General features: G+C 54.0%; 1 protein-coding gene across 1 annotated transcript; it reads right to left on the bottom strand.

The window, feature by feature from the left end:
• Positions 1-39611: 39611 nt before the first annotated feature.
• On the bottom strand, positions 39612-67548 carry LOC140405636 (scavenger receptor cysteine-rich type 1 protein M130-like; the record flags this gene model as incomplete). Its single annotated transcript, XM_072494176.1, has 16 exons — positions 39612-39860; positions 41018-41137; positions 41976-42086; positions 43246-43353; positions 46133-46249; positions 46415-46447; positions 46612-46929; positions 47019-47075; positions 47384-47701; positions 49375-49689; positions 53096-53410; positions 60330-60644; positions 60845-60911; positions 64414-64725; positions 66544-66685; positions 67433-67548. Coding segments are annotated over 16 exons (2808 nt in total), but the record flags the coding sequence as incomplete, so codon positions are not given.
• Between the last annotated feature and the right edge of the window lie 4541 nt (positions 67549-72089).

Raw genomic sequence — 72089 nt, 5'->3', positions numbered from 1 at the left:
AGTGCCGCACTCCCACAGCATTGACCCACCCAGAGTGCCGCTCTCCCACAGCATTGACCCTCCTGCAGTGCCGCACTCCCACAGCACTGACCTTCCCGCAGTGCCGCACTCCCACAGCATTGACACTCCCGCAGTGCCGCACTCCCACAGCACTGACCCTCCCGCTGTGCCGCACTCACACAGCACTGACCCACCCGCAGTGCCGCAATCCCACAGCATTGACCCTCCCGCAATGCCGCAATCCCACAGCATTGACCCTCCCGCAGTGCTGCACTCCCACAGCACTGACCCTCCCGCAGTGCTGCACTCCCACTGCATTGACCCTCCCGCAGTGCCGCACTCCCACTGCATTGACTCTCCCGCCGTGCCGCACTCCCACAGCATTGACCATCCCGCAGTGCCGCACTCCCACAGCACTGACCCTCCCACAGTGCCGCACTCCCACAGCACTGACCCTCCCACAGTGCCGCACTCCCACAGCATTGACCCTCCCGCAGTGCCGCACTCCCACAGCACTGACTCTCGCGCAGTGCCGCACTCCTACAGCACTGATCCTCCCGCAGTGCCGCACTCCCACAGCATTGACCCTCCCGCAGTGCCGATCTCCCACAGCACTGACCCTCCCGCAGTGCCGCACTCCCACAGCATTGACCCTCCCGCAGTGCCGCACTCCCACAGCATTGACCCTCCCGCAGTACCGCACTCCCACAGCATTGACCCTACCGCAGTGCCGCACTCCCACAGCATTGACCCTCCCGCAGTGCCGCACTCCCACAGCATTGACCCTCCCGCAGTGCCGATCTCCCACAGCACTGACCCTCCCGCAGTGCCGCACTCCCACAGCATTGACCCTCCCACAGTGCCGCACTCCCACAGCATTGACACTCCCGCAGAGCCGCACGCCCACAGCATTGACCCTCCCGCAGGGCCGCACTCCCACAGCATTGACCCTCCCACAGCCGCACTCCCACAGCATTGACCCACCCACAGTGCCGCTCTCCCACAGCATTGACCCTCCTGCAGTGCCGCACTCCCACAGCACTGACCTTCCCGCAGTGCCGCACTCCCACAGCATTGACACTCCCGCAGTGCCGCACTCCCACAGCACTGACCCTCCCGCTGTGCCGCACTCCCACAGCACTGACCCACCCGCAGTGCCGCAATCCCACAGCATTGACCCTCCCGCAATGCCGCAATCCCACAGCATTGACCCTCCCGCAGTGCTGCACTCCCACAGCACTGACGCTCCCGCAGTGCTGCACTCCCACTGCATTGACCCTCCCGCAGTGCTGCACTCCCACTGCATTGACTCTCCCGCAGTGCCGCACTCCCACAGCACTGACCATCCCGCAGTGCCGCACTCCCACAGCACTGACCATCCCACAGTGCCGCACTCCCACAGCATTGACCCTCCCGCAGTGCCGCACTCCCACAGCACTGACCCTCGTGCAGTGCCGCACTCCCACAGCACTGACCCTCCCGCAGTACCGCACTCCCACAGCATTGACCCTCCCGCAGTGCCGCACTCCCACAGCATTGACCCTCCCGCAGTGCCGCACTCCCACAGCATTGACCCTCCCGCAGTGCCAATCTCCCACAGCACTGACCCTCCCGCAGTGCCGCACTCCCACAGCATTCACCCTCCCGAAGTGCCGCACTCCCACGGCATTGACCCTCCCGCAGTGCCGCACTCCCATTGCATTGACATTGCCGCAGTGACGCACTCCCACAGCATTGACCCTCCCGCAGTTCTGCACTCCCACAGCACTGACCCTCCCGCAGTGCCGCACGCCCACAGCATTGACCCACCCGCAGTGCCGCACTCCCACAGCATTGACCCTCCCGCAGTGCCGCACTCCCACAGCATTGACCCTCCCGCAGTGCCGCACTCCCACAGCACTGACCCCCCCGCAGTGCCGCACTCCAACAGCATTGACCCTGACGCTGTGCCGCACTCCCTCAGCATTGACCTTCCCGCAGTTCTGCACACCCACAGCATTGACATTGCCGCAGTGCCGCACTCCCACAGCATTGACCCTCCTGCAGTGCCGCACTCCCACAGCATTGACCCTCCTGCAGTGCCGCATTCCCACAGCACTGACCCTCCCACAGTGCCGCACTCCCACAGCACTGACACTCCCGCAGTGCCACACTCCCACAGCATTGACCCTCCCGCAGTTCTGCACACCCACAGCATTGACACTCCTGCAGTGCCGCACTCCCACAGCATTGACAATCCCGCAGTTCTGCACACCCACAGCATTGACACTCCCGCAGGGCCGCACACTCCCACAGCACTGACCATCCCGCAGTGCCGCACTCCCACATCATTGACCCTCCCGCAGTGCCGCACTCCCACAGCATTGACCCTCCCGCAGTGCCGCACTCCCACAGCATTGATGCTCCCGCGGTGCCGCATTCCCACAGCATTGACCCTCCCGCAGTGCCGCTCTCCCACAGCATTGACCCTCCCGCAGTGCCGCACTCCGACAGCACTGACCCTCCCGCAGTGCGCACTCCCACAGCACTGACCCTCCCGCAGTGCCGCACTCCCACAGCATTGACCCTCCCGCGGTGCCGCATTCCCACAGCATTGACACTCCCACAGTGAGACACTCCCACAGCATTGACCATCCCGCAGTGCCGCACTCACACAGCTCTGACCCTCCCGCAGTGCCGCTCTCCCACAGCATTGACCCACCCGCAGTGCCGCACTCCCACAGCACTGACCCTCCCGCAGTGCCGCACTCCCACAGCACTGACCCTCCCGCAGGGCCGCACTCCCACAGCATTGACCCTCCCGCAGAGCCGCACTCCCACAGCATTGACCCACCCGCAATGCTGCAATTCCACAGCATTGACCCTCCCGCAGTGCTGCATTTCCACAGCACTGACCCTCACGCAGTGCTGCACTCCCACTGCATTGACCCTCCCGCAGTGCCGCACTCCCACAGCATTGACCCTCCCGCAGTGCCGCACTCCCACAGCATTGACCCTCCCGCATTGCCGCTCTCCCACAGCATTGACCCTCTCGCAGTGCCGCACTCCCACAGCACTGACCCTCCCGCAGTGCCGCAGTCCCACACCATTGACCCTCCCGCAGTGCCACACTCCCACAGCAGTGACGCTCCCGCAGTGCCGCACTCCCATGGCATTGACCCTCCCGCAGTGCCACACTCCCACAGCAGTGACCCTCCCGCAGTGCCGCACTCCCACAGCATTGACCCTCCCACATTGCCGCACTCCCACAGCATCGACGCTCCCGCAGTGCCACACTCCCACATCATCGACCCTCCCGCAGTGCCGCACACCCACATCATTGACCCTCCCGCAGTGCCGCACTCCCACAGCATTGACCCTCCCGCAGTGCCGCACTCCCACAACATTGACCCTCCCGCAGTGCCGCACTCCCACAGCACTGACCCTCCCGCAGTGCCGCACTCCCACAGCATTGACCCTCCCGCAGTGCCGCACTCCCACAGCATTTACCCTCCCGCAGTGCCGCACTCCCACAGCATTGACACTCCGGAGTGCCGCACTCCCACAGCACTGACCCTCCCGCAGTGCCGCATTCCCACAGCACTGACCCTCCCGATGTGCGACACTCCCACAGCAGTGACCCTACCGCAGTGCCGCACTCCCACAGCATTGACCATCCCACAGTGCCGCACTCCAACAGCATTGACCCTTCCGCAGTTACGCACTTCCACAGCATTGACCCTCCCGCAGAGCTGCACTCCCACAGCACTGACCCTCCCGCAGTGCCGCACTCCCACAGCATGGACCCTCGCGCAGTGCCGCACTCCCACAGAATTGACCCTCCCGCAGTGCCGCACTCCCACAGCATTGACCCTCCCGCAGAGCCGCACTCCCACAGCATTGACCCTCCCACAGTGCCGCACTCCCACAGCATTGACACTCCCGCAGAGCCGCACTCCCACAGCATTGACCCTCCCGCAGTGCCGCACTCCCACAGCACTGACCCTCCCGCAGTGCCGCACTCCCACAGCATTGTCCCTCCCACAGTGCCGCACTCCCACAGCATTGATCCACCCACAGTGCCGCCCTCCCACAGCGTTGACCCTCCCACAGTGCCGCACTCCCACAGCACTGACCTTCCCGCAGTGCCGCACTCCCACAGCACTGACCCTCCCGCAGTGCCGCACTCCCACAGCATTGACCCTCCCGCAGTGCCACACTCCCACAGCATTGACCCTCCCGCAGTGCCGCACTCCCACAGAACTGACCCTCCCGCAGTGCCGCACACCCACAGCATTGACCCTCCCGCAGTGCCGCACTCCCACAGCACTGACCCTCCCGCAGTGCCGCACTCCCACAGCATTGACCCTCCCGCTGTGCCGCACTCCCACAGCACTGACCCTCCCGCCGTGCCGCACTCCCACAGCATTGACCCTCCCGCAATGCCGCAATCCCACAGCATTGACCCTCCCGCAGTGCTGCACTCCCACAGCATTGACCCTCCCGCAGTGCCGCACTCCCACAGCATTGACCCTCCCGCAGTGCCGCACTCCCACAGAACTGACCCTCCCGCAGTGCCGCACTCCCACTGCACTGACCCTCCCGCAGTGCCGCACACCCACAGCATTGACCCTCCCGCAGTGCCGCACTCCCACAGCACTGACCCTCCCGCAGTGCCGCACTCCCACAGCATTGACCCTCCCGCAGTGCCGCACTCCCACAGCATTCACCCTCCCGCAGTGCCGCACTCCCACAGCTTTGACCCTCCCACAGTGCCGCACTCCCACAGCATTGACCCTCCCGCAGTTACACACTCCCACAGCATTGACCCTCCCGCAGAGCCGCACTCCCACAGCACTGACCCTCCCGCAGTGCCGCTCTCCAACAGCATGGACTCTCCCGCAGTGCCGCACTCCCACAGCATTGACCCTCCCGCAGTGCCGCACTCCCAGAGCATTGACCCTCCCGCAGAGCCGCACTCCCACAGCATTGACCCTCCCACAGTGCCGCACTCCCACAGCATTGACACTCCCGCAGAGCCGCAATCCCACAGCATTGACCCTCCCGCAGGGCCGCACTCCCACAGCATTGTCCCTCCCACAGTGCCGCACTCCCACAGCATTGACCCACCCACAGTGCCGCTCTCCCACAGCATTGACCCTCCTGCAGTGCCGCACTCCCACAGCACTGACCTTCCCGCAGTGCCGCACTCCCACAGCATTGACTCTCCCTCAGTGCCGCACTCCCACAGCATTGACACTCCCGCAGAGCCGCACGCCCACAGCATTGACCCTCCCACAGGGCCGCACTCCCACAGCATTGACCCTCCCACAGCCGCACTCCCACAGCATTGACCCACCCACAGTGCCGCTCTCCCACAGCATTGACCCTCCTGCAGTGCCGCACTCCCACAGCACTGACCTTCCCGCAGTGCCGCACTCCCACAGCATTGACACTCCCGCAGTGCCGCACTCCCACAGCACTGACCCTCCCGCTGTGCCGCACTCCCACAGCACTGACCCACCCGCAGTGCCGCAATCCCACAGCATTGACCCTCCCGCAATGCCGCAATCCCACAGCATTGACCCTCCCGCAGTGCTGCACTCCCACAGCACTGACCCTCCCGCAGTGCTGCACTCCCACTGCATTGACCCTCCCGCAGTGCCGCACTCCCACTGCATTGACTCTCCCGCCGTGCCGCACTCCCATAGCACTGACCATCCCGCAGTGCCGCACTCCCACAGCACTGACCCTCCCACAGTGCCGCACTCCCACAGCATTGACCCTCCCGCAGTGCCGCACTCCCACAGCACTGACCCTCGCGCAGTGCCGCACTCCCACAGCACTGATCCTCCCGCAGTGCCGCACTCCCACAGCACTGACCCTCCCGCAGTACCGCACTCCCACAGCATTGACCCTCCCGCAGTGCCGCACTCCCACAGCATTGACCCTCCCGCAGTGCCGCACTCCCACAGCATTGACCCTCCCGCAGTGCCAATCTCCCACAGCACTGACCCTCCCGCAGTGCCGCACTCCCACAGCATTGACCCTCCCGAAGTGCCGCACTCCCACGGCATTGACCCTCCCGCAGTGCCGCACTCCCATTGCATTTACATTGCCGCAGTAACGCACTCCCACAGCATTGACCCTCCCGCAGTTCTGCACTCCCACAGCACTGACCCTCCCGCAGTGCCGCACACCCACAGCATTGACCCTCCCGCAGTGCCGCACTCCCACAGCATTGACCCTCCCGCAGTGCCGCACTCCCACAGCATTGACCCTCCCGCAGTGCCGCACTCCCACAGCACTGACCCCCCCGCAGTGCCGCACTCCAACAGCATTGACCCTGACGCTGTGCCGCACTCCCTCAGCATTGACCTTCCCGCAGTTCTGCACACCCACAGCATTGACATTGCCGCAGTGCCGCACTCCCACAGCATTGACCCTCCTGCAGTGCCGCACTCCCACAGCATTGACCCTCCTGCAGTGCCGCACTCCCACAGCACTGACCCTCCCACAGTGCCGCACTCCCACAGCACTGACACTCCCGCAGTGCCACACTCCCACAGCATTGACCCTCCCGCAGTTCTGCACACCCACAGCATTGACACTCCTGCAGTGCCGCACTCCCACAGCATTGACAATCCCGCAGTTCTGCACACCCACAGCATTGACACTCCCGCAGGGCCGCACACTCCCACAGCACTGACCATCCCGCAGTGCCGCACTCCCACATCATTGACCCTCCCGCAGTGCCGCACTCCCACAGCATTGACCCTCCCGCAGAGCCGCACTCCCACAGCATTGATGCTCCCGCGGTGCCGCATTCCCACAGCATTGACCCTCCCGCAGTGCCGCTCTCCCACAGCATTGACGCTCCCGCAGTGCCGCACTCCCACAGCACTGACCCTCCCGCAGTGCGCACTCCCACAGCACTGACCCTCCCGCAGTGCCGCACTCCCACAGCATTGACCCTCCCGCGGTGCCGCATTCCCACAGCATTGACACTCCCACAGTGAGACACTCCCACAGCATTGACCATCCCGCAGTGCCGCACTCACACAGCTCTGACCCTCCCGCAGTGCCGCTCTCCCACAGCATTGACCCACCCGCAGTTCCGCACTCCCACAGCACTGACCCTCCCGCAGTGCCGCACTCCCACAGCACTGACCCTCCCGCAGTGCCGCACTCCCACAGCATTGACCCTCCCGCAGAGCCGCACTCCCACAGCATTGACCCACCCGCAATGCTGCAATTCCACAGCATTGACCCTCCCGCAGTGCTGCATTTCCACAGCACTGACCCTCACGCAGTGCTGCACTCCCACTGCATTGACCCTCCCGCAGTGCCGCACTCCCACAGCATTGACCCTCCCGCAGTGCCGCACTCCCACAGCATTGACCCTCCCGCATTGCCGCTCTCCCACAGCACTGACCCTCCCGCATTGCCGCTCTCCCACAGCATTGACCCTCTCGCAGTGCCGCACTCCCACAGCACTGACCCTCCCGCAGTGCCGCAGTCCCACATCATTGACCCTCCCGCAGTGCCGCACTCCCACAGCATTGACCCTCCCACATTGCCGCACTCCCACAGCATCGACGCTCCCGCAGTGCCACACTCCCACATCATCGACCCTCCCGCAGTGCCGCACACCCACATCATTGACCCTCCCGCAGTGCCGCACTCCCACAGCATTGACCCTCCCGCAGTGCCGCACTCCCACAACATTGACCCTCCCGCAGTGCAGCACTCCCACAGCACTGACACTCATACAGTTCAGCACTCCCACAGCATTGACCCTCCCGCAGTGCCACACTCCCACAACATTGACCCTCTCGCAGTGCCGCACTCCCACAGAACTGACCCTCCCGCAGTGTCGCACTCCCACAGCATTGACCCTCCCACAGTGCCGCACTCCCACACCATTGACCCTCCCGCAGTGCCGCACTCCCACAGTTTTGACCCTCCCACAATGCCGCATTCCCACAGCACTGACCCTCCCGCAGTGCCGCACTCCCACAGCATTGACCCTCCCGCAGTGCCGCACTCCCACAGCATTTACCCTCCCGCAGTGCCGCACTCCCACAGCATTGACCCTCCGGAGTGCCGCACTCCCACAGCACTGACCCTCCCGCAGTGCCGCATTCCCACAGCATTGACCCTCCCGAAGTGCCATACTCCCACAGCAGTGACCCTACCGCAGTGCCGCACTCCCACAGCATTGACCATCCCACAGTGCCGCACTCCAACAGCATTGACCCTTCCGCAGTTACGCACTTCCACAGCATTGACCCTCCCGCAGAGCTGCACTCCCACAGCACTGACCCTCCCGCAGTGCCGCACTCCCACAGCATGGACCCTCGCGCAGTGCCGCACTCCCACAGAATTGACCCTCCCGCAGTGCCGCACTCCCACAGCATTGACCCTCCCGCAGAGCCGCACTCCCACAGCATTGACCCTCCAACAGTGCCGCACTCCCACAGCATTGACACTCCCGCAGAGCCGCACTCCCACAGCATTGACCCTCCCGCAGTGCCGCACTCCCACAGCACTGACCCTCCCGCAGTTCCGCACTCCCACAGCATTGTCCCTCCCACAGTGCCGCACTCCCACAGCATTGATCCACCCACAGTGCCGCCCTCCCACAGCGTTGACCCTCCCACAGTGCCGCACTCCCACAGCACTGACCTTCCCGCAGTTCCGCACTCCCACAGCACTGACCCTCCCGCAGTGCCGCACTCCCACAGCATTGACCCTCCAGCAGTGCCACACTCCCACAGCATTGACCCTCCCGCAGTGCCGCACTCCCACAGAACTGACCCTCCTCGCAGTGCCGCACACCCACAGCATTGATCCTCCCGCAGTGCCGCACTCCCACAGCTCTGACCCTCCCGCAGTGCCGCACTCCCACAGCATTGACCCTCCCGCTGTGCCGCACTCCCACAGCACTGACCCTCCCGCCGTGCCGCACTCCCACAGCATTGACCCTCCCGCAATGCCGCAATCCCACAGCATTGACCCTCCCGCAGTGCTGCACTCCCACAGCATTGACCCTCCCGCAGTGCCGCACTCCCACAGCATTGACCCTCCCGCAGTGCCGCACTCCCACAGAACTGACCCTCCCGCAGTGCCGCACTCCCACAGCACTGACCCTCCCGCAGTGCCGCACACCCACAGCATTGACCCTCCCGCAGTGCCGCACTCCCACAGCACTGACCCTCCCGCAGTGCCGCACTCCCACAGCATTGACCCTCCCGCAGTGCCGCACTCCCACAGCATTCACCCTCCCGCAGTGCCGCACTCCCACAGCTTTGACCCTCCCACAGTGCCGCACTCCCACAGCATTGACCCTCCCGCAGTTACACACTCCCACAGCATTGACCCTCCCGCAGAGCCGCACTCCCACAGCACTGACCCTCCCGCAGTGCCGCACTCCAACAGCATGGACCCTCCCGCAGTGCCGACTCCCACAGCATTGACCCTCCCGCAGTGCCGCACTCCCAGAGCATTGACCCTCCCGCAGAGCCGCACTCCCACAGCATTGACCCTCCCACAGTGCCGCACTCCCACAGCATTGACACTCCCGCAGAGCCGCAATCCCACAGCATTGACCCTCCCGCAGGGCCGCACTCCCACAGCATTGTCCCTCCCACAGTGCCGCACTCCCACAGCATTGACCCACCCACAGTGCCGCTCTCCCACAGCATTGACCCTCCTGCAGTGCCGCACTCCCACAGCACTGACCTTCCCGCAGTGCCGCACTCCCACAGCATTGACCCTCCCGCAGTGCCGCACTCCCACAGCATTGACACTCCCGCAGAGCCGCAATCCCACAGCATTGACCCTCCCGCAGGGCCGCACTCCCACAGCATTGTCCCTCCCACAGTGCCGCACTCCCACAGCATTGACCCACCCACAGTGCCGCTCTCCCACAGCATTGACCCTCCTGCAGTGCCGCACTCCCACAGCACTGACCTTCCCGCAGTGCCGCACTCCCACAGCATTGACCCTCCCGCAGTGCCGCACTCCCACAGCACTGACCCTCCCGCTGTGCCGCACTCCCACAGCACTGACCCACCCGCAGTGCCGCAATCCCACAGCATTGACCCTCCCGCAATGCCGCAATCCCACAGCATTGACCCTCCCGCAGTGCTGCACTCCCACAGCACTGACCCTCCCGCAGTGCTGCACTCCCACTGCATTGACCCTCCCGCAGTGCCACACTCCCACTGCATTGACTCTCCCGCCGTGCCGCACTCCCACAGCACTGACCATCCCGCAGTGCCGCACTCCCACAGCACTGACCCTCCCACAGTGCCGCACTCCCACAGCACTGACCCTCCCGCCGTGCCGCACTCCCACAGCACTGACCATCCCGCAGTGCCGCACTCCCACAGCACTGACCCTCCCGCAGTGCCGCACTCCCACAGCATTGACCCTCCCGCAGTGCCGCACTCCCACAGCACTGACCCTCGCGCAGTGCCGCACTCCCACAGCACTGACCCTCCCGCAGTGCCGCACTCCCACAGCACTGACCCTCCCGCAGTGCCGCACTCCCACAGCATTGACCCTCCCGCAGTGCCGCACTTCCACAGCATTGACCCTCCCGCAGTGCCGCACTCCCACAGCACTGACCCTCCCGCAGTGCCGCACTCCCACAGCATTGACCCTCCCGCAGTGCCGCACTTCCACAGCACTGACCCTCCCGCAGTGCCGCACTCCCACAGCACTGACCCTCGCGCAGTGCCGCACTCCCACAGCACTGACCCTCCCGCAGTGCCGCACTCCCACAGCACTGACCCTCCCGCAGTGCCGCACTCCCACAGCATTGACCCTCCCGCAGTGCCGCACTCCCACAGCATTGACCCTCCCGCAGTGCCGCACTCCCACAGCACTGACCCTCGCGCAGTGCCGCACTCCCACAGCACTGACCCTCCCGCAGTGCCGCACTCCCACAGCACTGACCCTCCCGCAGTGCCGCACTCCCACAGCATTGACCCTCCCGCAGTGCCGCACTTCCACAGCATTGACCATCCCGCAGTGCCGCACTCCCACAGCACTGACCCACCCACAGTGCCGCACTCCCACAGCATTGACCCTCCCGCAGTGCCGCACTCCCACAGCACTGACCCTCGCGCAGTGCCGCACTCCCACAGCACTGACCCTCCCGCAGTGCCGCACTCCCACAGCACTGACCCTCCCGCAGTGCCGCACTCCCACAGCATTGACCCTCCCGCAGTGCCGCACTTCCACAGCATTGACCCTCCCGCAGTGCTGCACTCCCACAGCATTGACCCTCCCGCAGTGCCGAACTCCCACAGCACTGACCCTCCCGCAGTCCCGCACTCCCACAGCATTGACCGTCCCGCAGTGCCGCACTCCCACATCATTGACCCTCCCGAAGTGCCGCACTCCCACAGCATTGACCCTCCCGCAGTGCCGCACTCCCACAGCACTGACCCTCCCGCAGTTCCGCACTCCCACAGCATTGACCCTCCCGCAGTGCCGCACTCCCACAGCATTGACCCTCCCGCAGTGCCGCACTCCCACAGCAATGACCCTCCCGCAGTGCCGCACTCCCACAGCATTGACCCTCCCGCAGTGCCGCACTCCCACAGCATTGACATTGCCGCAGTGACGCACTCCCACAGCATTGACCCTCCCGCAGTTCTGCACTCCCACAGCACTGACCCTCCCGCAGTGCCGCACTCCCACAGCATTGACCCACCCGCAGTGCCGCACTCCCACAGCATTGACCCTCCCGCAGTGCCTCACTCCCACAGCATTGACCCTCCCGTAGTGCCGCACTCCCACAGCACTGACCCCCCCGCAGTGCCGCACTCCAACAGCATTGACCCTGACGCTGTGCCGCACTCCCTCAGCATTGACCTACCCGCAGTTCTGCACACCCACAGCATTGACATGGCCGCAGTGCCGCACTCCCACAGCATTGACCCTCCCGCAGTGCCGCACTCCCACAGCATTGACCCTCCTGCAGTGCCGCACTCCCACAGCATTTACCCTCCCGCAGTTCTGCACACCCACAGCATTGACACTCCTGCAGTGCCGCACACCCACAGCATTGACCCTCCCGCAGTGCCGCACTCCCACAGCATTGACCCTCCCGCAGTGCCGCATTCCCACAGCATTGCCCCTCCCGCAGTGCCGCACTCCCACTGCATTGACCCTCCCGCAGTGCAGCACACCCACAGCATTGACACTCCCGCAATGCCGCCCTCCCACAGCATTGACCCTCCCGCAGTGCAGCACTCCCACAGCATTGACCCTCCCGCAGTGCCGCACTCCCACATCATTGACCCTCCCGCAGTGCCGCACTCCCACAGCATTGACCCTCCCGCAGTGCCGCACACCCACACCATTGACCATTCCGCAGTGCCGCACTCCCACAGTACTGACCCTCCCGCAGTGCCGCTCTCCCACAGCATTGACCCTCCCGCAGTGCCGCACTCCCACAGCATTGACCCTCCCACAGTGCCGCACTCCCACATCATTGACCCTCCCGCAGTGCCGCACTCCCACAGCACTGACACTCCCGCAGTGCCACACTCCCACAGCATTGACCCTCCCACAGTGCCGCACTCCCACAGAACAGACCCTCCCGCAGTGCCGCACTCCCACAGCATTGACACTCCCGCAGTGCCGCTCTCCCACAGCATTGACCCTCCTGCAGTGCCGCACTCCCACATCATTGACCCTCCCGCAGTGCCGCACTACCACAGCATTGACACTCCCACAGTGCCGCACTCCCACATCATTGACACTCCCGCAGTGCCGCACTCCCACAGCACTGACTCTCCAGCAGTGCCGCACTCCCACATCATTGACCCTCCCGCAGTGCCGCACTCCCACAGCACAGACCCTCCCGCATTACCGCACTCCCACAGCACTGACCCTCCCGCAGTGCCGCTCTCCCACAGCACTGACCCAACCGCAGTTCTGCACTCCCACAGCATTGACCCTCCCGCAGAGCCGCACTCCCACAGCATTGACCCTCCCACAGTGCCGCACTCCCACAGCATTGACACTCCCGCAGAGCCGCACTCCCACAGCATTGACCCTCCCGCAGTGCCGCACTCCCACAGCATTGACCCTCCCACAGTGCCGCACTCCCACAGCATTGACCCACCCGCAGTGCCGCTCTCCCACAGCATTGACCCTCCCGCAGTGCCGCTCTCCTACAGCATTGACCCTCCCGCAGTGCCGCACTCCCACAGCATTGACCCTCCTGCAGTGCCGCACTCCCACAGCACTGACCCTCCCGCAGTCCCGCACTCCCACAGCACTGACCCTCCCGCAGTGCCGCACTCCCACATCATTGACCCTCCTGCAGTGCCGCACTCCCACAGCATTGACCCTCCCGCAGTACCGCACTCCCACAGCATTGACACTCCCGCTGTGCCGCACTCCCACAGCACTGACGCTCCCGCAGTGTCGCACTCCCAAAGCATTGACCCCCCCGCGGTGCTGCACTCCCACAGCACTGACCCTTCCCGCTGTGCCGCACTCCCACAGCATTGTCCCTCCCGCAGTGCCGCACTCCCACAGCAATGACCCTCCCGCAGTGCCGCACAACCACAGCATTGACCCTCCCGCTGTGCCGCACTCCCACAGCACTGACCCTCCCGCCGTGCCGCACTCCCACAGCATTGACACTCCCGCAATGCCGCAATCCCACAGCATTGACCCTCCCGCAGTGCTGCACTCCCACAGCATTGACCCTCCCGCAGTGCCGCACTCCCACAGCATTGACCCTCCCGCAGTGCCGCACTCCCACAGAACTGACCCTCCCGCAGTGCCGCACTCCCACTGCATTGACCCTCCCGCCGTGCCGCACTCCCACTGCATTGACCCTCCCGCAGTGCCGCACTCCCACAGCATTGACACTCCCGCAGTGCCGCACTCTCACAGCATTGACCCTCCCGCAGTGCCGCACTCCCACAGCATTGACCCTCCCGCAGTGCCGCACTCCCACAGCATTGACCCTCCCGCAGTGCCGCACTCCCACAGCATTGACCCTCCCGCAGTGCCGCACTCCCACAGCATTGAATCTCCCGCAGTGCCGCATTCCCACAGCATTGACCCTCCCGCAGTGCTGCACTCACACAGCATTGACCCTCCCGCAGTGCCGCTCTCCCACAGCATTGACACTCCCGCAGTGCCGCACTCCCACAGCACTGACACTCCCGCAGTGCCGCACTCCCACAGCACTGACCCTACCGCATGCCGCACTCCCACAGCACTGACCCTACCGCAGTGCCGCACTCCCACAGCATTGACCATCCCGCATTGCCGCACTCCCACAGCATTGACCCTCCCGCAGTGCCGCACTCCCACAGCACTGACCCTCCCGCAGTGCCGCACTCCCACAGCATTGACCCTCCCGCAGTGCCGCACTCCCACAGCATTCACCCTCCCGCAGTGCCGCACTCCCACAGCATTGACCCTCCCACAGTGCCGCACTCCCACATCACTGTCCCTACCGCAGTGCCGCACTCCCACAGCATTGACCCTCCCGCCGTGCCGCACTCCCACAGCACTGACGCTCCCGCAGTGCCGCACTCCCACAGCATTGACCCTCCCGCTGTGCCGCACTCCCACAGCACTGACCCTCCCGCCGTGCCGCACTCCCACAGCATTGACCCTCCCGCAATGCCGCAATCCCACAGCATTGACCCTCCCGCAGTGCCGCACTCCCACAGAACTGACCCTCCCGCAGTGCCGCACTTCCACTGCATTGACCCTCCCGCCGTGCCGCAATCCCACAGCAATGACCCTCCCGCAGTGCCACACTCCCACTGCATTGACCCTCCCGCAGTGCCGCACTCCCACAGCATTGACACTCCCGCAGTGCCGCACTCTCACAGCATTGACCCTCCCGCAGTGCCGCACTCCCACAACATTGACCTTCCCGCAGTGCCGCACTCCCACAGCATTGACCCTCCCGCAGTGCCGCTCTCCCACAGCATTGACACTCCCGCAGTGCCGCACTCCCACAGCACTGACACTCCCGCAGTGCCGCACTCCCACAGCACTGACCCTACCGCAGTGCCGCACTCCCACAGCATTGACCATCCCGCATTGCCGCACTCCCACAGCACTGACCCTCCCGCAGTGCCGCACTCCCACAGCATTGACCCTCCCGCAGTGCCGCACTCCCACAGCATTCACCCTCCCGCAGTGCCGCACTCCCACAGCATTGACCCTCCGGCAGTGCCGCACTCCCACAGCACTGACCCTCCCGCAGTGCCGCACTCCCACATCACTGTCCCTACCGCAGTGCCGCACTCCCACAGCATTGATCCTCCCGCAGTGCCGCACACCCACAGCACTGACCCTCCCGCAGTGCCGCACTCCCACATCACTGTCCCTACCGCAGTGCCGCTCTCCCACAGCATTGACCCTCCCGCCGTGCCGCACTCCCACAGCACTGACCCTCCCGCAGTGCCGCACTCCCACAACATTGACCCCCCCCCCGCAGAGCCGCACTCCCACAGCACTGACCCTCCCGCAGAGCCGCACTCCCACAGCATTGACCCTCCCGCAGTGCCGCACTCCCACAGCATTGACCCTCCCACAGTGCCGCACTCCCACAGCATTGACCCACCCGCAGTGCCGCTCTCCCACAGCATTGACCCTCCCGCAGTGCTGCTCTCCTACAGCATTGAACCTCCCACAGTGCCACTCTCCCACAGCATTGACCCTCCCGCAGTCCCGCACTCCCACAGCACTGACCCACCCGCGGTGCCGCACACCCACATCATTGACCATCCTGCAGTGCCGCACTCCCACAGCATTGACCTTCCCGCAGTGCCGCACTCCCACAGCATTGACACTCCCGCTGTGCCGCACTCCCACAGCACTGACCCTCCCGCAGTGCCGCACTCCCAAAGCATTGACCCCCCCGCGGTGCTGCACTCCGACAGCACTGACCTTCCCGCTGTGCCGCACTCCCACAGCATTGACCCTCCCACAGTGCCGCACTCCCACAGCTTTGACCCTCCCGCAGTGCCGCACTCACACATCACTGTCCCTACCGCAGTGCCGCAGTCCCACAGCATTGACCCTCCCGCCGTTCCGCACTCCCACAGCACTGACCCTCCCGCAGTGCCGCACTCCCACAGCATTGACCCTCCCGCAGTGCCGCACTCCCACAACATTGACCCCCCCCCACGGAGCCGCACTCCCACAGCACTGACGCTCCCACAGTGCCGCACTCCCACAGCATTGACCCTCCCGCAGTGCCGTACTCCCACAACATTGACCCTCCCGCAGAGCCGCACTCCAATAGCATTGACCTTACCGCAGTGCCGCACACCCACAGCATTGACCCTCCCGCAGAGCAACACTCCCACAGCTTTGACCCTCCCGCAGAGCCGCACTCCCACAGCATTGACCCTCCCACAGTGCCGCATTCCCACAGCATTGACACTCCCGCAGAGCCGCACTCCCACAGCATTGACCCTCCCGCAGGGCCGCACTCCCACAGCATTGACCCTCCCACAGTGCCGCACTCCCACAGCATTGACCCACCCACAGTGCCGCTCTCCCACAGCATTGGCCCTCCCGCAGTGCCGCACTCCCACAGCACTGATCTTCCCGCAGTGCCGCACTCCCACAGCACTGACCCTCCCGCAGTGCCGCACTCCCACAGCACTGCCCCAACCGCAGTTCTGCACTCCCACAGCATTGACCCTCCCGCAGAGCCGCACTCCCACAGCATTTACCCTCCCACAGTGCCGCACTCCCACAGCATTGACACTCCCGCAGAGCCGCACTCCCACAGCATTGACCCTCCCGCAGTGCCGCACTCCCACAGCATTGACCCTCCCGCAGTGCCGCACTCCCACAGCATTGACCCCCCCGCAGTGCCGCTCTCCCACAGCATTGACCCTCCCGCAGTGCCGCTCTCCTACAGCATTGACCCTCCCGCAGTGCCGCACTCCCACAGCATTGACCCTCCCGCAGTGCCGCACTCCCACAGCACTGACCCTCCAGCAACCCCGCACTCCCACAGCACTGACACTCCCCCAGTGCCGCACACCCACATCATTGACCCTCCTGCAGTGCCGCACTCCCACAGCATTGACCCTCCCGCAGTGCCGCACTCCCACAGCATTGACCCTCCCGCAGTGCCGCACTCCCACAGCACTGACCCTCCCGCAGTGCCGCACACCCACTTCATTGACCCTCCTGCAGTGCCGCACTCCCACAGCATTGTCCCTCCCGCAGTGCCGCACTCCCACAGCATTGACACTCCCGCTGTGCCGCACTCCCACAGCATTGACCCCCCCGCGGTGCCGCACTCCCACAGCATTGACCCTCCCGCAGTGCCGCACTCCCAAAGCATTGACCCCCCCGCGGTGCCGCACTCCCACAGCATTGACCCTCCCGCAGTGCCGCACTCCCACAGCTCTGACCCTCCCGCAGTGCCGCTCTCCCACAGCATTGACCCACCCGCAGTGCCGCACTCCCACAGCACTGACCCTCCCGCAGTGCCGCACTCCCACAGCATAGACCCACCCGCGGTGCCGCACTCCCACATCATTGGCCCTCCCGCAGTGCCGTACTCCCACAGCATTGACCCTCCCGCAGTGCCGCACTCCCACAGCATTGACCCTCCCGCAGTGCCGCACTCCCACATCATTGACCCTCCCGCAGTGCCGCACTCCCACAGCATTGACCCTCCCGCAGAACCGCACTCCCACAGCATTGACCCTCCCGCAGAGCCGCACTCCCACAGCACTGACCCTCCCGCAGTGACGCACTCCCACAGCACTGACCCTCCCGCAGTGCCGCACACCCACAGCATTGACCCTATCGCAGAGCCGCACTCCCACTGCACTGACCCTCCCGCAGTGCCGCACTCCCACAGCATTGACCCTCCCGCGGTGCCGTACTCCCACAGCATTGACCCTCCCGCAGTGCCGCACTCCCACAGCATTGACCCTCCCGCGGTGCCGCACTCCCACATCATTGACCCTCCCGCAGTGCCGCACTCCCACAGCATTGACCCTCCCGCAATGCCGCACTCCCACAGCACTGACCCTCCCGCAATGCCGCACTCCCACAGCATTGACCCTCCCGCAGTGCCGCACTCCCACTGCATTGACCCTCCCGCGGTGCAGCACTCCCACAGCATTGACCCTCCCGCAGTGCCGCACTCCCACAGCACTGACCCTCCCGCAGTGCCGCACTCCCACAGCATTGACCCTCCAGCAGTGCCGCACTCCCACAGCATTGACCCTCCCGCAGTGCCGCATTCCCACAGCATTGCCCCACCCGCAGTGCCGCACTCCCACTGCATTGACCCTCCCGCAGTGCAGCACACCCACAGCATTGACACTCCCGCAATGCCGCCCTCCCACAGCATTGACCCTCCCGCCGTGCAGCACTCCCACAGCATTGACCCTCCCGCAGTGCCGCACTCCCACAGCATTGTCCCTCCCGCAGTGCGGCACTCCCACAGCACTGACCCTCCCGCAGTGCCGCACTCCCACAGCACTGAACCTCCCTCACTGCCGCACTCCCACAGCACTGACCCTCCCGCAGTGCCGCACTCCCACAGCATTGACCTTCCCGCAGTGCCGCACTCCCACTGAATTGACACTCCCGCAGTGCCGCACTCCCACAGCATTGACCCTCCCGCAGTGCAGCACTCCCACAGCACTGACCTTCCCGCAGTTCTGCACTCCCACAGCATTGACCCTCCCGCAGTGCCGCATTCCCACAGCATTGCCCCTCCCGCAGTGCCGCACTCCCACTGCATTGACCCTCCCGCAGTGCAGCACTCCCACAGCATTGACCCTCCCGCAGTGCCGCACTCCCACAGCACTAACCCTCCCGCAGTGCCGCACTCCCACAGCATTGACCCTCCAGCAGTGCCGCACTCCCACAGCATTGACCCTCCCGCAATGCCGCGCTCCCACAGCACTGACCCTCCCGCAATGCCGCACTCCCACAGCATTGACCCTCCCGCAGTGCCGCACTCCCACTGCATTGACCCTCCCGCAGTGCAGCACTCCCACAGCATTGACCCTCCCGCAGTGCCGCACTCCCACAGCACTAACCCTCCCGCAGTGCCGCACCCCCACAGCATTGACCCTCCAGCAGTGCCGCACTCCCACAGCATTGACCCTCCCGCAGTGCCGCATTCCCACAGCATTGCCCCACCCGCAGTGCCGCACTCCCACTGCAATGACCCTCCCGCAGTGCAGCACACCCACAGCATTGACACTCCCGCAATGCCGCCCTCCCACAGCATTGACCCTCCCGCCGTGCAGCACTCCCACAGCATTGACCCTCCCGCAGTGCCGCACTCCCACAGCATTGTCCCTCCCGCAGTGCGGCACTCCCACAGCACTGACCCTCCCGCAGTGCCGCACTCCCACAGCACTGAACCTCCCTCACTGCCGCACTCCCACAGCACTGACCCTCCCGCAGTGCCGCACTCCCACAGCATTGACCTTCCCGCAGTGCCGCACTCCCACTGAATTGACACTCCCGCAGTGCCGCACTCCCACAGCATTGACCCTCCCGCAGTGCAGCACTCCCACAGCACAGACCTTCCCGCAGTGCCGCACTCCCACAGCATTGACCTTCCCGCAGTGCCGCACTCCCACTGAATTGACACTCCCGCAGTGCCGCACTCCCACAGCATTGACCCACCCGCAGTGCCGCATTCCCACAGCATTGACCCTCCCGCAGTGCCGCATTTCCACAGCATTGCCCCTCCCGCAGTGCCGCACTCCCACTGCATTGACCCTCCCGCAGTGCAGCACTCCCACAGCATTGACCCTCCCGCAGTGCCGCACTCCCACAGCACTAACCCTCCCGCAGTGCCGCACTCCCACAGCATTGACCCTCCAGCAGTGCCGCACTCCCACAGCATTGACCCTCCCGCAGTGCCGCATTCCCACAGCATTGCCCCACCCGCAGTGCCGCACTCCCACTGCATTGACCCTCCCGCCGTGCAGCACTCCCACAGCATTGACCCTCCCGCAGTGCCGCACTCCCACATCATTGATCCTCCCGCAGTGCCGCACTCCCACAGCATTGACGCTCCCACAGGGCCGCACTCACACACCATTGACTATCCCGCAGTGCCGCACTCCCACAGTACTGACCCTCCCGCAGTGCCGCACTCCCACAGCATTGACACTCCCGCAATGCCGCCCTCCCACAGCATTGACCCTACCGCAGTGCCGCACTCCCACAGCACTGACTCTCCAGCAGTGCCGCACTCCCACATCATTGGCCCTCCCGCAGTGCCGCACTCCCACAGCACTGACCCTCCCACAGTGCCGCACTCCCACAGCACTGACCCTCCCGCATTGCCGTACTCCCACAGCACTGACCCAACCGCAGTTCTACATTCCCACAGCATTGACCCTCCCGCAGAGCCACACTCCCACAGCATTGACCCTCCCACAGTGCCGCACTCCCACAGCATTGACACTACCGCAGAGCCGCACACCCACAGCATCGACCCTCCCGCAGTGCCGCACTTCCACAGCATTGACCCTCCCACAGTGCCGCACTCCCACAGCATTGACCCACCCGCAGTGCCGCTCTCCCACAGCATTGACCCTCCCGCAGTGCCGCTCTCCCACAGCATTGACCCACCCGCAGTGCCGCACTCCCACAGCATTGACCCACCCGCAGTGCCGCACTCCCACAGCACTGACCCTCCCGCTGTGCCGCACACCCACATCATTGACCCTCCTGCAGTGCCGCACTCCCACAGCATTGACCCTCCCGCAGTGCCGCACTCCCACAGCATTGACCCTCCCGCAGTGCCGCACTCCCACAGCACTGACCCTCCCGCAGTGCCGCACTGCCAAAGCATTGACCCCCCGCGGTGCTGCACTCCAACAGCACTGACCTTCCCGCTGTGCCGCACTCCCACAGCATTGACCCTCCCACAATGCCGCACTCCCACAGCATTGACCCTCCCGCAGTGCCGCACTCCCACAACACTGACCCTCCCGCAGTGCCGCACTCCCACAGCATTGACCCTCCCGCAGTGCCGCACTCCCACATCACTGTCCCGACCGCAGTGCCGCACTCCCACAGCATTGACCCTCCCACCGTGCCGCACTCCCACAGCACTGAACCTCCCGCAGTGCCGCACTCCCACAGCATTGACCGTCCCGCAGTGCCGCACTCCCACAACATTGACCCCCCCCCGCAGAGCCGCACTTCCACAGCACTGACCCTCCCGCAGTGCCGCACTCCCACAGCATTGACCCTCCCGCAGTGCCGCACTCCCACAACATTGACCCTCCCGCAGAGCCGCACTCCAATAGCATTGACCCTCCCGCAGTGCTGCACTCCCACAGCATTGACCCTCCTGCGGTGCTGCACTCCCACAGCACTGACCTTCCCGCTGTGCCGCACTCCCACAGCATTGACCCTCCCACAATGCCGCACTCCCACAGCATTGACCCTCCCGCAGTGCCGCACTCCCACATCACTGTCCCGACCGCAGTGCCGCACTCCCACAGCATTGACCCTCCCACCGTGCCGCACTCCCACAGCACTGACCCTCCCGCAGTGCCGCACTCCCACAGCATTGACCGTCCCGCAGTGCCGCACTCCCACAACATTGACCCCCCCCCCACAGAGCCGCACTCCCACAGCACTGACCCTCCCGCAGTGCCGCACTCCCACAGCATTGACCCTCCCGCAGTGCCGCACTCCCACAACATTGACCCTCCCGCAGAGCCGCACTCCAATAGCATTGACCCTCCCGCAGTGCCGCACTCCCACAGCATTGACCCTCCCACAGTGCCGCACTCCCACAGCATTGACCCACCCGCAGTGCCGCACTCCCACAGCATTGACCCTCCCGCAGTGCCGCACTCCCACAGCATTGACCCTCCCGCAGAGCCACACTCCCACAGCATTGACCGTCCCGTAGAGCCGCACTCCCACAGCATTGACCCTCCCACAGTGCCGCACTCCCACAGCATTGACACTCCCGCAGAGCCGCACTCCCACAGCATTGACCCTCCCGCAGGGCCGCACTCCCACAGCATTGACCCTCCCACAGTGCCGCACTCCCACAGCATTGACCCACCCACAGTGCCGCACTCCCACAGCATTGACCCTCCCGCAGTGCCGCTCTCCCACAGCATTGACCCTCCCGCAGTGCCGCACTCCCACAGCACTGACCTTCCCGCAGTGCCGCACTCCCACAGCACTGACAATCCCGCAGTGCCGCACTCCCACAGCATTGACCCTCCCACTGTGCCGCACTCCCACAGCATTGACCCTCCCGCAGAGCCGCACTCCCACAGCATTGACCCTCCCGCAGTGCCGCACTCCCACAGCATTGACCCTCCCGCAGTGCCGCACTCCCACAGCATTGACCCACCCGCAGTGCCGCACTCCCACAGCATTGACCCTCCCGCAGTGCCGCACTCCCACAGCATTGACCCTCCCGCAGTGCCGCTCTCCCACAGCATTGACCCTCCCGCAGTGACGCACTCCCACAGCATTGACCCTCCCGCAGTGCCGCACTCCCACATCACTGACCCTCCCGCAGTCCCGCACTCCCACAGCACTGACACTCCCGCAGTGCCGCACACCCACATCATTGACCCTCCTGCAGTGCCGCACTCCCACAGCATTGACCATCCCGCAGTGCCGCACTCCCACAGCATTGACCCTCCCGCAGTGCCGCACTCCCACAGCACTGACCCTCCCGCAGTACCGCACTGCCAAAGCATTGACCCCCCCGCGGTGCTGCACTCCCACAGCACTGACCTTCCACCTGTGCCGCACTCCCACAGCATTGACCCTCCCACAGTGCCGCACTCCCACAGCATTGACCCTCCCACAGTGCCGCACTCCCACAGCATTGACCCTCCCGCAGTGCCGCACTCCCACATCACTGTCCCTACCGCAGTGCCGCACTCCCACAGCACTGACCCTCCCGCAGTGCCGCACTCCCACAGCATTGACCCTCCCGCAGTGCCGCACTCCCACAACATTGACCTACCCCCGCAGAGCCGCACTCCCACAGCACTGACCCTCCCGCAGTGCCGCACTCCCACAGCATTGACCCTCCCGCAGTGCCGCACTCCCACAACATTGACCCTCCCGCAGAGCCGCACTCCAATAGCATTGACCCTCCCGCAGTGCCGCACACCCACAGCATTGACCCTCCCACAGTGCCGCACTCCCACAGCATTGACCCACCCACAGTGCCGCTCTCCCACAGCATTGACCCTCCCGCAGTGCCGCACTCCCACAGCACTGACTTTCCCGCAGTGCCTCACTCCTACAGCATTGACCTTCCCGCAGTGCCGCACTCCCACAGCACTGACCCTCCCGCTGTGCCGCACTCCCACAGCACTGACCCACCCGCAGTGCCGCAATCCCACAGCATTGACCCTCCCGCAATGCTGCAATCCCACAGCATTGACCCTCCCGCAGTGCCGCACTCCGACAGCACTGACCCTCCCGCAGTGCCGCTCTCCCACAGCACCGACCCTCCCGCAGTGCCGCACTCCCACAGCACTGACCGTCCCGCAGTGCCGCACTCCCACAGCATTGACCCTCCCGCAGTGCCGCACTCCCACAGCATTGACCCTCCCGCAGTGCCGCACTCCCACAGCATTGACCCTCCCGCAGTGCCGATCTCCCACAGCACTGACCCTCCCGCAGTGCCGCACTCCCACAGCATTGACCCTCCCGCAGTGCCGCACACCCACATCATTGACCCTCCCGCAGTGCCGCACTCCCACAGCATTGACATTGCCGCAGTGACGCACTCCCACAGCATTGACCCTCCCGCAGTTCTGCACTCCCACAGCACTGACCCTCCCGCAGTGCCGCACTCCCACAGCATTGACCCACCCGCAGTGCCGCACTCCCACAGCATTGACCCTCCCGCAGTGCCGCACTCCCACAGCATTGACCCTCCCGCAGTGCCGCACTCACACAGCACTGAACCCCCCGCAGTGCCGCACTCCAACAGCATTGACCCTGACGCTGTGCCGCACTCCCTCAGCAGTGACCTTCCCGCAGTTCTGCACACCCACAGCATTGACATTGCCGCAGTGCCGCACTCCCACAGCATTGACCCTCCCGCAGTGCCGCACTCCCACAGCATTGACCCTCCTGCAGTGCCGCTCTCCCACAGCATTGACCCTCCCGCAGTTCTGCACACCCACAGCATTGACATTGCTGCAGTGCCGCACTCCCACAGCATTGACCGTCCCGCATTGCCGCACTCCCACAGCATTGACACTCCCGCAGGGCCGCACACTCCCACAGCACTGACCATCCCGCAGTGCCGCACTCCCACATCATTGACCCTCCCGCCGTGCAGCACTCCCACAGCATTGACCCTCCCGCAGTGCCGCACTCCCACATCATTGATCCTCCCGCAGTGCCGCACTCCCACAGCATTGACGCTCCCACAGTGCCGCACTCCCACACCATTGACTATCCCGCAGTGCTGCACTCCCACAGTACTGACCCTCCCGCAGTGCCGCACTCCCACAGCATTGACACTCCCGCAATGCCGCCCTCCCACAGCATTGACCCTACCGCAGTGCCGCACTCCCACAGCACTGACTCTCCAGCAGTGCCGCACTCCCACATCATTGGCCCTCCCGCAGTGCCGCACTCCCACAGCACTGACCCTCCCACAGTGCCGCACTCCCACAGCACTGACCCTCCCGCATTGCCGTACTCCCACAGCACTGACCCAACCGCAGTTCTACATTCCCACAGCATTGACCCTCCCGCAGAGCCACACTCCCACAGCATTGACCCTCCCACAGTGCCGCACTCCCACAGCATTGACACTACCGCAGAGCCGCACTCCCACAGCATCGACCCTCCCGCAGTGCCGCACTTCCACAGCATTGACCCTCCCACAGTGCCGCACTCCCACAGCATTGACCCACCCGCAGTGCCGCTCTCCCACAGCATTGACCCTCCCGCAGTGCCGCTCTCCTACAGCATTGACCCACCCGCAGTGCCGCACTCCCACAGCATTGACCCACCCGCAGTGCCGCACTCCCACAGCACTGACCCTCCCGCAGTGCCGCACACCCACATCATTGACCCTCCTGCAGTGCCGCACTCCCACAGCATTGACCCTCCCGCAGTGCCGCACTCCCACAGCATTGACCCTCCCGCAGTGCCGCACTCCCACAGCACTGATCCTCCCGCAGTGCCGCACTCCCAAAGCATTGACCCCCCCGCGGTGCTGCACTCCCACAGCACTGACCTTCCCGCTGTGCCGCACTCCCACAGCATTGACCCTCCCACAATGCCGCACTCCCACAGCATTGACCCTCCCGCAGTGCCGCACTCCCACAACACTGACCCTCCCGCAGTGCCGCACTCCCACAGCATTGACCCTCCCGCAGTGCCGCACTCCCACATCACTGTCCCGACCGCAGTGCCGCACTCCCACAGCATTGACCCTCCCACCGTGCCGCACTCCCACAGCACTGACCCTCCCGCAGTGCCGCACTCCCACAGCATTGACCGTCCCGCAGTGCCGCACTCCCACAACAATGACCCCCCCCCGCAGAGCCGCACTCCCACAGCACTGACCCTCCCGCAGTGCCGCACTCCCACAGCATTGACCCTCCCGCAGTGCCGCACTCCCACAACATTGACCCTCCCGCAGAGCCGCACTCCAATAGCATTGACCCTCCCGCAGTGCTGCACTCCCACAGCATTGACCCTCCTGCGGTGCTGCACTCCCACAGCACTGACCTTCCCGCTGTGCCGCACTCCCACAGCATTGACCCTCCCACAATGCCGCACTCCCACAGCATTGACCCTCCCGCAGTGCCGCACTCCCACATCACTGTCCCGACCGCAGTGCCGCACTCCCACAGCATTGACCCTCCCACCGTGCCGCACTCCCACAGCACTGACCCTCCCACAGTGCCGCACTCCCACAGCATTGACCGTCCCGCAGTGCCGCACTCCCACAACATTGACCCCCCCCCCCACAGAGCCGCACTCCCACAGCACTGACCCTCCCGCAGTGCCGCACTCCCACAGCATTGACCCTCCCGCAGTGCCGCACTCCCACAACATTGACCCTCCCGCAGAGCCGCACTCCAATAGCATTGACCCTCCCGCAGTGCCGCACTCCCACAGCATTGACCCTCCCACAGTGCCGCACTCCCACAGCATTGACCCACCCGCAGTGCCGCACTCCCACAGCATTGACCCTCCCGCAGTGCCGCACTCCCACAGCATTGACCCTCCCGCAGAGCCACACTCCCACAGCATTGACCGTCCCGTAGAGCCGCACTCCCACAGCATTGACCCTCCCACAGTGCCGCACTCCCACAGCATTGACACTCCCGCAGAGCCGCACTCCCACAGCATTGACCCTCCCGCAGGGCCGCACTCCCACAGCATTGACCCTCCCACAGTGCCGCACTCCCACAGCATTGACCCACCCACAGTGCCGCACTCCCACAGCATTGACCCTCCCGCAGTGCCGCTCTCCCACAGCATTGACCCTCCCGCAGTGCCGCACTCCCACAGCACTGACCTTCCCGCAGTGCCGCACTCCCACAGCACTGACAATCCCGCAGTGCCGCACTCCCACAGCATTGACCCTCCCACTGTGCCGCACTCCCACAGCATTGACCCTCCCGCAGAGCCGCACTCCCACAGCATTGACCCTCCCGCAGTGCCGCACTCCCACAGCATTGACCCTCCCACAGTGCCGCACTCCCACAGCATTGACCCACCCGCAGTGCCGCACTCCCACAGCATTGACCCTCCCGCAGTGCCGCACTCCCACAGCATTGACCCTCCCGCAGTGCCGCTCTCCCACAGCATTGACCCTCCCGCAGTGACGCACTCCCACAGCATTGACCCTCCCGCAGTGCCGCACTCCCACATCACTGACCCTCCCGCAGTCCCGCACTCCCACAGCACTGACACTCCCGCAGTGCCGCACACCCACATCATTGACCCTCCTGCAGTGCCGCACTCCCACAGCATTGACCATCCCGCAGTGCCGCACTCCCACAGCATTGACCCTCCCGCAGTGCGGCACTCCCACAGCACTGACCCTCCCGCAGTGCCGCACTCCCAAAGCATTGACCCCCCCGCGGTGCTGCACTCCCACAGCACTGACCTTCCACCTGTGCCGCACTCCCACAGCATTGACCCTCCCACAGTGCCGCACTCCCACAGCATTGACCCTCCCACAGTGCCGCACTCCCACAGCATTGACCCTCCCGCAGTGCCGCACTCCCACATCACTGTCCCTACCGCAGTGCCGCACTCCCACAGCACTGACCCTCCCGCAGTGCCGCACTCCCACAGCATTGACCCTCCCGCAGTGCCGCACTCCCACAACATTGACCCCCCCCCGCAGAGCCGCACTCCCACAGCACTGACCCTCCCGCAGTGCCGCACTCCCACAGCATTGACCCTCCCGCAGTGCCGCACTCCCACAACATTGACCCTCCCGCAGAGCCGCACTCCAATAGCATTGACCCTCCCGCAGTGCCGCACACCCACAGCATTGACCCTCCCACAGTGCCGCACTCCCACAGCATTGACCCACCCACAGTGCCGCTCTCCCACAGCATTGACCCTCCCGCAGTGCCGCACTCCCACAGCACTGACCTTCCCGCAGTGCCTCACTCCTACAGCATTGACCTTCCCGCAGTGCCGCACTCCCACAGCACTGACCCTCCCGCTGTGCCGCACTCCCACAGCACTGACCCACCCGCAGTGCCGCAATCCCACAGCATTGACCCTCCCGCAATGCTGCAATCCCACAGCATTGACCCTCCCGCAGTGCTGCACTCCCACAGCACTGACCCTCCCGCAGTGCTGCACTCCCACTGCATTGACTCTCCCGCCGTGCCGCACTCCCACAGCACTGACCATCCCGCAGTGCCGCACTCCCACAGCATTGACCCTCCCGCAGTGCCGCACTCCCACAGCATTGACCCTCCCGCAGTGCCGCACTCCGACAGCACTGACCCTCCCGCAGTGCCGCTCTCCCACAGCACCGACCCTCCCGCAGTGCCGCACTCCCACAGCATTGACCCTCCCGCAGTGCCGCACTCCCGCAGCATTGACCCTCCCGCAGTGCCGCACTCCCACAGCATTGACCCTCCCGCAGTGCCGATCTCCCACAGCACTGACCCTCCCGCAGTGCCGCACTCCCACAGCATTGACCCTCCCGCAGTGCCGCACTCCCACAGCATTGACCCTCCCGCAGTGCCGCACTCCCACAGCATTGACCCTCCCGCAGTGCCGCACTCCGACAGCACTGACCCTCCCGCAGTGCCGCTCTCCCACAGCACCGACCCTCCCGCAGTGCCGCACTCCCACAGCATTGACCCTCCCGCAGTGCCGCACTCCCGCAGCATTGACCCTCCCGCAGTGCCGCACTCCCACAGCATTGACCCTCCCGCAGTGCCGATCTCCCACAGCACTGACCCTCCCGCAGTGCCGCACTCCCACAGCATTGACCCTCCCGCAGTGCCGCACTCCCGCATCATTGACCCTCCCGCAGTGCCGCACTCCCACAGCATTAACATTGCCGCAGTGACGCACTCCCACAGCATTGACCCTCCCGCAGTTCTGCACTCCCACAGCACTGACCCTCCCGCAGTGCCGCACTCCCACAGCATTGACCCACCCGCAGTGCCGCACTCCCACAGCATTGACCCTCCCGCAGTGCCGCACTCCCACAGCATTGACCCTCCCGCAGTGCCGCACGCCCACAGCACTGAACCCCCCGCAGTGCCGCACTCCAACAGCATTGACCCTGACGCTGTGCCGCACTCCCTCAGCAGTGACCTTCCCGCAGTTCTGCACACCCACAGCATTGACATTGCCGCAGTGCCGCACTCCCACAGCATTGACCCTCCCGCAGTGCCGCACTCCCACAGCATTGACCCTCCTGCAGTGCCGCTCTCCCACAGCATTGACCCTCCCGCAGTTCTGCACACCCACAGCATTGACATTGCTGCAGTGCCGCACTCCCACAGCATTGACCGTCCCGCAGTGCCGCACTCCCACAGCATTGACACTCCCGCAGGGCCGCACACTCCCACAGCACTGACCATCCCGCAGTGCCGCACTCCCACATCATTGACCATCCCGCAGTGCCGCACTCCCACAGCATTGACCCTCCCGCAGTGCCGCACTCCCACAGCATTGACCCTCCCGCGGTGCCACATTCCCACAGCATTGACTCTCCCGCAGTGCCGCACTCCCACAGCATTGACCCTCCCGCAGTGCCGCACTCCCACAGCAGTGACCCTCCCGCAGTGCCGCACTCCCACAGCACTGACCCTCCCGCAGTTCCGCACTCCCACAGCATTGACCCCCACGCAGTGCCGCACTCCCGCAGCATTGACCCACCTGCGGTGCCGCTCTCCACATCATTGACCCTCCCACAGTGCCGCACTCCCACAGCAATGACCCTCCCGCAGTGCCGCACTCCCACATCATTGACCCTCCCGCAGTGCCGCACTCCCACAGCATTGACCCTCCCGCAGTGCCGCACACCCACAGCATTGACCCTATCGCAGAGCCGTACTCCCACAGCACTGACCCTCCCGCAGTGCCGCACTCCCACAGCATTGACCCTCCCGCGGTGCCGTGCTCCCACAGCATTGACCCTCCCGCAGTGCCGCACTCCCACATCATTGACCCTCCCAAAGTGCCGCACTCCCACAGCATTGTCCCTCCCGCAGTGCGGCACTCCCACAGCACTGACGCTCCCGCAGTGCCGTACTCTCACAGCATTGACCCTCCCGCAGTGCCGCACTCCCACAGCACTGAACCTCCCTCACTGCCGCACTCCCACAGCACTGACCCTCCCGCAGTGCCGCACTCCCACAGCATTGACCTTCCCGCAGTGCCGCACTCCCACAGCATTGACCCTCCCGCAGTGAAGCACTCCCACAGCATTGACACTCCCGCAGTGCCGCACTCCCACAGCATTGACCCTCCCGCAGTGCCGCACTCCCACAGCATTGACCCTCCCGCAGTGCCGCACTCCCACATCATTGACCCTCCCGCAGTGCCGCACTCCCACAGCACTGACCCTCCCGCAGTGCCGCACTCCCACAGCACTGACCCTCCCGCAGTGCCACACTCCCACAGCACTGACCCAACCGCAGTTCTGCACTCCCACAGCATTGACCCTCCAGCAGAGCCGCACTCCCACAGCATTGACCCTCCCACAGTGCCGCACTCCCACAGCATTGACTCTCCCGCAGTTCTGCACTCCCACAGCACTGACACTCCCGCAGTGCCGCACTCCCACAGCATTGACCCACCCGCAGTGCCGCACTCCCACAGCATTGACCCTCCCGCAGTGCCGCACTCCCACAGCATTGACCCTCCCGCAGTGCCGCACTCCCACAGCACTGAACCCCCCGCAGTGCCGCACTCCAACAGCATTGACCCTGACGCTGTGCCGCACTCCCTCAGCAGTGACCTTCCCGCAGTTCTGCACACCCACAGCATTGACATTGCCGCAGTGCCGCACTCCCACAGCATTGACCCTCCCGCAGTGCCGCACTCCCACAGTATTGACCCTCCTGCAGTGCCGCTCTCCCACAGCATTGACCCTCCCGCAGTTCTGCACACCCACAGCATTGACATTGCTGCAGTGCCGCACTCCCACAGCATTGACCGTCCCGCAGTGCCGCACTCCCACAGCATTGACACTCCCGCAGGGCCGCACACTCCCACAGCACTGACCATCCCGCAGTGCCGCACTCCCACATCATTGACCCTCCCGCAGTGCCGCACTCCCACAGCATTGACCCTCCCGCAGTGCCGCACTCCCACAGCATTGACCCTCCCGCGGTGCCGCATTCCCACAGCATTGACCCTCCCGCAGTGCCGCACTCCCACAGCATTGACCCTCCCGCAGTGCCGCACTCCCACAGCAGTGACCCTCCCGCAGTGCCGCACTCCCACAGCACTGACCCTCCCGCAGTGCCGCACTCCCACAGCATTGACCCCCACGCAGTGCCGCACTCCCACAGCATTGACCCCCACGCAGTGCCGCACTCCCACAGCATTGACCCACCCGCGGTGCCGCTCTCCACATTATTGACCCTCCCACAGTGCCGCACTCCCACAGCAATGACCCTCCCGCAGTGCCGCACTCCCACATCATTGACCCTCCCGCAGTGCCGCACTCCCACAGCATTGACCCTCCCGCAGTGCCGCACACCCACAGCATTGACCCTATCGCAGAGCCGTACTCCCACAGCACTGACCCTCCCGCAGTGCCGCACTCCCACAGCATTGACCCTCCCACGGTGCCGTGCTCCCACAGCATTGACCCTCCCGCAGTGCCGCACTCCCACATCATTGACCCTCCCAAAGTGCCGCACTCCCACAGCATTGTCCCTCCCGCATTGCGGCACTCCCACAGCACTGACGCTCCCGCAGTGCCGTACTCTCACAGCATTGACCCTCCCGCAGTGCCGCACTCCCACAGCACTGAACCTCCCTCACTGCCGCACTCCCACAGCACTGACACTCCCGCAGTGCCGCACTCCCACAGCATTGACCCTCCCGCAGTGCCGCACTCCCACAGCATTGACCCTCCCGCAGTGAAGCACTCCCACAGCATTGACACTCCCGCAGTCCCGCACTCCCACAGCATTGACCCTCCCGCAGTGCCGCACTCCCACAGCATTGACCCTCCCGCAGTGCCGCACTCCCACATCATTGACCCTCCCGCAGTGCCGCACTCCCACAGCACTGACCCTCCCGCAGTGCCGCACTCCCACAGCACTGACCCTCCCGCAGTGCCACACTCCCACAGCACTGACCCAACCGCAGTTCTGCACTCCCACAGCATTGACCCTCCAGCAGAGCCGCACTCCCACAGCATTGACCCTCCCACAGTGCCGCACTCCCACAGCATTGACACTCCCGCAGAGCCGCACTCCCACAGCATTGACCCTCCCGCAGTGCCGCACTCCCACAGCATTGACCCTCCCACAGTGCCGCATTCCCACAGCATTGACCCACCCGCAGTGCCGCTCTCCCACAGCATTTACCCTCACGCAGTGCCACTCTCCTACAGCATTGACCCTCCCGCAGTGCCGCACTCCCACAGCATTGACCCTCCCGCCGTGCCGCACTCCAGCAGCACTGACCCTCCCGCAGTGCCGCACTCCCACAGCACTGACCCTCCCGCAGAGCCACACTCCCACAGCATTGACCCTCCCGCAGAGCCACACTCCCACAGCATTGACCCTCCCGCAGTGCCGCACTCCCACATCATTGACCCTCCCGCAGTGCCGCACTCCCACAACATTGACCACCCACCCCCCGCAGAGCCGCACTCCCACAGCACTGACCCTCCCGCAGAGCCACACTCCCACAGCATTGACCCTCCCGCAGAGCCACACTCCCACAGCATTGAACCTCCCGCAGTGCCGCACTCCCACATCATTGACCCTCCCGCAGTGCCGCACTCCCACAGCATTGACCCTCCCGCAGTGCCGCACTCCCACAACATTGACTCTACCGCAGTGCTGCACTCCCACAGCACTGACCCACCCGCAGTGCCGCACTCCCACAGCATTGACCCTCCCGCAGTGCCGCACTCCCACAGCACTGACCCTCCCGCTGTGACGCACTCCCAAAGCATTGACACTCCCGCAGTGCCGCACTCCCACAGCATTGACTCTACCGCAGTGCTGCACTCCCACAGCACTGACCCACCCGCAGTGCCGCAGTCCCACAGCATTGACCCTCCCGCAGTGCCGCACTCCCACAGCACTGACCCTCCCGCTGTGCCGCACTCCCACAGCACTGACCCTCCCGCAGTGCCGTACTCCCACAGCATTGACCCTTCCGCAATGCCGCAATCCCACAGCATTGACCCTCCCGCAGTGCTGCACTCCCACAGCATTGACCCTCCCACAGTGCCGCACTCCCACAGCACTGACCCTCCCGCAGTGCCGTACTCCCACAGCATTGACCCTTCCGCAATGCCGCAATCCCACAGCATTGACCCTCCCGCAGTGCTGCACTCCCACTGCATTGACTCTCCCGCCGTGCCGCACTCCCACAGCACTGACCATCCCGCAGTGCCGCACTCCCACAGCATTGACCCTCCCGCAGTGCCGCACTCCCACAGCACTGACCATCCCGCAGTGCCGCACTCCCACAGCACTGACCATCCCGCAGTGCCGCACTCCCACAGCATTGACCCTCCCGCAGTGCCGCACTCCCACAGCACTGACCCTCCCGCAGTGCCGCACTCCCACAGTACTGACCCTCCCGCAGTGCCGCACTCCCACAGCATTGACCCTCCCGCAGTGCCGCACTCCCACAGCACTGACCCTCCCGCAGTGCCGCACTCCCACAGCATTGACCCTCCCGCAGTGCCGCACTCCCACAGCATTGACCCTCCCGCAGTGCCGCACTCCCACATCATTGACCCTCCTGCAGTGCCGCATTCCCACAGCATTGACATTGCCGCAGTAACGCACTCCCACAGCATTGACCCTCCCGCAGTTCTGCACTCCCATAGCATTGACCCTCCCGCAGTGCCGCACTCCCACAACATTGACCCTCCCGCAGTGCCGCACTCCCACTGAATTGACCCTCCCGCATTGCCGCACTCCCACAGCACTGACCCTCCCGCAGTACCGCACTCCCACATCATTGAGCTACCCGCAGTGCCGCACTCCCACAGCATTGACCCTCCCGCAATGCCGCACTCCCACAGCACTGACCCTCCCGCAGTGCCGCACTCCCACAGCATTGACCCTCGCGCAGTGCCGCACTCCCACAGCACTGACCTTCCCACAGTGCCGCACTCCCACAGCATTGACCCTCCCGCAGTTCTGCACTCCCACAGCACTGACCCTTCCGCAGTGCCGCACTCCCACAGCATTGACCCTCCCGCAGTGCCGCACTCCCACAGTATTGACCCTCCCGCAGTGCCGCACTCCCACAGCACTGACCCTCCCGCAGTGCCGCACTCCCACAGCACTGACCCTCCCGCAGTGCCGCACTCCCACAGCACTGACCCTCCCGCAGTTCTGCACTCCCATAGCACTGACCCTCCCGCAGTGCCGCACTCCCACAGCATTGACCCTCCCGCAGAGCCGCACTCCCACAGCACTGACCCTCCCGCAGTGCCGCACTCCAACAGCATTGACCCTGCCACTGTGCCGCACTCCCACAGCATTGACGCTCCCGCAGTTCTGCACACCCACAGCATTGACATTGCCGCAGTGCCGCACTCCCACAGCATTGACCCTCCCGCAGTGCCGCACTCCCACATTATTGACACTCCCGCAGTGCCGCTCTCCCACAGCACTGACCCTCCCGCAGTGCCGCACACCCACAGCATTGACCCTCCCGCAGTGCCGCACTCCCACAGCACTGACCCTCCCGCAGTGCCGCACTCCCACAGCATTGACCCTCCCGCAGTGCCGCACTCCCACAGCACTGACCCTCCCGCAGTGCCGCACTCCCACAGCAATGACCCTCCCGCAGTGCCGCACCCCCACAGCATTGACACTCCTACAGTGCCGCACACCCACATCATTGACCCTCCCGCAGTGTAGATCTCGCGCTGATTCCACTCTGTGATTGTACCGACCCTGTGCGAAGCAGATTCATTGTACTTACCCTCTGACTGTGAGGACCCAACTGCACACTACCCCACTGACAGCTTAGCACTCACGCACACATGTCCCTCCGACAGTTGATTGGTTTCCCTGTACTATGAATCCGATAGACAAGTATTTCCAAGATGCTGACAGTTCTATGATGGTGTGCTCTCGCAGGGTCCACAGGGTAGATCACAATAGTTACCGCCACTTAAAGTCATACCTCTGCCGATAATTGGATCCCAATCATCAATGGTTCTCTTCAAGAGCAGTGCTAACCCGCAGACAGTGAAGTCCCCCCTCAGTACTGAGCGTCTGACAGGATGGCGCCATGGCAGTTCTGTGTATCTGAGTACAGTACTTGCTCCTGACTGACCGTTAGACAGTGCACTGCTCCATCAGTGAGGTCCCAATGTCAGCCTCGAAATTAACTGCTGTATTTATGAAACTGTATAATTCTTCTTGTGAATGAGATGTGAGGCCGGATTATGTTGTCGTCCGTTATAAAGATTGACAGCCAGATACTATGCTTTTGATCTGGAGGCACATATAGACCGCGGCTTGGTAAGAATCTGAGAGTATCCTGTGATATCTGTGATGTGACGTGTATTTTCAGGACAAACATTATAATTTAGTCTTCACCGCTATTGATGTGGGTGACCTCGGATAGTATGATTACTACAAACTCAATACGGTTGGTCTGTCCTATGCACTGACCTATATACGTCCCATAGCCCTTGGTTTTAGTACATTTATTCCAGCCCCGCCCCATCCCAACTCAATAACTGCTGATGATCTGGATCTGTTAATCCGACTAAGGCATCATATTTCTGTTTGTGTGTGATTTCTCACATAGACAATGAGCGTGATATGTTTGTTCTCTATCACATGGCTGGGAGATTTGTGGGTAGCAACCTACCATAGCTGGTGAACTCATGACTGATTCGTCAAATGACTGTAGCGCTCTATGTCTGTGGTGCCTCCACAGTCGCCAGTTTTGGTCTATCGTTATTCCTTTGGATTATAGAATCCCTACAGTGTCATTCGGCCCATCGAGTCTGCACTGGCAGGCTTGGAAAGAGCCCCCGAGGAAAGAGCACCCTACTTGAGCCCGCCTTACTCAGTAACCCAACCTCACCATTTGCTTACCCGAGGGTGCAATTTAGCATGGCCAATGCACCTAACCTGCACATTTTTGAACTGTGGAAAAAATGAGACTGCGGACAGAAACTGCAAACGTCACACAGAGCACTCACCCGAGACGTGAATTGCACACGGCTCCCCGGGCCAGTACTGTGCTAATGGGAGCAGTGGTATGCACACTGCCAACGTGCCGGATGATGAGCTAACTGCATTTTCCCCAGCCTGTTTGTGATGACCCCATGTTTGATCAGTTCTGTGTGTATAATTAAGCTAATCGCCGACCAGCTCTGTCCATGCGATCGTTCCCTTGGCGAATGACTACCTGCGGGAATGTGATATTTCAGCCTTGCTGTTCAGTTGTGCCTGCCTCATTCCCCTCCATTTAAATAAGAACAATTCGTCCTTCTTGTTTTTAGAATTTCCGCTAACGGGGAGGCTTGGCGAATTGGTGCTGAGCAGATGACCCGCATTGCTGCCTCTGGGAGTATGCTGTGCATGGGATGACAGCCAAGAGAGGAGCGCTGCCGAATAATTTCGACATTCATTTCGAACTTCTATGTGTTTGTTATTAGCTCCAGTATCTGATTTTACTGATTCGTGTTTATTACATTAGTAGGGCTTTAATTAACCAGAATTCTGACATAATAATAGTAAACAGAATGATCAATAGCGATTTTGAAGTTGGCATTATTGCGTTTCACTCCAAGGAATTTTAAATAATGTATTTCTTGTAGCTGTGGTTGTTTTACACAATGGAAAGATTCACTTATGTCAACATAACGTTCTGTTGCGAAATCTGAGACTGTGTGATGCAGAACTGCAGCTTTTATGATTATGTGATGGCCTGGAAAAGTATGGTTTAATGATGGATGTTGGTTTATTGATAGTAGGGCGGACAGGGGGAGATGTCACTGAGTTGAAACAACATTTTGGATGACTGTATTTAGCCGCCATGGGACTTCAGCAGGCTGTGGTCATTCAGTAGAGCGCCGTGTTGAAAGTCATAATACATGGAAAACAAATATTTATTGCTGGTTCAAACCAATCGTCACTGCAAGTGACATCCAGAAATAAAGTGGTTACAAAATTATGTTCGAATAAACATCATGAATTCATGTCAGCTCAAGAAACAAATACATTTTAAGATTCACCCATGCAACAAAGCTGGACAGTGAAATACTCAATTTCAAGGTTAAAATTTCCAATCTGAACATCCAGGTATATTCAAAAATTAGGAAGTACAGCCAATACGAAAACTGAGTTGGAGGGGGCATTGTTTGTAAAGCAGAAAATCAGTCCAATAGTGAGGAACAATATATATATATACTCCCAACATCCTGATTTGGAAGTTGTACGGTGGAGGTAAGAAATACCAAGGGACACAAACGTCTTTCCAGTGTTGCCTCAAGGCCCAGAAACAGCATTTGGGGTGAAAGCGAAGCTATTATATAAGAAATCGATGAATAATTCAATACATCTAAAATTGTAATCATTGGTCACTTTGATTTATAGCGATTGGGCAAACCTAACGAGCATTGGAATAGCGGAGGGGGACTTCCTGAATTGGTTTTATAAACCAAAATGTTGGTGAAGCAACCAGCTAACTGACTATTCTAGACAGGGTCTTTACAATGGGAAACGATTAATTAACAATCTAGTGCTGTGGGTTCCCTTGGCGGAGTATAACCCGAATGTGTTCCATGTATTCATTAAGATGGAGAGTGAAGTAGTGTAATCAGAACCTCGGATCCTGAATCTGAATGATGGGACATGCGTGGATATTATTGACAAGGATAGATTGGGAAATCTTACTAAAACGGTTGATGGTAGATAGACAATGGTTCACGTTTAAAGCACGTCTGCATGTATGACAACAATTATTAATTCCTGTCTTGCACAAAGAAAATCAAAGGCGGAAACGTGGCTCAACAATGGCTCACATAAGAAATTAGGGATAATATTAAATCCAAAGACAATATATATATATAATCGTCAGGGGGAATAAAATAACAAGCCTCAGGTTTGGGAACATTTAAATAAAGGAGGACAAATAAAGAATTCAATAAATGAGGACAAAAATGACCAAGAGAGGAAATTAGAGGATAACAGTAATATTGCAGGGAACAGAGTAATTCACCGAAGCTGGTTCTGTGAATATGTGAAGACAAAATGCTTAAGACCAGTGTCGGTGCGGGCAGAAGCCGTGGAAATTGGAATTGGTAACGACGAAATGGAAGAAGAATTACACACTTTGCTTCTGTCCTCACAAAAGAGGGCACACATAATCTGCCAGTATTGGTAGCGAGCTAATAGTCCAGTAAAGGAGCAGAACTGAAGAAAATCAGAGTTAGTAAGACACGAGTGTTTGGGAATCTTAGGGGGTAAAATGAATACATCACCAGGGTCTAATAGTCTACATCCCAGTATATTAAAGGACATGGAACTGGAAATATTGGATGTATTGATGGCCATCTTCCAAATGTTTATAGACTTTGAATACAGATTGGAGTGTGGCAAAAGTATTCCCACCAATGAAAAGGCAGGGAGAAGAAATAAATATATAACTGCAGGCCAGTTAGTCTGATGCTCGAGTCTATTATAAAAAGAAGTGATATGAGATCATTTGGACAGCATGAACAGGATTTGACAAAACGACCATGGGTGTATAGAACGCCAATCATGCCTAACCACTGGACATGTTTGAGGATGGAACCACGAGCGAAGATAAGGCAGATCCAGTGGATGTAACGCATACGGACATTCAGAATACATTGGGTAAATTCCCTCATAAAATTGTAGTGGCAAAATAAAAACAGCTGGATTAGGGAGTAATGTCTTTGACTTTTTTAAAATTTAGAGTACCTAATTCATTTTTTCCACTTAAGGGCCAATTTAGCGTGACCAATCCACTTACTCTGCATATCTTTGGGATATGGGGGCAAAACCCACGCAAATTCGGGGAGAATGTGCAAACTTCACACAGACAGCGACCCAGAGTCGGGATCGAACCTGGGACTGCGGCGCCGTGAGGCAGCAATGCTAAGCACTGCGCCACCCTGCTGCACACGGGTAATGAATTTGAATGGACTGAGAATTAGTTGACAGACGGGAATAAATGTGCCATTTTCCGATTGGCAGGCAGCGTCTAGTGTGATACCGCAGGGGTCAGTGTTTGGACCCCAGCTGTTCACGATGTATATAAATGATCTGTGTGATGACACAAAATGTCACATTTCCAAGGTTTTTGACGGCACAAAACGAGGCGTAATTATGAGTTGTGAGTAAGATGCAAGGAGACTTAAAGGTTGACACAAGTTGAGCAAGTTCGCAGAAGCAGGCCAATCGCCCCATCGCCTCTGCAACGACCTTCTGAAAGAGCACTCTGACAGGCCCAATCACCGCCCAACCCTGTAACTCAACCCAAAGTACACATCTTCGGGCACTGAGAGCACGCAGACACGGGGAAAACGTTCAATACGACCTGGAGTGCACATCTTTAGGAGCACGCTGATAGGGCGGGGGGACGTACAAACTCCACACAGCTAGTCACCCAAGGCTTCAATCGAACCTTCGTCCTGGCGATGTGAGACAGCCATGCTAACTGTGCCGCTGAACCACTCTTGTTGGGGAGTATAGAATTAGGGGACACAGTATCAGAATAGGCGGTAATTTAGGCAACACGCCTGTCACATGCCTGGGATGAGGAAAAATTGATTCACTCAGAGATTAGCGAAGCTGCCGAGTTCTCAAAACGGGAATGTGGAATTGAGCGTCAGCCATGATCGTATTAAATAGTTGAGCAGGCGCAAAGTTCCAGATGGCCTATTTCTGATCCCAGTTTCTATGTCCCTATGAAATGTCAGTGAAATGCAGGTTCATGAAGACAAAGCGTCGTGAATCTCGGTACTCAACACATTCTTATTTGATATTTAATAAACTAAACCAGTTCTTATATCGCGAAGTGACACATTATTGGCATGAACACGTTGTTGGAAAATCTTGGGTTCTCTTCTTTTGTTTAACACTGAACATTCCCGCCAGTCGGTCACATGCCTAGGGATGTTGCCTCCTTGTGCTTCTTCATTAAACCTGAAAGGTGTAAAGAAACGGCCTTAAGGACAAAGAGGACTTTCATAGATCATAGAAGTTACAGTGCAGAAGGAGGCCATTCGGCCCATCGAGTCTGCACCGGCTCTTGGAAAGAGCACCCCACCCAAGGTCAACAACTCCACCCTATCCCCATAACCCAGTAACCCCACCCAACACTAAGGGCAATTTTGGACACTAAGGGCAATTTATCATGGCCAATCCCCCTAACCGGCACATCTGTGGACTGTGGGAGGAAACCGGAGCACCTGGGGGAAACCCACGCACACACGGGGAGGATGTGCAGACTCCGCACAGACAGTGATCCAAGCCGGAATCGAACCTGGGAACCTGGAACTGTGAAACAATTGTGCTATCCACATTGCTACCGTGCTGCCCTGAAAGTTGAAACTTTCAACAAGTTTCACTATGATCTAAACAATCCTTACATGCTATATGCAAACATTCTCGGTATTTTCAACTGTTAGTTGGAACAGATGCCGGTAAAGGGGAATAACCGTGGTGTATCTCACCCAGAGTAGAGTGTTGTCTACTATGTGGAGAAAGAGCAGTTGGATTAATAATGGGATGACTGCGAGATAGATGGCGCACCGATGGTTTATGCATGGTAAAAGCATGAGGGTGTGGAACTTGCCTGGTGTCAGAATGAAATAACATTGTTTTCCACAAGCATAACATTGGTGTGTTGTCCCGCTGGGTGGCAATGTATGCGCCCTCAATCAGGAGACTCAGAATGAGTACTGGAAGGATTTCCTGCTCGGTGTTTCACACTGAACAAGTATAAACTTATTTGAAGGATAAACTCATTATTTCCGAAATGTAATTGTGCCGAATGACAGCAGAAACTGCCATTAACGCGGTTGTGTGCCACATCCGGATGGAATGGACTACATATCGAATCATCTTTTATCGTCACAAGTATGAAGTTACTGTGAAAATCCACTAGTTGCCACATTCCGACGCCTGTTCGCGTAAGCTGGTATGGGAATTGAATCCGCGCTGCTCGCCTTGTTCTGCATCACAAACCAGCTGTCTAGCCCACTGAGCTAAACCAGCCCCTTACATCCCCTGCAGCCTCTCGCTTGTCCATTCCTCCCGGATGGAACTCGGCTGTGGGACGCATCAAAGGCGTATCTCACCCAGAGTAGAGGCATCACCGCCAGCAATTGTCAGCGTTGAAAGATCCGCAGCGGCGAGATCGAGAAGCAAGTGTCGGCGCCTGGAGTCAACAGTTTCTGCCTCAACGTCATCATCAACGTCTGGAAGCGAACATAGAAGAGAATGGTGATTTTCACTGGAGCTAATTATATTTCCTGCATAATGAGAATGATTCCCTCGAATGTTAATCCACCAAAAAAGAGAAGGGCAGAGAAGTGGACCCATTTTGGTCTTCAGGTTCCCTGAGTTTAATCGGTTGGAAAATCATTGATCCACGTCAATTTTGCATTTTTATTTTGTGGTTTATTGTCACTGGATTCCAACGAATGACGGAGAACATTTTGGGAGGTGGTGGCAGAGCAGTGTCACAGCTCAAATCGTTCTCTCGAACCCGAAGATCGTCGGTGCATACCCGATTTCGAAGCACCCGATGGCACAGAGTGACATTTGAATTCAATAAATAACGGGAATTCAATATCGAATGTGTATTAAATAGTCTGCTTTATTCCTGTCCCCTGTCCCCTGAGGGAAAGCAGTCAGCCACCCTGATCTGCTATGCCGCACATGTGAATCTAGATCCACAATAATGCCGTTTACTCATGAATTCCCTCCAAATTGCCAGCAGGGCCGTTCGGGTTGGACAATAACAACTGGTCGGGTCAGCGTTAAATGAATGCAATTTAAAAAATATCTGCGCCCACATTTCACTTCTCACTTCATCGGGGAAAACAACATGAATTGAATGTTTTATACCTCTGTACAACAGACAGCGATCTGTATGAAGTTCATTTCGTCATAATGTATGTTTGCCGATTTGCTTAAATTAAATTAAATTGAAACGTTCTCCAGTATGTGGATCATTGTTCTTTGCGATATTTACAATGTTATTCTGGATTGAAAGTGTGAACACCATCAACTAGAAAGTGAGAATACACCCACCCTGAACACTAGACGCTTCCCAGTCCCGGTTTTCTGATTCAGCATCCTTGTCGCCCAAACTGTGACTGGTGTAATATCCGATCTGATTCAGGGAGTCATTGGAAGCAGAGCCTGTTAAAGACAAAAGAAAACGGATTATAATTGGATATATTGATGCCCCAGAAACATTGTAACGGAAAACAACACAGAAACATTGTGTCCCTTGGAGTAGAGATCACAATAATTTAACAGTGCACATAGAATTCCCTGGTGTTTGCGAATAAACAACATGTTCGGAACAGAGTCACCATGCGCAATTCAGTGAAAAGAGGAAGATTCAGTATCACCAGATCAGGACAACTGGAGATAGACCTGCTACCCTGTAACAGGCAGGATAACACATAGTGCATCCCAATTAGAGATAGGCATTGTATATCAGAAAAGTGTATATAATTTCAAATGTAACCCTTTATTACAATATCCGTTGGCAGGGTTTCATTCTCCTGAATCATGTCCTGACCCCAAGGATCTCCATCACTTTTATTTTAGAGCAGTTAAATCGAGACTGGAGAAAGACTTATCTCCGCTGGGTCGACTCGACAGAATCCGAGTTAGAAAATCAGAAGATTTTTTTCTTCTCACTTCAGTCCTTCTTGAATCAGCCCGAGGAGCATCTTTGCAATTGCTTTGCACAAGCCCCTATGAGTTTTCATTGAATTTGATAACATTCAGACCAGAACCGCAGCCAAATCTCCAAATGTTATGTCACAGATGTTGTTTGGAGGTTCTGCTTAACCTCTTTAAATCTCAATCCCATCCATCTGGAAATAAACGCTTACGTGTGTTTTAATTTTGATGGTGTCGTTATTCTGCACCGATATTTTAGTGTTTGGTATATTTGTACACCCAAATCACTGTTCAACAATCCAATTAGATTTCTCTCCAGTATGAGATAACAGCCGGATTATTATTGCCAAGATGTAAACCATTCAAAGTACGTATGTTGAAATGAATCTGGTAATTATAGGTGAATTTTGCAAGTGTTTCATATTGCAACAACACGCTGTGTGTTGTTCACTGGTTCTGATACAAACGCTCAGGTCGCTATTTACCAAGGAGTGGAACAGAGTGGAGCAAAAATGGGCAGAAACAGTCTTCACCAATTCCATTTTTCTTCTCGCTATATACCGAACACTGAAATAACGCTGCTGCATACGAGCACTTTCAACGGGGCTACAATTAAACAGTTACTTGTCCGGTGTATAGTGCATTTAGAATTGAAAATGCAAACCTGATGCATGGGTCTGGATTGACTCCTTTCCAGGGGGGATATTGTCAATTTCTTCATAAATTGCAGGGTACAAAGCGAATGGCGAAGCCCAGTTGGCAGTGACGATACCTGTTGGAGTGAAGACGGAGCGTTTCATTTGTTGCATTGCATTGCCTTTAGTATTTGTGAATGAAAATAAAGAAAGCTTCATAGCGACCATAATTAAGAGACCAAAACAGTTAACTTAAATGAAATGAAATGAAATGAAAATCGCTTATTGTCACGAGTAGGCTTCAATGAAGTTACTGTGAAAATCCCATAGTCGCCACATTCCGGCGCCTGTTCGGGGAGGCTGGTACGGGAATTGAACCGTGCTGCTGGCCTGCCTTGGTCTGCTTTCAAAGCCAGCGATTTAGCCCAGTGTGCGTGTCTGACACACGCAGATACAAATAGATGGAGAGTTATAGAGCAAGGGAGAGAAATTGTGTGTCTCGCCGAGTGAATCAGTGACTGCCTATGGGTGTGTGAGAGTGAGTGCTAGTGCGAAAATTATTGTTTTGTGTGAGTGGGAGAGCGAGCTAGAGCGGGAGAAAGATAGAGTGGCGTCAATGTTTGTGCAAGTGTGTGAGTGAGCACGTGTGTGAGGGAGAGACTGGCGCTGTTTATGTCTATGTGCCTGTGCGATAGAGAGCAGGAAAGAAACCAAGACCCGCAGAGCGTGTGTGTATGTCCATCCGTGCAAGTAAGTCAGCGAGTGTGCTTGGGTGTGCGTGAGTGTTCGTGTGAGTGTGTGCGAGTCTGTATGTGAGTGTGACTTTATAGGTTGCTATTTTTGTCATTGTGCGAGAGGGAAAGGGAGATAGTCTGTTCGCCACTGCTTGTGCGTGTGAGAGAGAGAGAGAGAGAGAGATAGAGAGAGAGAGAGAGAAGAGAGGGAGAGAGACAGAGCGTTTCCGAGCGTTCCTGTGTGTGTGAGAGAACAGGTTTGAGGAAATAATAACATAACCTGTACCCAAGTAAATCAGTGAATGCTTTTACATGTGTGTGTGAGAGAGAGTGTGTGTATGTTGGTATTTGTGTGTGGGAGCAAACTTAAGAGAGAATTAAACAGAAGCAGAGAGAATATGTGCGGGTTGTAACGAGTTAATGTATGTGTGACTGATTGTATGTGTGAGAGAGAGAATGGGTATATGTTGGTGTGTGTGTGACTGAGTGTGTGTGAGAGGCAGTGTGCATGAGTATTGCTGGTGTCTATGTGTGTGTATGTACATGAGCAAATTAGAGAGATACCGTGTACGCAAGTGAATCATTTCATGAGTGCATGAGGGTGAGTGCGAGCGTGTGTGTTGGCGTTTGTGTGCAGGAGAGATGGGATATGGACGTGTGTGCAAGTGAAACTGCGTGTGTGAAAACAGTATATGTGTGTAAGAGGCAGGGTGAGTGTGTTTATACGAGTGTCTGTATGCGTGCGAGCGAGCCGGAGGGAGAGATATATATCTCTGGAGTGAGACTATTTGTACCATTGTGCATAAATGAGTCAGTGAGTGTGCGCATGTGTGTATATGCGTGCATGCGTGTGTATATGCGTACAAGTGTGTGTGTATATATGGTATATGCGTCTGTATATGCGTACATGTGTGCATGTACATGCGTTCATGTGTATGTATGCGTACATGTGTCTGTATATATGGTGCGTGTGTGTATATGCATACATGTGTGTGTGTATGCGTCCATGTGTGTGTGTGTATATGCGTGCATGTGTGTGCAAAACTGTGACTCTGCAGGTTGCTTCTTGTGCCATTGTATGGGAGAGAGAGATGTTCTGAATGTGCACATATTTATCTGAAACCAAGGAGATGACACATAAGTAAAAATTAACTTGATTTAATCTTCGGAAAAGATCGATTGATTCTGATGGACATGGAAATGTTGTGGAAGAGACATTGGCAGAGACTGTGTCTGATCGCTGTCGACAGCATCAGGTGTGAAACACCATTGAGGTGGTGATGTTTCCTAACGTGACACATCTGTGTGAGAGCTAATTGTCCTTTACTTCGAACGGGAGGCTGTTGATGTTTGGGATATTAGTGCAATAATTGTGTTCGGATGCGGAATAATCATTGACTAATTCAGCAAATCTCAAATAATTGTCAGATTGCAGATATAGAACATAGACTGCAGAAGGAAACCATTCGGCACATCGAGTCTGCACCGACCCACTTAAGCCCTCACTTCCACCCTACTCCCGTAACCTAGTCACCCCTCCTAACCATTTTCGGTCACTAAGGGCAATTTGTCATGGCCAATCCACCTAACCCGCACGTCTTTGGACCGTGGGAGGAAATCGGAACACCCGGAGGAAATACACGCAGACACGGGGAGAACGTGCAGACTCCACACAGACAGTGACCGAGCAGGGAATCGAACCTGGGACCCTGGCGTTGTGAAGCAACAGTGCTAATCACTTGTGCTACCGTGGTATTGATGGATTCCGGTTAGGGAGCTCGAGGTTGTCAACCGTACCGACAACCTGCACGAGTGGGACGGATGCACACGTATAACTGAAGAATTGAATAAAGGAAGAAGATTGATTTGGATCTGATCCCAGGAGCCAGAAAGGTTCACTGACATTTTCTGATCCAGGGCAGGAGCATCTGGGATTCTGGCATATTAACTGGGAACTTAAATTTGGACATGTAGGCAACTCTACAATTTAATCGTCACAGAAAACTGAGTCGACTATTGACGTGAACGAAACCAACGAACAAAACCAGAGTAAGATTTTAAATTAGGTTTAAACAAGGAGAAGTGACAGTCTTTTCAAATGGCCAATGAACTGAAGGTTGGTCTGTATATGAATCAATATGCGAGATCCAATGGAAATGCACCAGGATAACTGCACCCTCACCTTTTCTATTTGACTTGTTCCGCATTACCAGCAGCAGTGCGATCAACTCACAGATTAACAGGACTCCCAGGGTGATGCAGATCACTTCCGGGGTGTAAGTGGTTTCCGCTTTCTGTCCTTAATGAAAGTTTAGAAGACGTTTTAACACAGGGAAGCCAACTGATATTCTTTAATGTGTTTAAAGTTCTGAAGCCACACATATAATCTAAAGAAATTATCAACAACAAGAAAACATCAACAAGACTAGCGCTAATACGAATGATATGTGTTGGTAATAAGTACCTGCAGGTGTGGAAGAAGATCTCTGCGGTAATTCTGGGAATGAGGAATGAATGATGCAAAAATAATGGACAACACGTTATGAATTTACTTGAAATAAAACATGCGTTTTTAATTTCGTAAGAATTGCATTAAACACCACAAAGTGCAAGTACCCCGTCCCGCAGCAACGACCACCACACCTTATGCCGTACCCTTACCAGAACAAATCACATTGGCATCTTCCTTGTGATGGCAATCAGGTTGAGCTGCGGATGAGGATGGACAGTCAGAGAGAATGGATTCGCTTCCGGTGCACCTGACCTCATCGAGCCAGACAGCACCGTCACCCATGCCAAACGCGGCTCCACCTGGAGCCTGTAGAGCCAGGCCGCAACCCAGCTGCCTGCAGACAACTTCAGCATCGGCCATATCCCAGGAGTCATCACATACCGTGACCCAGCTGTTATTACACAATATCTCAACTCTCCCAGAACACCTGGTATTACCTCCAACCAGCCGCAACGTCAGCCCAGAATCTGGCAAAGAGATCAGTTATTATTATCGACATAATAAAAGCAAGAAATACAATTCAAACGATGTAGATAAAATACAAAATGGCAAATACCTGTTTGACCAGTGCATTGCCGTGAAATGTGGTGCTCCGGCTCTATCACATTGGATTCTGTTGCGAATAGAAACATGCTGATTCTATTAGATATCAATGTTTAAAATGACACCTGAACATCGATAAATGTATTTTCTTACCTGCTGAGAATTCTGATAACATCAGTTTGAAGCCCAACAGGTTTATTTGAAATCACTAGTTTTTGGAGCGCAGCTACTTCATCAGGGGAGACTTCATCGCTCCCCTGACGAAGGAGTTGCGCTCCGAAAGCTAGTGATTCCAAATTGGACTTTAACCTAGTGTTGTAAGACATCATACTGTTTCCAGCCCAGTCCCAGGCCGGCACTTTCACATAATTTTCTTACCTGAACAGACAACACCTGCATCTTCTCGGTGATGACAGTTGTGTTGGCCCCAGGGGTCTGACTGACACTGCCATAGTGTTGTCTCATGTGAACCACAGTCAATTTTATCGAGCCAAATAGGGCCGGATCCTTCACCGAATGACCAAGCCTCATAGTTAATGGACACGAGGGGACCGCACTGTAACTGTTTACAGATCACTTCAGCATCGCGCTTATCTACCTTGTCAGAACACAATGTTCCCCAGATCCCATTGTAAAATATTTCCACTCTTCCCTCACAGCGATGCTTTCCATTCACCAGCCGAAGCTCTTTGTGCTCTATGAATTAAACACAAACACACATGAAGTTAGATTGATTGGTGAATGTTGAATGTACATTGAGTCACCCTGTACGAATTTCAGTAGTTGCGGTCAGCATTTGCCTTCATTACGTCAGAGGGAATCCGTGCCAGGGGAATAGATAGAGTAGACAGTCAGAGACTTTTTCCCCGGGTGGAACAAACCATTACAAGGGGACATAAATGTAAGGTGAATGGTGGAAGATATAGGGGGGATATCAGAGGTAGGTTCTTTACCCAGAGAGTAGTGGGGGCATGGAATGCACTGCCTGTGGAAGTAGTTGAGTAGGAAACATTAGGGACCTTCAAGCAGCTATTGGATAGGTACATGGATAACGGTAAAATGATATAGTGTAGATAATTTGTTCTTAAGGGTAGCACGGTAGCATTGTGGATAGCACAATTGCTTCACAGCTCCAGGGTCCCAGGTTCGCTTCCGGCTTAGGTCACTGTCTGTGCGGAGTCTGCACACCCTCCCCGTGTGTGCGTGGGTTTCCTCCGGGTGCTCCGGTTTCCTCCCACAGTCCAAAGTTGTGCAGGTTAGGTAGATTGGCCATGATAAATTGCCCTTAGTGTCCAAAATTGGTTGGGTGGAAGTATTGACCTTGGGTAGGGTGCTCTTTCCAAGAGCCCGTGCAGAATCGACGGGCCGAATGGCATCCTTCTGCACTGTAACTTCTATGATAATCTATGATAATCGGTAACAGCAAATTAGCTGAAATTCAATTATATGATCAAGAATGATCGGCACGGATCCCCTCAACAAACATTTGCACGACCTCCCGCCGTTGGTGATTTGAAAACCTTGTAGGACGGTTAGCCGGGGAATGCTGTGAAAATCGGCAGGGTGATTATCAACATGATTTCGCCCAGGTTCGACACTCTGACCTATTAGTAGAACTTGTTGAAAAAATGTTTGCAAAACAATGGTAAATTCGGCGAGCAAAATTTTAGACGCGGTTTGCGCCTGTAGTCATGAAAGTGTAACATTGACATCGGCCATTTGGACCTTCAATCGGAAAAATTATGGCAAGCTGTAACTGAGGAAATTGAGATGTATATTCAAGGCACAAATGCACAAAATACACAAAAACAATAATAGACACCAAAGGACCGGTTAATTGTGATTTTCTTTGTGGCGCTATTAAAGTGGCTTCATACTCATTGGACAATAACAGTCGACATTCTGCAGAGCCAATGCATATAGTCATACAGAAGGATCAATCACCGCCCCCGCCCCGTCCCCCCGCCCCCCCCCCCCCCCACCACCACCACCAATTAGTGGAGTTAAATCTATCTTAAGTATGAAAACATTGGAATTTCGTATGAAAACATTTGCGCACTGCCCAGAGAATACGATGAAATTAGGACTTGGAACATGTAATCTTCGGGAAGAATGGTGCCGATGTGTTTGAGGAGAGCTTAGAACAGTACACAGGAGAGACAATGAGGAACAGAAGGAAACATCGACAGGGGTTTATTAAGTGATCTTTTGGGGATACAGGGGTGCACATGGGACGATCCAAATTGCCAGTTTATCTTCTCTTTCTGCTTACTTTCTCTCTATCTCTCTCACTGTAATTCACTAAAATATCTTGTGGACGAATTTTCACTGGGCACTGAAGACTATTCAGCGATTGAGATCACATTTACCTGAGCACATGACCTTCACATCTTCTTTATGACTGCAGTCATGACTTCCCCATGATGCGTTGGGGCAATCCCAGAGGAAAGATTCGTTCCCGAAGCAATCCAGCTCATTCAACCAAATTGGCCCAGTGCCTGGTCCACAAGAAGCAGGAAGTGTCAGCTGCAATGCATCTCCACAACCCAACTGTTTGCAAACCAGTCGAGCGTCGGTTACATCCCAGGAATCATCACAAACTGTGCCCCATTTCTCATTGTAATAAACCTCAACACGGCCAGCACATGGACTTCCACCGTCCGTAAGTCTTAGCTGCTTGTGTTCTGAGAGAAAGAAATACAGTAAAACATGTTATTCCTCATGTGTAGTTCATCATTCAATTTGAACGATATGATGTGCAGCTGAAATATTTCTGATCCGTCCCTGACATTTGATAGATTCCACAGACCATCTATCTAGACTTACCGAAAAGAAAGAATGCAGAATGTACAGACATTTCTAATGTCCCTCCACCTGTCCTCGGCGATGCTTTGTTTTCCATTTTGTCTCTGTGGGCTGATTTCTATTTTTAAAAAATGTAGAGTACCCAATTCATTTTTTTACAATTAAGTAGCAATTTAGCATGTCCAATCCTCCTAGCCTGCACATCTTTGGGTTGTGGGGGCGAAACCCATGCAAACACGGGGAGAATATGCAAACTCCACACGGACAGTGACCCAGAGCCGGGATCGAACCTGGGACCTCGGAGCCGGGTGGCCGTAGTGCTAACCACTGCGCCACCTTTCTGCCCTTGTGGTCTGAATTCTGTATGCACAGTTTTACCAGCAACTGCATGTGTTCTTATTAATCACGCCACTTACACCGTTTTGATTTAGCAATTTGCAATGTTCCTTGTTGCTGCGCATTTCTGTCACGGGAACTCCACTTGATCTCTTCACTCATTAATTCAAATTGGCATAAATCAGAAATTTCTCAAAATATACAGCGTCTGTGAAGAGAGAACGGGAGTTGACCTTTCAGGCCGTGACCTTCTCTAGAAACCCAACTCCTCTACTGCTGAGAGGTTCATCAGAGCCTTAATTTTATATACTGGTGGGGTCGTGATAGCTTGGTAAATGGGGAGAGTATTTACGCTTAGTGGAGAATCTAGCACTATGTAGATATTTTATCATAGAATTTACAGTGCAGAAGGAGGCCATTCGGCCCATCGACTCTGCACCGGCTCTTGGAAAGAGCACCCTTCCCAAGGTAAACACCTCCACCATATCCCCATAACCCAGTAACCCCACCCAACACTAAGGGCAATTTTGACACCAAGGGCAATTTATCATGGCTAATCCACCTAACCTGCACAACTTTGGACTGTGGGAGGAAACCGGAGCACCCGGAGGAAACCCACGTACACACGGGGAGAATGTGCAGACTCTGCACAGACAGTGACCCAAGCCGGAATCGAAACTGGCTGGGATCCTGGAGCTGTGAAGCAATTGTGCTATCCACAATGCTACCGTGCTGCTAAATTAGGCGCAATCCACGCATCTGACTGAAGTTCACGGGTCGTTGAGAATTTCTATCTGTAAGATTAAAGAAGCGGAGTGTTTGTATTTTTTATGACAGAGGTAGATTCAATCTTGATAAACAAGGAGGTGAAACGGTATCTGGAGGAGGCAGGAGGCTGCAATCAGAGCATTATTGATCTTATTGAATGTCAGCGCGGGCTCGATGTGTAGCCAAATGTGTAGAACATTTGTCTGTGCAGCCGACTCCTCCTAATTGGTCTGTCCGCATTGACTGATGTACCGCTGATCAGTGCGGGGGAGCTGGAAGGGGCGGGGGGGGATGATGGAGAGATAGTGGAGAGTATTAGAGACAACGAGCGGAAGAAATAGATGGTCGGGGAGAGAGACAAAGATCGAAGAGAGAGAGAGTGAGTGAGCGACAGATATAGAGAGCGAGAGAGAGAGAGCGAGAGAGAGAGGGAGCGAGAAAGAGAGAGAGCGGGAGATAGAGAGAGAGAGAGGGAGAGCGAGAGAGAGGGGGAGGCAGAGAGAGAGAGAGAGAGGGAGAGGGGGAGAGAGGGAGGGAGTCAGAAAGAGAAGAGAAAGAGAGGGAGAGAGAGAGGGAGAGAGCGAGAAAGAGCCGGTGGGAGGGGGGAGGAGAGATAGAGAAAGAGAGAGACAGCGAGAGAGAGCGAGATAGATTGAGAGAGAGAGAGATAGATAGAGGGGAGAGAATGAGAGAAAGAGAGAGAGGGACGGGAGGAGAGACAGGGAGGGAGAGAGAGCGAGAGAGAGCGAGATAGATTGAGAGAGAGCGAGAGAGATGGAGGGCGAGAGAGAGAGAAATAGAGGGCGAGAGGAAAAGAGAGAGCGCGAGAGAGAGGGAGGGGGAGCGAAAGAGGAAGGGAGAGAGAAAGAGAGAGCGATGGAGAGAGACAGCGAGAGAGAAAGAGAGAGAGCGACAGAGAGCGAGAATGCTATAGATGTCATACACTTGAATTTAATCAAACTTTGTAAAATTATCCGAATCAATTTGCATGTGATTTTAGCCGTCACCCTCTTCCCCACTCTCCTGGTCTGCTCTGCCCGCTGCGACAATGAAAATGAACTTTAAGTTCGTAATACCATGTTCAACGTGAAATATACTACCCCCTTCCCTCGCGACCTCCAACGCATTCCAAATGGTGAGCATAACCGCTGACGTCAGCCCCAAAACCTCAGCTAACCTATGTTTGCTTCGTTGCTTCACAGCTCCAGGGTCCCAGGTTTGATTCCCGGCTTGGGTCACTGGCTGTGCGGAGTCTGCACGTTCTCCCCGTGTCTGCCTGGATTTCCTCCGGGTGCTCCAGTTTCCTCCCACAAGTCCCGAAAGACGTGCTGTTCGGTGAATTGGACATTCTGAATTCTCCCTTTGTGCACCCGAACAGGCGCCGGAATGTGGCCACCAGAGGCTTTTCACAGTAACTTCATTGCAGTGATAATGTAAGCCTACTTGTGACAATAATTAAGATTTTTATTATTATCATCTATAATTTTCGTTTTATGCATCACAACTTGCTTCCTGCAAAATTTGTGGTCACGGCTTTAGACAATTGATCAAAACGTCTGTATTCCCTCCTTAACGATCATCTCCTTCCCAGGCGAAATCACAATGATTCCCTCACCCTCTGACCAAGATATGAGTCACTGTCACTGAGGGCCACTGTCTTTGCGGAGTCTGCACATTCTCCCCGTGTGTGCGTGGGTTTCCTCCGGGTGCTCCGGCTTACTCCCACAGTTCAAAGATGTGCAGGTTAGGTGGATTGGCCATGTTAAATTGCCCATAGCGTCCAAAATTGCCTTTAGTGCTGGGTGGGATTACTGGGATATGGGGATAGGGTGGAGGTGTGCTCTTGGGTAGGGTGCTCTCTCCAAGAGCAGGTTCAGTCTCGATGGGCCGAATGGCCTCCTTCTGCACTGTAAAGTTCTATGAGCCACAGTAAGAACACAACATTTCTGGATAAATCTTAATTTAATTTCTGATGATGCGAATTTATTTATGCGTTGCTAAAGGCGCAACAACATTTACAATTCTCTTGTTCATTTACAGCTGTCTCCTCTTATTCTGCAATCATGTTCCACTGTTAATGAACGTTAATAAGGAACACAATAGACCCTTGACGCTTATTCCCACTGGACCCCACTTCAGAAATGTCCCTCATGTTTCCGTAACAGAGAGTTCATTAATTACCTGAACACAGAACCCCAACGCCATTGCTGTTATTGAGAATCGGATTCTGTTCAAATGGGCTGCAGCTCCAGAGATGTGATTCATTTCCTCTACATTGGACATTATACACCCACACAGGTCCTTCACTCTCGCCGTACTTTGAAGCATTATAAGCGGCTATCGCGCGGCCGCAGTCCAGTTGTCTACAGACAACTTTGGCATCATCCATGTCCCAGAGGCTGTCCTGGACTCTGCCCCAACTGTGGTTGTAGTAAATCTCCACTCGCCCCTCACACCGGTTTCCTCCATTCATCAATCTCAGTGACAAGATTTTGTCTACAGAATTTTAAAAAATGTGTTAAAGGTCAGCAACTTTACCCATTTGCTGTCACTCCTCATCAGGGCGGAATTTTTAACTTAAATGTCTTTTCTTGGCAATAGCCAAGCTGAATGGTGCCACTTCGTAAATTCTTGATCCGTGTCTGGAACAAGTTGAATGATTGACATGATCCCGGGGATGGTCTTTAATGCAACCAGGAACAATCTAGTAAGCAGTATGTCAGCTGCAGCGGCCTCCTCGTTAATCCCAGCATGACTGGGGAGTATAAAAGGGGAGAGAACTGCTTGCGAGATGGTGCTCGAGGGAAGACAGACAGTCCTCGGACACTGGAACAGTTTGGCGAGCGAGGGACCAATAGCGGCTGGGATGTTATTGCAAATGAACAGAACAGAGGCAGATATTTCAATTAATTTGCTTTTCAATTATGTAGATTTGAACGAATGTCGCAAGGAATTGGGGAGCAACGTAATATTTGGGCGAAAACAACAATTGTGCAGGGAATTTGTAAAATGCAGATGGCATTACAGGAGTAAAGAGCGTCATATCAGTCAGTGTAAGAATAATAAGTGAGTGTAACATGGACGAAAGTAGATTGAACGTGCTGTTATGTAAAAATACAGTAAGGTGTAATGACGTTTTTTGACGTTTCAGCGCAGTTAGATACTTTGAACGATCACATGGCGCTGATGGGCTAGACAGCAGGTGTGTAATGCAGAACAAGACCTGCAGCGCCGGTTCCATTCCCATAACGGCCTCCCCAAACAGGCGCCGGAATATGGCGACTAGGAGCATTTCTCTGTAACTTCATATTTCTGACAATAAAAGATTATTATTATGATGGGAGCTTGACTCAAACAGGTGCAGGATTATGTTAACGCCATTGTTCCCTGGACGAATGGAGTGATGGAAGTAAACAAAATAGGAAGGTCTGCCAATGGAATATTTCATGTGGCGCATACCGTTGTGAACACAATAAAGTTTAGATGTTTCAGAGGAGAAAAGGGCAATGTAAGAAAGAAATAAGAGCAAAATAGGAAAATACAGACAGACAGGTATATAGATAGACAGAGTATATATATTATATATAGATAGATACGTAGATAGATAAATGTTTTTACAAGCATGATTGTAACACGTTAAGCATATCAAAGGGCATGCCCTCATAGTCGGTAATAAACGGGCATTTACGATGTGTTTTAGTAGACTTAGAGATAAGACACACACTGTTGCAATTCGTCTTAGCTGCTGCTGATGGCAGTCACAGTATTTACTTCTCCTTTGTTCAAGAAATCATGTAAGTATACCTTAGTTACTGTGTGTTATTCCGTGGAATGTTACCAGTTGGCAAATGATTAGAAATAATAATTTGGAACAAAACTCGCAGTCCATTGGACCAGTATGGATTAACCAAAAGGAACGCAACTCGATAACTGAAAGACAAATCCTATTTATTCAGCTTCATGAAGTTTGATGACAAGATCATAAGACCATAAGGCATAGGAGCGGAAGTAAGGCCATTCGGCTCATCGAGTCCACTCCAGCATTCAGTCATGGCTGATTTCAAGTACATTTACCCGCCTCTCTCCATAGCCCATAATTCCTCGAGAACTCAAGAATGTATCAACTTCTGTCTTAAAGACACACAACGTCCCGGCCTCCACAGCCCTCTGTGGCAATGAATTCCACAGACCCACCACTCTCTGGCTAAATAAATGTCTCCTGATCTCTGTTCTAAAGTGACTCCCTTTTATTCTAAGGCTGTGCCCCCAGGTCCTAGTCTCCCCTGCTAATGGAAACAACTTACCTATATCCACCCTATCTAAGCCATTAATTATCTTGTAAGTTTCTATCAGATCTCCCCTCATCCTCCTAAACTCAAATGAATATAATCCCAGGATCCTCAGACGTTCATCGTATCTTAGGCCTACCATTCCTGGGATCATCCATGTGAATCTCCGCTGGACCCGCTCCAGTGCCACTATGTCCTTCCTGAGGTGTGGGGCCCAAATTTTCTCACAGTATTCTAAATGAGGCCTAACTCGTGCTTTATAAAGCTTCAGAAGTACATTTCTGCTTTTATACTCAAAGCCTCTTGAGATAAATGACAACATTGCATGTGGTTTCTTAATTACGGACTCAACCTGCAAGTTTACCTTTGGAGAATCCTGGACTAGGTCTCCCAAGTCCTTTTGCATTTCAGCATTATGAATTTTGTCACCGTTTAGAAAATAGTCCATGCCTCTATTCTTTTTTCCAAAGTGCAAGACCTTGCAGTTGCCCAGGTTGAATTTCATCAGCCATTTCTTGGACCACTCTCCTAAACTGTCTAAATCTTTCTGCAGCCTCCAAACCTCCTCAATACTACCTATCTTTGTATCATCGGCAAACTTACACAGAATGCCCGCAGTCCCGTCATCTAGATCGTTAATATATAAAGAGAACAGCTGTGACCCCAACACTGTACCCTGCTGGACACCACTCATCACCGGTTGCCATTCCGAAAAATAACCTTTAATCCCAACTCTCTGCCTTCTGCCTGACAGACAATCGTCAATCCATCTTAGTACATTGCCTCGAATACAATGGGCCCTTATGTTACTCAGCAGTCTCCCGTGAGGCACCTTATCAAAGGCCTTTTGGAAGTCAAGATAGATAACATCCATTGGCTCTCCTTGGTCTAACCTATTAGTTATTTCTTCAAAGAACTCTAACAGGTTTGTCAGGCACGACCTCCCCTTACTAAATCCATGCTGACTTGTCCTAATCCGACCCTGCACTTCCAAGAATTTAGAAATCTCATCCTTAACGATGGATTCTCGAAACTTGCCAACAACCGAGGTTAGGCTAATTGGCCTATAATTCTCCATCTTTTTTCTTGTTCTCTTCTTGAACAGGGATGTTACAACAGCGATTTTCCAATCCTCTGGGACTTTTCCTGACTCCAGTGACTTTTGAAAGTCATAACTAACGCCTCCACTATTTCTTCAGCTATCTCCTTTAGAACTCTAGGATGCAGCCCATCTCGGCCCGGAGATTTATCAATTCTTAGACCTCTTAGTTTCTCTAGCGCTTTCTCCTTTATGATAGTTATCCTATTCAACTCTGCCCCCTGACTCTCCTGAATGGTTGGGATATTACTCATGTCTTCTATTGTGAAGACTGACGCAAAGTACTTATTTAGTTGCTCAGCTATTTCCTTGTCTCACATCACTCGATTACCAGCGTCATTGTGGAGCGGCCCAATGCCTACTTTTGCCTCCCGTTTGTTTTTAATGTATTTAAAGAAACTTTTACTATCATTCCTAATGTTACTGGCTAGCCTACCTTCATATTTGATCCTCGCTTTACTTATTTCTCTCTTTGTTATCCTCTGTTTGTTTTTGAAGCCTTCCCAATCTTCTGACTTCCCACTACTCTTTGCGACATGAAAGGCTTTCTCGTTTGCTTTGATGCATTCCATGACTCCCTTTGTCAGCAATGGCTGCCTAATTCCCCCCCTCTGATAACCTTTCTTTTCTTTGGGATGAACCTCTGTACTCTGTCTTCAATTCCTCGCAGAAACTCCTGCCATTGCTGTTCTACTGTATTTCCTACTAGGCTCTGCTCCCAGTCGAATTTCGTCAGTTCCTCCCTCATGCCCCTGTAGTTACCTTTATTTAACTGTAACACCTTTACATCTGATTCTACCTTCTTTCTTTCAAATTGTAGACTGAATTCTACCATATTATGATCACTGCCTCCTAAGTGTTCCCTTACTTTAAGATCTTTTATCAAGTCTGGCTCATTGCTTAACACTAAGTCCAGAACGGCCTGTTCCCTCGTGGGCTCCATCACAAGCTGTTCCAAAAAGCCCTCCTGTAAACATTCAATGAATTTCTTTCTTTGTGTCGACTGGCAACATTATTTATCCAGTCCACCTGCACATTGAAGTCCCCCATGATCACTGTGACCTTGCCTTTCTGACATGCACTTTCTATTTCGTGGTGCATTTTGTGCCCCTGGTCCTGACCACTGTTAGGAGGCCTGTACATAACTCCCATTATGGTGTTTTTGACAAGGCACCAGCGAGTGTTAATGAGGGTGCTACGGCTGATGTGTTTTTTCTGGACTTCCATTATAGATTTGTTAAAGGGTCACATGGGATTATCAGGGAAGCTAAGTAATCAAAAGGATGAAGGCTGTAAGCATGGGAAATTGACTGTTTGGCTGGAAACATCTAGCAGTGTTAAACAATCGGGCTTCTTTCTTTGTCAATGGAAGAAGAGATACGCTGCATTTGTAAATGGTCCTTCCTTTCCTGAAAGAGATATTAATTAGCCAGGCGTGATATCACGGTTACAAATTCAAACTCTGCAACTTACAACAAAGCTTGAAGTGCAGTCCACAATGGAACACGTAAACTGCAAGAGGACATTGAGAGTGGTGGAATGGAAGCAAAAGAGCAGATCACATGTAACATAGGAGAATATGAAGTGACTCTTTGTTGGTAATAAAGTAATGAAACGTAGAGAACAGAATGATGTTCGTGTCCATCCAGTGCCTCAAAGCACGTTGCTGTCATAGGTGTGTATATTGAAGTGCAGCTATTGTTGTAATATATGAAACACAGCGGGCAATATGAAATGCCTTACTCCCTCAACCGGCAAGGCCAACATCACCAGATTATGTGCATTTTGTCATCAGGACGCCAAGATTGGTGGCATACTGGACAGTGAAGAAAGTTATCTAGGATTTCAAAATAATCTTGAACAATTGGGCTAGTGGTTGATGAATGGCAGGTCGAGTTTACTTTAGATACGTGTGAGGTGATGTATTTTGGTCGATCGAATTGGGGCAGGACCTACTCAGTTAATGGTAGGGAGTTGGGGAGAGTTACAGAACAAAGAGATCTCGGGGTACAGGTTCATAGAACAAAGAACAAAGAAAAGCACAGCACAGGAACAGGCCTTCGGCACTCCAAGACCGGGCCGGCCATGTTGCTCGTCTGAACTAAAATCGTCTACATTTCCTGAGTCCGTATCCCTCTATTCTCATCCGATTCATGTATTTGTCAAGATGCCCCTTAAATGTCACTATCGTCCCTGCTTCCACCACCTCCTCTGGCAGCTAGTTCCAGGCATCTTCTACACTCTGTGTAAAAAAACTTGCCTCGTACATCTCCTTTAAACCTTGCCCCTCGCACCTTAAATCTATTCCCCTAGTAAGTGACCCTCTCTACCCTGGGGAAAAGCCTCTGACTATCCATTCTGTCTATGCCCCTCATAATTTGTAGACCTCTATCAGGTCGCCCCTCAACCTCCGACGTTCCAGTGAGGACAAACCGAGTTTTTACAACCGCTCCTCATAGCTGATACCCGCCATACCAGGCAACATCCTGGTAAATCTCCTCTGCACCCTCTCTAAAGCCTCCACACACTTCTGGCAGTGTGGCGACCAGAATTAAACACTATACTCCAAGTATGGCCTAACTAAGGTTCAAACAGCTGCAACATGGCTTGCCAATTCTTATACTCAATGCCCCAGCCAATGAAGGCAAGCATGCCGTATGCCTTCTTGACTACCTTCTCCATCTGTGTTGCCCCTTTCAGTGACCTGTGGACCTGTACACCTAGATCTCTCTGAGTTTCAATACTCTTGAGGGTTCTACCATTCACTGCATATTCCCTACCTGCATTAGACCTTCCAAAATACATTACCTCACATTTTTACGGATTAAACTCCGTCTGCCATCTCTCCGCCAAGTCTCCAAACGATCTAAATCCTGCTGTATCCTGTGACAGTCCTCATCGCTATCCGCAATTCCACCTACCATCGTGCCATCTGCAAACTTACTAATCAGACCAGTTATATTTTCCTCCAAATCATTTATGTAGACTACAAACAGCAAAGGTCCCAGCACTGACCCCTGCGGAACACCACTAGTCACAGCCCTCCAATTAGAAAAGCATCCTTCCATTGCTACTCTCTGCCTTCTATGACCTAGCCAGTTCTGTAGCCACCTTGCCAGCTCACCCTTGATCCCGTTTGACTTAAACTTTTGTACCAGTCTACCCTAACCCTAACCTTATCAAAGGCCTTACTGAAGTCCATATAGGCAACATCCACTGTCCTACCTACATCAATCATCTTTGTGACATCTTTGAAAAACGCTATCAAGTTAGTGAGACTCTCTCCCTTTCACAAAACCATGCTGCCTCTCACTAATACGGCCATTTGCTTCCAAATGGGAGTAGACCCTGTACTCCATAGCTCCTTGAAGTTGGAGTCGCAGGTGGACAGGGTGGTGAAGAAGGCATTCAGCATGTTTGGTTTCTTTGGTCAGAACATTGAATACTGGGACGTCTTGCTGAGGTTGCACAAGATAATGAATGAAATGAAAATCGCTTATTGTCACAAGTGGGCTTCAAACGAAGTTACTGTGAAAAGCCCCTAGTCGCCACATTCCGGCGCCTGTTCGGGGAGGCTGGTACTGGAATTGAACCGTGCTGCTGGCCTGCCTTGGCCTGCTTTAAAAGCCAGCTTTTTAGCCCTGCGTGCTAAAACAGCCCCAGATAATTGTGAGGCCACACTTGGAATACTGTACAGTTCTATATCGTATTGTAGAAAGGACATTATTAAACTCGAAAGAGTGCAGAAGAGATGTAATCTGAGGTAAAACTGTTTCCTTATTAAATGCAGCGAGCGGTTAGATCTGGAAGGAGCTTTGCAGGAAGGTGATGGATAAGGAACAATCGTGTTTTCTAGAAGATAATTTGACGAATGTTGGGAGAGCAACCCGCTGGGCCAGTGCGCAAATGGGGAAGGAGTGACTGGGTGAGTTACTTTTGCAGAACGGACCATGTGGAGCGCGTGACTTATTTTTGTGCTGTGTCCACATCCGGTTATTCTCAGTCTGGAGAGATTCAGCGAACTCACCCGAGCAGACCACACTGACGTCATTCTCGTGTGAGCTGTTAAATTGTTCAGCGGATGAAAGCGGACACTCCCACAAGCGGGATTCATTCCCGCGGCACCTGTAGTTCTCCTTCCACATACGATGTGTTCCCTTTCCAAACTGAGCGCCTCTCGGGATTTCCTTCACCGCCCCGCACTGCAGATGCTCACAGATCACACTGGCGGCTTCGAAACCAAAGTGAACATCACACAGCGTCCCCCATTGCTCTCCATGCAGCACTTCCACCCGACCGGAGCATCTGTCCTCACCACCAACCAATCGAGGTCCATGGTCACCTATTTGGAATAAATAGAAAAACACCAATAACTGTAAATTTGATTATAAGAAGTAGATGGCGAAATGACTGGATGGCCATATGTTAACCCCATTATTTGCCCCCAGGATACTGTAGACTACGTGCCCAGTAGCTAAAATTTGATCGTTCTTCCTTTGCGGGGGAGAGGGTGAGGGGATGGAATAGGACCTCCATCCTAACCTGCAATAACAATGCAATGCGAAACCATCGACATCCCACTGGCTACTTCCAGGAATAATCTATTGGTCTTGGAATGGTGTAAATAAATCATATCTGACATTAATAATTATATTATTCTACCAGTATCAATAAAACTGTCTTGCAGAATTTCTATCAGGTAGATTCATTAAATTTAGATGTTTAAAATGTTAAATTAATTCGTTGATAGGCAGCACATTCTCCCCGTGTTTGCGTGGGTTTCGCCCCCACAACCCAAAGATGTGCAGGCTAGGTGGATTGGCCACGCTAAATAGTCCCTTAATTGGAAAAAATGAATTGGGTACTCTACATTTAAAACAAAATAATTCGTTGATCAGTCATAAAGACCCTAATTAGGAAATACAGAACATGGCCGTTCAGGGGTCGTTCTGTTCATCTCTCGAGACGTCGCATTTATGCTTCACCCCCCCTTGTTCCTGTGAAAGTAATTGAAAATGTTCCTATTGACCGACTGCTCTCCGCATGGACAAGGTACATTTGCAATCTATGGGGGCTTCTCTAATTGGGTAATGTGTAGGTACTCTAATTAGCAGGATGTGACTCGTGGTTTACTGCAGGGATCTGTATTGAGGCCCCAATTATTAACAATATTCATCAATAACGTGCATGATATCACAGAACATATATCCAAATTTGCTGGTGATACAAAGTCAGATGGCATTGTAGACATTGCAGATGGTAGCATAATAGCAGACGAAGCAAATGGGCAAAATTGTGACAGGTGGAATTCAATGTCTTCAAGTGTGAGGTTATCTATTTTGGACCAGAAAAGCATGGGACAAAGTACTTTCTAAATGGAAAGATGGTACCTACAGTCCACCCCCAAAGTTTTGGAAATTCAAGTGCAGAGATCTTTCACAAACCACGAACAACTGCAAAAAATAATTACCAAGGCTAATAGAATGCTCGAAGGTTGCCGCACAAATACACATCGGTTATGCTACAGCTGCATCAAACGCTGGTTCGACCCCATTTGGAGTACTGGCAGCATCAGAGGAATGGCAATTTAACCTCGGAGGGAGGGAGATATAGGTTTACCTGGACTACAGGGGTGAATTTAGGAGGAGATTTTAAACAAATTAGGTCTTTATTGTTAGAATTTAGAAGGTCAAGGGCTTACCTGATCAAAGTATTCAAGATATTAAGAGGGTAAAACAGGGTAAATAAAGATAAACTATTTCCACTGGTTGCGGATTCAAAACCTAGGGGGCATTGTTGCAAAATTAGGACTGGATGGTTCAGGAGAGATTTTAGGAAGCACTTCTTCACTCAAATGGTTGTAGAGGTTTCGAACTCTATCACACAAACACAGTTGGATCAGAACAGTTGTAAGTTTTCAATATGAGATAGATATATTTCCCTTGAGCAAATCTAATCGGGGATATGGGCCAAAGGCAGGTACGTGGAGTTCGGTCACAGGTCAGTTAACTAATTAAATGGCGGGACAGGCTCGAGAGACTGAATGGCCTAGCCCTGTTCCTATGACAATTGCAAATAGCTACTCTTGTAGCTGACTTTCGCCAATAAGTCCGTCTCCAAAATAATAAGAACGTATATTAATGAAGTACTATTTGTGTAATTTATCTGCACTTGTAGATCGTGACGTGACCCTTATTAGTGACATCAAGCAAGACTGGTTAGATGTTTAAGAGCCAGGCTTCTGTCGAATATGAAAGCGAAACATGTTTACACTGCAGACAGTAAACACATCAGCAGCACGTCTGTACTTTTGCAGAACAAAAGCTGAAACTTTCAAAATTGTCATTTTTAAATACACGGGAATAATTTTAAAGTGAGTCCAAAACTATCAACATCTGTGAACTGTCAGGTCACGTTGAGATATGGACACTTTAGAGTAAATACATGAACAATTGGTCCCTTCAGTTTTCTATATATTAGCGGAAATTCGCTCTCTCAGTGGGTTTGGACTCACCAGAACAGATCACGCCGATATCGTTCCTGTGACTGCACTCGTGGTGATTTACTGCAGATTGAGGGCAGTCATTTATGTTTGTCTCGTTTCCTTTACAATCGAAGCTGTCCTTCCGTATAAGCCCAGAACCCTCTCCAAAATATGTGCCTCCTCGCATGCGTACTGCGACTCCACAGTTCAGGTGAGGACAGAGCACACTCGCGTCATTCCAATCCCAGTGACGATCACACACTGTTTCCCAGGTTGCACCGTTACTGATCTCCAGTCTCCCCGAGCAATTGTTGTGTCCCGATTCAAGTCGAGGAATTAAGTGGGCTGAGCAATAATATATCAAAAGAATTCTAGTGATTTGAATATTAATACAAGTCTGATGTATTATAATCTACTATGTTTATTACTCAAACTGCATCAATTCTTATCCAATAACTGGTTTAGCACAGGGATAAATAGCTTAAAGCAAACCAAGGCAGACCAGCAGCAGGGTTCAATTCCCGTACCAGCCTCCACGAACAGGCGCCGGAATGTGGCGACTAGGGGCTTTTCACAGTATCTTCATTTGAAGCCTACTTGTGACAATAAGCGATTTTTATTTTCGGGGCTGGTTTAGCACAGTGCTAACGAGCTTGCTTTAAAAGCAGACCAAGGCAGACCAGCAGCGCGGTTCAATTCCCGTACCAGCCTCCCCGAACAGGCGCCGGAATGTGGTGACTAGGGGCTTTTAAAGTAACTTCATTTGAAGCCTGCTTGTGACAATAAGCGATTTTCATTCATTTCATAACTTTTATGACCTTCAACCTCGAATCTTATTGCTTATCCGGCGAGTTCACGCTTCTGATCTTTGCGTTATTTGTTGTTATCCTCAGACATTTGCTTTCGGTTACATTTTATACCAGCGCTATGTCACAAGTGAGAACTCGCTGAATTGTCGACCTGGAGAGGCGGGTAAAATGATTTCAATCATCTGATTTACCAGCTGCCACGTTACCTTCAGCGAGTGCCGGCCCCATCCATGTTCTCCTACAGAAAACAGAGGCAGACAGAGGATCGCAGGAAACTCCCTCACTTCATTTAAGAAGGCGGCACAGTAGCCCAGTGGTTATCACTGTGGCTTCACAGCGTCAGGGTCCCAGGTTCAATTCCCGGCTTGGTCACTGTCTGTGCGGAGTCTGCACGTTCTCCCCGTGTCTGCGTGGGTTTCCTCCGGGTGCTCCGGTTTCCTCCCACAAGCCCCGAAAGGCGTGCTGTTAGGTGAATTGGACATTCTGAATTCTCCCTCAGTATACCCGAAGAGCTCTGGAACGTGGCGACAAGGGGCTTTTCACAGTACATTAATTGCAGTGTTAATGACAGCCTACTTGTGACAATAAAGCGTTTTATTATCATTAAAGAATACAAAGAATACCGTCCGAAACATACTGTCTCCCCCACGATTAACCCAGCTCATCATACACGTTTTTGACTTGAAGCCAATGCATCTCATTTATTTTGAATTATCATGAAAATAAATATATTTCCAGCTTATTTTACAATGTAGAGGCCCTTCAAAAAACTACCCCCTATCGCAGTGTGGAAAGAGGCAATTCTAACATTTCCTTACCGGAACACATAATCTTGACATCTTCATGATGCCCACAGTCATGTTCTCCCCAGGGGTTTGAAGAACAATTCCAGAGAAATGGTTCGTCACCAGAGCATTGCACGTCATCCAACCAAATTGGTCCCGATCCTGGCCCAGAAGAAACATGGAATGCATCCCACGCATTTCCACAACCGAGTTGCCGACAAACCACTCCTGTGTCAACATTGTCCCAGTCGTCATTACAAACTGTGCCCCACAGTCCACGATATAAAATTTCCAGTCGTCCAGCACAGCGGCTTCCACCTTCGGACAGTCGTAACTGAACATTTTCTATTAGAGAACGCAAAAGGATTATACGTTTCACACACGGTAAATTCTTCAGTCAATATCAGCTTAACCATCCTGAAAAATGAAAATTATGGATCACGTCCGCGAATGGGTATGAAGCTGCATCCCCAGCATCTGCCTACACGAACATATTGCTTAGAAATGATTCTCTATCTCAGCTGATCTATATTGTGCTGATGTCCAAAATGGGCCTCTTGCCACACCACTTCGCTAACATTCCCTGATTACAAGCAAATCCACCCATTCATCCAGTTTTCACTGTCATGTATTATCTTCAGAAACACCTGATGTCGCCAAGTCCATTTCGGAAAATTGGGGGGCAAATATAGTTTTGCAGAATTTAGTATTGTTTTATTTCAGATGCTGCCGACGGTTTATTTCAGATGCTGCTGTCGGTTATAGGCGTTCAATTCTTCGAGATTCGATCTGCATCGTGTTTCCGCCTGCTTCTCTGTGTATGGAAACATTACATAACATGAAATTCTCGAAAGGGATCCAAGCAATTGTGTGTGTTTAGTGAACTTAATCTCTCAAAACTTAATAAATCCCTCGAGTAATGAACAGTGTAAGAAATCTTACAACACCAGGACTGCAGAGCAAGCAACTGGATTGGAGCATGCTAAATTTCACTTGCAGCGAGAGAGTTTCGAATTGATGGTTTGATCGACTAATTCCCTCGTTTAAACAGTGCTGCCGAAACAATGAACACAGGCGCTCAGGCTAGCTGAAAATATCCTCTCTTGGTTCCCACATTGAAGAATTCAGGGCTGGATTAAGATGGCAACATTTCTGGCGGCGCAGATTAATTAATGAGGCTTTTGGTGAAGTCCAAATGGAATCATGTTCTTTCTGTTTTGGAAATGTGCCGAGTTACAGTTTCCGACTGGACCCATTGGAAGGCATTTGTTAATTCTATGTGATAGTATCACACCCGTTGGCAGTGGACACAGACTATATTTCAGGTTAAGGAACCTTGTACCGCTGCATGGCCAGTTCTTCATAACGTTCAGGACTGACATGCCGAACGAAGAGAGAAGCAAAGACCATTATTGGATTGAAAGATATTTCCAGATTTTTAGCTTTGTTTGTAACCTGTGCAAGTACAAAATGTAAGGGGCTGAATGTCAATTTCATCTTCACATCATCACTGATTGGTGAGGTTGGAATTCGCTGTTCCTCTGGCACCAGCAAAAGTTTGCCTGCACCTGGTTCCACCCAAATGCTTTTAAGTAATGCCACTTATTTTCCTCCTTCAAGAAGGAATATATGTTTCTTATTTGACAAGTTACCTGAAATGGCCAAATGTAGCTGTGCGGGAGGATAGGATGCCTTAATGTTTTGGAAGAGAGCAGTGGAGAAATAATTCAACCATCAAAATGTATTAGGTATATGCAGAAGATATAATAATGATCCAGTTTTCAAAGCGCAGAGGTTAGTGACATGAAAGATACAGTAAAACTATTGGTGGAACAATTAGAGGGACGTACGCATCTGCACCTCAATATCTGTGACACAAATCCTGGATGCAGTTAACGTGCACAGGCATTTCGATCTAGAGATATGGCGGTGTGAATTGATCTTAACCTGAAAAAGTATTGGTTCAGAATTTAAGTACATCAAGGGTCAAATGGCAGCCTTGTGTGTGTTCAATGTTTTAATGTTTGTTACGGTAGCGGACGGGTAGCGGACGGGAATCGGACAATTGATAAATTGTTTTTTAAAAAGTAATGCGAGTTTCAGTATTCAATGCCAATGCTAACGCAAAAACAAAACACATAACGTGACAATAAAGTAAATTACCTGACGGGTCATCTTCGCTGTTCCCAGGTTCACCTGAAATGAGATGCTAAAAATTAGAGTTGGCTGAGGTAAGAAATTATTGAAACTTTCACGCAGAATTGTCACAAATACGGCAAAATGTAAAATGGCAACTTCCTTCAATCTGTGGAATGAATTACACAGAGGGATTTGTGATCCCATTTGCTTTACTGGTCATATAGTTTAGACTGTGGTTGAAAAAAATAATTGGACAATGAGCCTTCAGCACTTGAGCCAGGGACAAACCAAGAAGGGATAATTTGTTAATATGATGCAAACTCAAAGAAATGGAATAGTGAATTTCCAGGACAGGAGAAAGCCAATGCCGATATAAGGCAGTTCTATACAGTGTTGCATACAAACAACTTGGGCGGGCAAATGGTTTCCCCGTTCACAGACGCTAATAGAAACAATTACTTTTTCTGTCTCCCTATCCCCGAATCTGAGATTCCAATAGACACTGAAACATCTGACTGAAATTTACATTTAAGTTTGTTTCAAACCATTAATTAGAATGTTTGTTATTCAGCTGAACTTCTCTCGTCCGGTATCAGCAATGAAAGGACAGCAGCACACAGTAATATAAGAAACAACAATTTTAAAATGACGGTACAATGATGGGAGATATTTGGCAGAGGCTACGGCTGGTACATGAATTCTAGAATGAGAGAAAACGCCGCAAATGGTTCATTTCGTCGAAGAGGGGCGATTAAGAAGAATAAAACCCATTCAATACAGAACTTACACGAAAATCGTGGCCGAAAAGAGATTGATGTACGTTATCAATCAGAATAATTAATCACATTCAGTTTTCATTTCCAGTATTCCGTTTTTGTGATTCGAAATACGCTCATCTACTGCTTTTTAATACATTTTCTTGGCTGAAACATTCATCACTTCATCTTCACGAGAAGTGTAATCAAACTGGAGAGAAATATCTGAGATGAAAGTGTTCCTGTTTACCTCTTTGAGCTGAGATCCACAAAACTGATTGGAAAATGAGAGATTCCCACAATTAAAGCGGGTCGAATGGAGGTGGAACAAACACTCCGAACGTGGTGCGACAATAGCGTGAACAGTATTTTTTTTTTAATGCATCATTACCCGTTAACTCATCCTGGTCAAAGGTTGCAGTTGTTAGGCAATAGCCAAGGCAAATAATATTCTGAAGTGTTGGATGAAATACTCTGATCGCGAACTGTTTAAGTTAAATATACAAAGGGGTCGATGATTTGTTGTTCAGCACGACCAGATTAGATTCCTGATGCGTGTGAACATAGGTCTCACCCCCACAACCCAAAGATGTGCCGGGTAGCTGCATTGTCCATGCAAAACTGTCCCTGAATTTGAAAAAAATGAATTGGGCAGTTTAAATTTACGTAAAACATTAGTCCTGGTGTGTTGTGACCAGCTTTGCGGGAGGTCAGAGATGCACAAGGCAAAGGACTTGCAAGTCAATGGACCGGCTAGTGACTCTCAGCGGTTTGGAAGAATCATGTTGTTGGGCGGCGTTTATTCTCGTGTTTCCCGGAGATAGTAAATTCCGAGTGAATTGGGATCTCCCAAAGTTAGACATTGAGTGGAAATCGACAGTTACTGAATGGATTTGGAAGGCTGAGGTTATTAAACTTCGAAAATGAAATAACAATAATTTGGCAGTATTTAAGGTAAGAGGGATAAATGCAATTAATATGACAAATAAAGAAGACGAGTTCAGTGAATAGATAGATACTTAGTGGGATTCTGTTTTAGCCATTAGATGAGTGTGGTTTAAAGAGAGATGGGGCTATCAGCTTCATTACAAGGTTGCAGAACAGATTTAGAGGGGAATGAACAAAGATGAACGTTGGCAATATCTGTTCAGGAAACATTTTCAGCAGTGACGAGGGATGTTATGATTGAAACCTTCAACTGAAGACTGAATGATTGGACTAGGTAACAGAAAGGGTGATCAAACTATTGAGATGAACTACAAACCTCCAAATATTTGGAGGATAATAGAATAATTGAAATTATAGAACCATAGAATTTACAGTGCAGAAGGAGACCATTCGGTCCGACGACTCTGCACCGGCCCTTGGAAAGAGCCCACTACTTAAACCCACGTTTCTACCCTATCCCCGTAACCCAGTAACCCGACCTCACCTATTTGGGACACAAAGGGGCAATTTTGCATTGCCAATCTACCTAACCTGCAGGTAATTGCACTGTAGGAGGAAACCGGAGCACCCGGAATAAACCCACGCACACACGCTGCAGCAAAGTAACAAATGGTTTGTAAAAAGCAACATGTTGGTAACGGTGGAGGTTTTAACTACCGGGACATTAACTGTGTCAATGGAATTCTGAACTGAACAGGTGTTCTGAATTATTCATGACAGAGTTTCTGGCCGCCGAATCAGTGTCCAACAAAATGGCATTTCAGAACGTGCTGGACATTGTTCAAGGAAATGAAGTGTGGCAGGTAGAAAGGGAAGCAGTGGGCAAAATGGCAGTTGGAAATTATCACAATTTAGTTTGTTTTGACAAAAATGTTTTTGAAGTGCAAGTAAGGAACCTTTGCTCAAGTTGTAATTTCTTGTAAGCACAATACTACTGAACTGAAGATCCATTGAACAAAAGTCCGGTAGCAGCTTCCTAAAGATAAAGCAGTGCTACATAATCTCGAGACATGCAAAGGTCAGATGGTGAAACCTATAGACCATTGATGTCAAGCGTTTTACAAGGTTAGATGAGGCAGTTACGTAGAGCGCACTAGTCCATTAGTGCGCACTCAATGCTAAGGAAAGCAAGACGACTACAGCACGTGCAGCAGTGAATCAAAAATAAAATTAGGAAAACAATGTGATAACATGAAATAAATGTTGGCAAGCAAGCTACAATAGAACACAACTATGGTTTACAATACCTACTGGAAAAAAGGATAATTAAGGAAGGAGTAAGGCATTCAACTAGCAAACGGGTGACTATTATGCGGAATTAAGAATGTGGGTCTGAACCTTATTGCAAACCCTGCCGGTCTCCTCGCAGTGTGCAATAATGGAGAGGCAGTGGCGTAGTGGTACACTGAAATAATTAGCCAGGGACCCAGCGTAATGCGCTGGGGACTTAGGTTCAAATCCTGCCACTGTAGATGGATGAATCTACGGGAAGAATAATGGATAATGAGAAGCTGAACGGCAGGTTAGCATGTGGGGAGCAGGATTCAACTACAGGGAAAACGATGCAAAAACGTTAAAGGGAAGAATAACTCAGGCGATGTTATTAATGGAGGTGTTACGATTCATAGAGAAGGTAAAAAAGAAACCTAGCATCAGAGCACCTCATCTGAATGTTAGTAGCATTCTAAACAAGGTAAATTTGTTGATGACGCAAATCATCACCAATGAGTATGGTTTAGTGGCCTTTACAGAGTCATGGTTGCAGGGTGGTCACGACTGGGAGTTAAATATCATGGGGTATCAGAAAATTCGGAAGAACAGGCAGGAAGGTAAGGGAGGTGGTCAGCTCTGATATTTAAGGGTGACATGAGGGCGGAAGTGCGAGTTGATATTGGGTCTATGGAGAAAATGGTTGAATCCATTTGGGAGAAAATTAGAAATAGTAAGGAGAAAAGGTCGCTGATTGGGGTAGTTTATAGACCACCAAATAATAACATTATGGTGGGTGGGCAAGACACAAAAAACTGATGCATGCAATAATATTACGGCAGTTGTCACAGTGGATTTTAATCCACATGTCGATTGGACAAACCAGGTTGTTCAAGACAGCCTTGAGGAGGAGTTTATAGAATGTATGTGCGACATTTTACTCGAACAATATGTAATGGACCCCACGAGGGAGCAAGCTATTCTCTATCTGGCCCTGTGCATTGAGACAGGAATACGTAATGATCTAAAAACAAATTACTGCTGATGCTGGAATCAGAAAGGAAAGAGAAAATGCTGGAAATTCTGAGCAGCTATGGCAGCATCTGTAGGGAGAGAAAAGCGCTAACGTTTCGAGTCCAGTGACTCTTTGTCAACGCAGTTGACTCTTTGTCAAACACAGAATTCTCTCGTAGGTAGGGATCCTTTCGGAAGGAACAATCGCAGTATGGTTCCATTTAAAACACAGATGAAAGGTGAGAAGGTAAAATCCAATACCAGTGTCTTGCACAAAAACATAGGAGACAAAGTTGGTCAAGGTTGACGGGTTATGGAAAACGGGCAGGAGAGTGGAACTGAGGCATGCATGGGATCAGCCATGGTCACATTGAGGGGGATTACACTCGCGTGGCTAAATTTCCTATTGCTGCTCCGAGGTCATGTTTTCTAGGTCGGAGATGCTCTGGCTGATTTCACAATCCAGCTCCAGGTCTGTAACATTGTAGGTCGCAGATGCGGAACATATCAGCCATGATAGAATGGCGGAGCAAACTTGATGGACTGAACAGCCTAATTCTTCTCCTATATCTTATGAACTTGTGAATTTATGAACAATTGGATGAGGGCGTGGTTGGCGAAAGTAGACTGGGAGCAAAGACATTGTCGTGGGACAATGGAGGAACAGTGGAAGGCTTTCAAAGCGATTTTTCACAGTGCTCAGAAAACGAATATTCCACTGAAAAGGAAGGACTGCAGGAAAACGGGAAAATCAATCATGGATATCTAAGGAAATAAAGGAGGGTATCAAATTGAAAGAAAAGGCATACAAAGTGACAAAGATAAGTTGGAAACTAGAGGATTGGGAAATCTTTAACTGTCGAAAGAAAGCCACGTATAAAAGCTATAAAGAAATGTACAATACATTATGAGAGCAAACTAGGTCAGAATATTGGAAAGAAACAGGTGCAAAAAGTTTCTACAAATGTATAAAAAGGAAAAGAGTGTTTGAGGAAAACATTAGTCCTTTGGAGATTGAGAAGGGAGATTTAATAATGGGAAATTTGGAATTGTCCGTGACATTGAACGGGTATTCTGTGTCGGTCTTCATAGTGGAGGATACACATAACTTGTCAATAATTGACGGGAAAGAGGTTATGGCAGGTCAGGATACAAAAACGGTAATTATCATTAACGAGGTAGTGTTTAGCAAGCTAATGGTGCTACACGGTGACAACGTTCGCAGATGACACTATGATTAATGGAAAAATATGCAAAGGACACTGAAAAATGCAGAGGAATATGAATCGTTTAAGTGAGTGTGCAAGGGCCTGGCAGATGGAATGAAATGTTGGGAAATATGAGGAAATCAATTTTTGTCGTAATGACAGCAAAATGGACTATTATTTAAATGAGAACAAATTGCAGCATCGTGTTTTACAGAAGGACCTGGATTTCCTTGTGAATGAATCGCAAAAAGTTGGTTTGCAGGTACAGCAGGCAATTAAAAAGGCAAATGGAAAGTTGTCCTTCATTGCTATAGGGATGGAGTTTCAAAACAGGGACGTTTTGTTGCAGCTGTATAGGGTGCTGGTGAGGCCACACCTGGAGTGCTGTCTACAGCTTTGGTCTCCTTACTTGACAATGAATGTACGAGACTGGAGG

This window comes from Scyliorhinus torazame, unplaced genomic scaffold (assembly GCF_047496885.1).
Source record: "Scyliorhinus torazame isolate Kashiwa2021f unplaced genomic scaffold, sScyTor2.1 scaffold_166, whole genome shotgun sequence".
NCBI lineage: Eukaryota > Metazoa > Chordata > Chondrichthyes > Carcharhiniformes > Scyliorhinidae > Scyliorhinus > Scyliorhinus torazame.
Note: the sequence above shows the minus strand (reverse complement) of the source record. Positions and strands in the feature narration are given on the sequence as shown.